The sequence below is a fragment of the Lolium rigidum genome, chromosome 3 (genome assembly GCF_022539505.1).
Source record: "Lolium rigidum isolate FL_2022 chromosome 3, APGP_CSIRO_Lrig_0.1, whole genome shotgun sequence".
NCBI lineage: Eukaryota > Viridiplantae > Streptophyta > Magnoliopsida > Poales > Poaceae > Lolium > Lolium rigidum.
The window spans coordinates 377,943,504-378,004,806 of record NC_061510.1 but is presented as its reverse complement, the minus strand read 5'-3'; the positions used below and the strand labels follow the sequence as shown (position 1 = coordinate 378,004,806).

Here is a 61,303-nt window from a genome sequence, read left to right as displayed (position 1 = left end):
CCTTGTTTAGGATCGGCTTACGAGCACCGTGCGTGGCCGCAAGGCCCAACCTCGGAGTAGGATGATCCGGTTATGCGGTGAAAACCCTAAATCGGCGTAGATCTCATTAGCTTCATCTTGATCAAGCGGGACCACCAAGTATTCGTGCACCCGTACGGATCATGGGTGGATCGGCTCTTTGAGCCGATTCACGAGGATAACCCGAGAGCCGATCGAGGCTCGTATTTAACGTTTACATGTATGCCCTGCGGGAAACTAAGCGAGGCAACCTCATCACCTTCCCGACCGGGTATAGGTCGGGTGGCACGCCCTTGCACTTCGCAACGCCGCGTGTGACCAGAAGAGCATTGCGGGCCGTCGCTCGGAGGGGTCTCAGCCAGCCGCAGCTCTAGGCTCCCCCCGGCTCTACAGTGTTGACAAGGCCGCTGCCCACTTCTCACAATTCTCGATGCAGGCGAAGACGTTGAGGTACTTGAACGCCTGGCTGTCGGTGTCGTCCGCGTACAAGTCAAACGCCCGCCGCATCTGCAAATACATGCCGGTGAATCAAGATTAAACCTCGGCGATCCAGGGTCGACGGAGGAGCCACGGCGAGTGAGCATACCTTGGCTTCGAAGTTGGCCCCGCTCCCCGGGCGGGTTTTGATCTCCTCATGTATGTCGTGCCACTTGCTGCACGCCGCCTGCATGATCCCCCAATGGGTACTCATTGCCTTGTCGCCGCGAATCATCACTGTCTTGTTGAAGTATGTGATACGTCTCCGACGTATCGATAATTTCTTATGTTCTATGTCATATTATTGATGATACCTACATGTTTTATGCACACTTTATGTCATATTCGTGCATTTTCTAGAACTAACCTATTAACAAGATGCCGAAGTGCCAGTTGTTGTTTTCTGCTGTTTTTGGTTTCAGAAATCCTAGTAACGAAATATTCTCGGAATTGGACGAAACGAAGACCCAGGGGCCTATTTTGCCACGAACCTTCCGGAAGACCGAAGAGCATACGAAGTGGGGCCACGAGGTGGCCAAACCACAAGGCGGCGCGGCCAAGGGGGCCCGCGCCGCCCTGTGGTGTGGGCCCCTCGTCAGCCCCCGACTCGCCCTTCCGCCTACTTAAAGCCTCCATCGCGAAACCCCGATGCGAAAAACCACGATACGGAAAACCTTGCGAGACGCCGCCGCCGCCAATCCCATCTCGGGGGATTACGGAGATCTCCTCCGGCACCCTGCCGGAGAGGGGATTCATCTCCCGGAGGACTCTACACCGCCATGGTCGCCTCCGGAGTGATGAGTGAGTAGTTCACCCCTGGACTATGGGTCCATAGCGGTAGCTAGATGGTTGTCTTCTCCTCATTGTGCTTCATTGTTGGATCTTGTGAGCTGCCTAACATGATCAAGATCATCTATCTGTAATACTCTATGTTGTGTTTGTCGGGATCCGATGGATAGAGAATACCATGTTATGTTAATTATCAAGTTATTACATATGTGTTGTTTATGATCTTGCATGCTCTCCGTTATTAGTAGAGGCTCTGGCCAAGTTTTTGCTCTTAACTCCAAGAGGGAGTATTTATGCTCGATAGTGGGTTCATGCCTGCATTGACACCTGGACAGTGACGAGAAAGTTCTAAGGTTGTGTTGTGCTTGTTGCCACTAGGGATAAAACATTGGCGCTATGTCCGAGGATGTAGTTGTTGATTACATTACGCACCATACTTAATGCAATTGTCTGTTGCTTTGCAACTTAATGCTGGAAGGGGTTCGGACGATAACCTGAAGGTGGACTTTTTAGGCATAGATGCAGTTGGATGGCGGTCTATGTACTTTGTCGTAATGCCCAATTAAATCTCACTATACTTATCATGACATGTATGTGCATTGTTATGCCCTCTCTATTTGTCAATTGCCCGACTGTAATTTGTTCACCCAACATGCTTTTATCTTATGGGAGAGACACCTCTAGTGAACTGTGGACCCCGGTCCATTCTTTTAATATTGAAATACAAATCTGCTGCAATACTTGTTTTTCTGTTTTCTCTGCAAACAATCATCTTCCACACAATACGGTTAATCCTTTGTTACAGCAAGCCGGTGAGATTGACAACCTCACTGTTTCGTTGGGGCAAAGTACTTTGGTTGTGTTGTGCGGGTTCCACGTTGGCGCCGGAATCTCCGGTGTTGCGCCGCACTACATCCCGCCGCCATCAACCTTCAACGTGCTTCTTGGCTCCTCCTGGTTCGATAAACCTTGGTTTCTTTCGAGGGAAAACTTGCTGCTGTGCGCATCATACCTTCCTCTTGGGGTTGCCCAACGAACGTGTGAAATACACGCCATCAAGTTCTTTTACGGCGCCGTTGCTGGGGAGATCAAGACACGCTGCAAGGGGAGTCTCCACTTCCCAACCTCTTTACTTTGTTTTTGTCTTGCTTTATTTTATTTACTACTTTGTTTGCTGCACTATATCAAAAACACAAAAAAATTAGTTACTTGTTTTACTTTACTTAATATCATGCATGTTTTTATTTCACTAGTTAAGCATAATGGAAAACAACAAAAATATGAGAGATCTTTATGAACTTTATCTTGAATTAGGACATGATGTGTTTGAAGAGAGAATTAAAAAACCCATGGAACTTTATATGCATGCTAATGGGAATGTTATTACTATGGATGCTTTGAACACCATTGTTGCTAATGCTATGGAAAATTCTAAGCTTGGGGAAGCTGGCTCTGATGAGCATGATCTTTTTAGTCCCCCAAGCATTGAGGAGAAAATTTTCTTTTATGATTACAATATGCCTCCTATATATGATGATAGTCCCTTTGTTGAATTTGCTCCCACTACAACTAATAAAATTGATTATGCTTACGTGGAGAGTAATAATTTTATGCATGAGACTCATCATAAGAATGCTTTATGTGATAGTTACATTGTTGAGTTTGCTCATGATGCTACTGAAAATTATTATGAGAGAGGAAAATATGGTTGTAGAAATTTTCATGTTACTAAAACACCTCTCTATGTGCTGAAATTTTTGAAGCTACACTTGTTTTATCTTCCTATGCTTGTTACTTTGCTCTTCATGAACTTGTTTATTTACAAGATTCCTATGCATAGGAAGCATGTTAGACTTAAATTTGTTTTGAATTTGCCTCTTGATGCTCTCTTTTGCTTCAACTACTATTTCTTGCGAGTGCATCATTAAAACTGCTGAGCCACTCTTAACGGCTATAAAGAAAGAACTTCTTGGGAGATAACCCATGTGTTATTTTACTATAGTACTTTGTTTTATATTTGAGTCTTGGAAGTTGTTTACTACTGTAGCAACCTCTCCTTATTTTAGTTTTGAGTTTTGTTGTGCCAAGTAAAGTCTTTGATAGAAAAGTAAGTACTAGATTTGGATTACTGCAAGGTTCCAGATTTCTTTGCTGTCACGAATCTGGGTCTACCTCTCTGTAGGTAGCTCAGAAAATTAAGCCAATTTACGTGCATGATCCTCAGATATGTACGCAACTTTCATTCAATTTGAGCATTTTCATTTGAGCAAGTCTGGTGGCCTAATAAAATCCATCTTTACGGACTGTTCTGTTTTGACAGATTCTGCCTTTTATTTCGCATTGCCTCTTTCGCTATGTTGGATGAATTTCTTTGATCCATTAATGTCCAGTAGCTTTATGCAATGTCCAGAAGTGTTAAGAATGATTGTGTCAACTCTGAACATGTGAATTTTTATTATGCACTAACCCTCTAATGAGTTGTTTCGAGTTTGGTGTGGAGGAAGTTTTCAAGGATCAAGAGAGGAGTATGATGCAATATGATCAAGGAGAGTGAAAGCTCTAAGCTTGGGGATGCCCCGGTGGTTCACCCCTGCATATTCTAAGAAGACTCAAGCGTCTAAGCTTGGGGATGCCCAAGGCATCCCCTTCTTCATCGACAACATTATCGGGTTCCTCCCCGAAACTATATTTTTATTCCGTCACATCTTATGCACTTTGCTTGGAGCATCGGTTTGTTTTTGTTTTTGTTTTGTTTGAATAAAATGGATCCTAGCATTCACTTTATGGGAGAGAGACACGCTCCGCTGTAGCATATGGACAAGTATGTCCTTAGGCCCTACTCATAGTATTCATGGCGAAGTTTCATCTTCGTTAAATTGTTATATGGTTGGAATTGGAAAATGCTACATGTAGTAACTCTAAAATGTCTTGGATAATTTGATACTTGGCAATTGTTGTGCTCATGTTTAAGCTCTTGCATCATATACTTTGCACCCATTAATGAAGAAATACTTAGAGCTTGCTAATTTGGTTTGCATATTTGGTTTCTCTAGAGTCTAGATAACATCTAGTATTGAGTTTTGAATAACAAGGAAGACGGTGTAGAGTCTTATAATGTTTACAATATGTCTTTTATGTGAGTTTTGCTGCACCGTTCATCCTTGTGTTTGTTTCAAATAACCTTGCTAGCCTAAACCTTGTATCGAGAGGGAATACTTCTCATGCATCCAAAATCCTTGAGCCAACCACTATGCCATTTGTGTCCACCATACCTACCTACTACATGGTATTTATCCGCCATTCCAAAGTAAATTGCTTTAGTGCTACCTTTAAAATTCCATCATTCACCTTTGCAATATATAGCTCATGGGACAAATAGCTTAAAAACTATTGTGGTATTGAATATGTACTTATGCACTTTATCTCTTATTAAGTTGCTTGTTGTGCGATAACCATGCTTACAGGGACGCCATCAACTATCCTTTGTTGAATATCATGTGAGTTGCTATGCATGTACGTCTTGTCTGAAGTAAGAGAGATCTACCACCTTAATGGTTGGATCATGCATATTGTTAGAGAAGAACATTGGGCCGCTAACTAAAGCCATGAATCATGGTGGAAGTTTCAGTTTTGGACATATATCCTCAATCTCATATGAGAATAATAATTGTTGCCACATGCTTATGCATTAAAGAGGAGTCCATTATACTGTTGTTCATGTTGTCCCGGTATGGATGTCTAAGTTGAGAATAATCAAAAGCGAGAAATCCAAAATGCGAGCTTTCTCCTTAGACCTTTGTACAGGCGGCATGGAGGTACCCCATTGTGACACTTGGTTAAAACATGTGCATTGCAAAGATCCGGTAGTCCAAGATAATTAGGACAAGGTGCGGGCACTATTAGTATACTATGCATGAGACTTGCAACTTGTAAGATATAACTTTCATAACTCATATGCTTTATTACTACCGTTGACAAAATTGTTTCATGTTTTCAAAATAAAAGCTCTAGCACAAATATAGCAATCGATGCTTTCCTCTTTGAAGGACCATTCTCTTTACTTTTATGTTGAGTCGGTTCACCTATCTCTCTCCACCTCAAGAAGCAAACACTTGTGTGAGCTGTGCATTGATTCCTACATACTTGCATATTGTACTTGTTATATTACTCTATGTTGACAATTATCCATGAGATATACATGTTACAAGTTGAAAGCAACCGCTGAAACTTAATCTTCCTTTGTGTTGCTTCAATACCTTTACTTTGATTTATTGCTTTATGAGTTAACTCTTATGCAAGACTTATTAATGCTTGTCTTGAAGTTCTATTCATGAAAAGTCTTTGCTTTATGATTCACTTGTTTACTCATGTCATTACCATTGTTTGATCGCTGCATCCACTACATATGTTTACAAATAGTATGATCAAGGTTATGATGGCATGTCACTTCAGAAATTATCTTTGTTATCGTTTTACACTGCTCGGGACGAGCGAGAACTAAGCTTGGGGATGCTTGATACGTCTCAGACGTATCGATAATTTCTTATGTTCTATGCCATATTATTGATGATACCTACATGTTTTATGCACACTTTATGTCATATTCGTGCATTTTACGGAACTAACCTATTAACAAGATGCCGAAGTGCCGGTTGTTGTTTTCTGCTGTTTTTGGTTTCGAAATCCTAGTAACGAAATATTCTCGGAATTGGACGAAACGAAGACCCGGGGGCCTATTTTGCCACGAACCTTCCGGAAGACCGAAGAGCATACGAAGTGGGGCCACGAGGTGGCCAAACCACAAGGCGGCGCGGCCAAGGGGGCCCGCGCCGCCCTGTGGTGTGGGCCCCTCGTCGGCCCCCGACTCTGCCCTTCCGCCTACTTAAAGCCTCCATCGCGAAACCCACGATGCGAAAAACCACGATACGGAAAACCTTGCGAGACGCCGCCGCCGCCAATCCCATCTCGGGGGATTACGGAGATCTCCTCCGGCACCCTACCGGAGAGGGGATTCATCTCCCGGAGGACTCTACACCGCCATGGTCGCCTCCGGAGTGATGAGTGAGTAGTTCACCCCTGGACTATGGGTCCATAGCAGTAGCTAGATGGTTGTCTTCTCCTCATTGTGCTTCATTGTTGGATCTTGTGAGCTGCCTAACATGATCAAGATCATCTATCTGTAATACTCTATGTTGTGTTTGTCGGGATCCGATGGATAGAGAATACCATGTTATGTTAATTATCAAGTTATTACATGTGTTGTTTATGATCTTGCATGCTCTCCGTTATTAGTAGAGGCTCTGGCCAAGTTTTTGCTCTTAACTCCAAGAGGGAGTATTTATGCTCGATAGTGGGTTCATGCCTGCATTGACACACGGGACGAGTGACAGAAAGTTCTAAGGTTGTCGTTGTCTTGTTGCCACTAGGGATAAAACATTGGCGCTATGTCCGAGGATGTAGTTGTTGATTACATTACGCACCATACTTAATGCAATTGTACTGTTGCTTTGCAACTTAATGCTGGAAGGGGTTCGGACGATAACTCTGAAGGTGGACTTTTTAGGCATAGATGCGGTTGGATGGCGGTCTATGTACTTTGTCGTAATGCCCAATTAAATCTCACTATACTTATCATGACATGTATGTGCATTGTTATGCCCTCTCTATTTGTCAATTGCCCGACTGTAATTTGTTCACCCAACATGCTTTTATCTTATGGGAGAGACACCTCTAGTGAGCTGTGGACCCCGGTCCATTCTTTTAATACTTGAAATACAAATCTGCTGCAATACTTGTTTTTCTGTTTTCTCTGCAAACAATCATCTTCCACACAATACGGTTAATCCTTTGTTACGGCAAGCCGGTGAGATTGACAACCTCAACTGTTTCGTTGGGGCAAAGTACTTTGATTGTGTTGTGCGGGTTCCACGTTGGCGCCGGAATCTCCGGTGTTGCGCCGCACTACATCCCGCCGCCATCAACCTTCAACGTGCTTCTTGGCTCCTCCTGGTTCGATAAACCTTGGTTTCTTTCTGAGGGAAAACTTGCTGCTGTGCGCATCATACCTTCCTCTTGGGGTTGCCCAACGAACGTGTGAAATACACGCCATCAGTATGGATCGACAATTTTGAGCTCGTCGAACGCCAACTTGACACGCTGCCAATACGTCTCATAGTGATGTCGTTCATGGAAACGGTCTTCCAAGCTTCGGCGAGGCACTCCTCTTCTTTGCCCGTCCATATTATCCGCGGCTCGGCTGGCGGTGAGTTCTTCTTCCTTTTCTTTCTTCCCTTTGCCGCCGCCGTGGGTTCAGGCGCGTCTTCTTCGTCGATGTTCTGGTCGAGGTCGGCTTGCTCATCTTCTTCGTCGACGTCTTGGGTGCCGTCTCCAAGACCGTCGTTCTGATTGTCGACGACACCCCACGACGTGACGGCTTCCGTCGCCCTTGCCTCCTTTTGTGTGAAGAAACCCAGGCTCGACGCGGCAACCATGGAGCCCGACGTGATCATCTCGTGCATCACTCCGTCATTCGGCGACGGCATCCCGGGGTTGGAGAAGGAGAGCGACCCACGGCGCAGGGCAGGCGAGATGCCCTCGTACATCGCACCGTCGTACTCCAGCGGCGACGGCGTAAACCTTGTCATGCCGGTGATGGCGTGTAAAGCACATGTCCGTTGGGAACCCCAAGAGGAAGGAGTGATGCGTACAACAGCAAGTTTTCCCTCAGAAAGAAACCAAGGTTTATCGAACCAGGAGGAGCCAAGAAGCACGTTGAAGGTTGATGGCAGCGGGATGTAGTGCGGCGCAACACCAGGGATTCCGGCGCCAACGTGGAACCTGCACAACACAACCAAAGTACTTTGCCCCAACGAAACAGTGAGGTTGTCAATCTCACCGACTTGCTTGTAACAAAGGATTAGATGTATAGTGTGGATGATGATTGTTTGCGGAAAACGAGTAGAACAAGTATTGCGATAGATTGTATTCAATGTAAAAGAATGGACCGGGGTCCACAGTTCACTAGAGGTGTCTCTCCCATAAGATAAATAGCATGTTGGGTGAACAAATTACAGTCGGGCAATTGACAAATAGAGAGGGCATGACCATGCACACACATGATATGATGAGTATAGTGAGATTTAATTGGGCATTACGACAAAGTACATAGACCGCTATCCAGCATGCATCTATGCCTAAAAAGTCCACCTTCAGGTTATCATCCGAACACCTTCCAGTATTAAGTTGCAAACAACAGACAATTGCATTAAGTATGGTGCGTAATGTAATCAATAACTACATCCTCGGACATAGCATCAATGTTTTATCCCTAGTAGCAACAGCACATCCACAACCTTAGAACTTTCTGTCACTGTCCCAGATTTAATGGAGGCATGAACCCACTATCGAGCATAAATACTCCCTCTTGGAGTTAAGAGTAAAAACTTGGCTAGAGCCTCTACTAATAACGGAGAGCATGCAAGATCATAAACAACACATAGGTAATAGATTGATAATCAACATAACATAGTATTCTCTATCCATCGGATCCCGACAAACACAACATATAGAATTACGGATAGATGATCTTGATCATGTTAGGCAGCTCACAAGATCCGACAATGAAGCACATGAGGAGAAGACGACCATCTAGCTACTGCTATGGACCCATAGTCCAGGGGTGAACTACTCACTCATCACTCCGGAGGCGACCATGGCGGTGAAGAGTCCTCCGGGAGATGATTCCCCTCTCCGGCGGGGTGCCGGAGGCGATCTCCTGAATCCCCCGAGATGGGGTTGGCGGCGGCGGCGTCTCTGGAAGGTTTTCCGTATCGTGGCTCTCGGTACTGGGGGTTTCGCGACGGAGGCTTTAAGTGGGCGGAAGGGCAGCCTCGGAAGGATCACGAGGGCCCCACACAGCAGGGCCGCGCGGGCCCTATGCTGGCCGCGCCGCCCTAGGGTGGCGGCGCCCCGTGGCCCCACTTCGTCTTCTCTTCGGTCTTCTGGAAGCTTCGTGGCAAAATAGGCCCACAGGCGTTGATTTCGTCCAATTCCGAGAATATTTCCTTACTAGGATTTCTGAAACCAAAAACAGCGAAAACGACAAGCGGCTCTTCGGCATCTCGTTAATAGGTTAGTGCCGGAAAATGCATAAATACGACATATAATGTGTATAAAACATGTAGATATCATCAATAATGTGGCATGGAACATAAGAAATTATCGATACGTCGGAGACGTATCAGCCGGCGATGTAGGTGTCCTGGAACATGGCCGGTGACGCCGACGAGAAGGTGGAAGGAGAGCCGATCGTACCTTGGATCGGCCATGGCCCGGGGAATTGGCCAACGCGCGGCTGGGAAAAGTTCATGGAGACCAGCCTCGCCTGTTCGTCCGCTGCCGCTGCCGCCCTCTTCGCCGCGAGCTTCTTCTCCCTCTCCGCCCTGCCGCGAGTTTCGTTCCGCCGTCGCTCCACATCCTCCGCCTACCTTGCGTTTGTCCATCCTGTCAACCTCTCTTTTGGCGCCCGTGGCTTCCTCGCCTTCGGCGGCGATCTTCTTCAGCGGCATGGTGGTGGAAGGGAAGAGGAGGAGCTGCAACTATGGGGGAATGGCGGTAGCTCCTCCGAAATTCGGCGGGGAAAATGGTTCTATGCGGCGCATTTTGGAGTGAAGACGAAATAAATGGAGGAACTACCCTTTCTGTCACCGACACCGCGGGCCCGCTCGACGTTTCGCGTGTTTTTGTTTCGTCCGGAGTCCCCGACCGGGCCTCGGGAAGCGGGGGATGGCCTGGGCTCTCCGGATGGATTAAGGCCAAATCTGAAGAAAAACGAGGAACCGGGGGCGCGAAAAAAGGCTGCTGGAGGCCTCGTCAGGGAGACGGCTGGAGATGCTCTAAGGACGCGATTGGTAGGTCACAGGTTTTTAAGGGCTCCCAGGATAGACGCTAGGAGGCATGATCGTGCGACTCAAAAATCATGTTATGTAGTATTTGGTTCCATTTGTTTGATTGTCTCTACTCAAGTTGAGTCTCATCACTTGTTTACATGACGAGCTTACCTCACACCACCGCGCTTGAACTAAATGACGATGGCCAGCACTAGGAGTAGCCGCCAATGCATTAGTTTCACCAACGAGCTCGCCATGAGGTGTGTCAGCATGCTCGCCGCCTTTCGCTGCACCCGCCACACCTCGTCGGCGGTGTCGAATTTGGTCTTGAAAAGGTGCGCAAGGTTTGCAGGTCGGCAGTGAGCACACATTGCGGGTCGGAAGGAAGCATGCCGACCACCTACCACAATGGGAGGTCCAGCAAGCGCCGCTAGCGCAACGAGTGGATCACCACAAAAATGGGCACATGCACGAGCACCCAAACCACGTACAAGACACCACTCACTACCACAACCAACACCAGGCCGGTGCATGAAAAGACCACCATGCCACTGTCGCAAACGGTGGCCAAGGCAGTTACACTGCCTATATGTAAGACACCTCTCACAACCACAATCATCACCACGTTGCCGTATACGAAGCCACGCACAAGGCCTACCATGATGGCTGATACGTCTCCGACGTATCGATAATTTCTTATCTTCTACGCCATATTATTGATGATACCTACATGTTTTATGCACACTTTATGTCATATTCGTGCATTTTCTGGAACTAACCTATTAACAAGATGCCGAAGTGCCAGTTGTTGTTTTCTGCTGTTTTTGGTTTCAGAAATCCTAGTAACGAAATATTCTCGGAATCGGACGAAATCAAGACCCGGGTTCCTATTTTCACCGGAAGCATCCGGAACACCCGGGAAGGACCGGAGGTGGGGCACCGGGCCCCCGGACCATAGGCCGGCGCGGCCCGGGCCTTGGCCGCGCCGCCATATGGTGTGGCCACCCCTTCGACCCTCTGCGCCGCATCTTCGCCTATATAAAGCCTCCGTCGCGAAAACCACGATACGAAAAACCACGATACGGAAAACCTTCCGGAGCCGCCGCCATCGCGAAGCCAAGATGCGGGGGACGGGAGTCTCCGTTACGGCACCTGCCGGAGCGGGGAAGTGCCCCGGAAGGCTTCTCCATCGACACCGCTGCCATCTCCACCGCCATCTTCATCACCGCTGCTGCTCCCATGAGGAGGGAGTAGTTCTCCATCGAGGCTCGGGGCTGTACCGGTAGCTATGTGGTTCATCTCTCTCCTATGTACTTCAATACAATAATCTCATGAGCTGCCTTACATGATTGAGATTCATATGATGATGCTTGTAATCTAGATGTCATTATGCTAGTCAAGTGAGTTTTACTTATGTGATCTCCGGAGACTCCTTGTCCCACGTGTGTAAAGGTGACAGTGTGTGCACCGTGTGGGTCTTTTGATCTATCTTACACTAAAGGTTACTAAAATATGAGCATTATTGTGGAGCTTGTTAACTCCGGCATTGAGGGTTCGTGTAATCCTACGCAATGTGTTCATCATCCAACAAAAGTGTAGAGTATGCATTTATCTATTCTGTTATGTGATCAATGTTGAGAGTGTCCACTAGTGAAAGTGTAATCCCTAGGCCTTGTTCCTAAATACTGCTATCGCTGCTTGTTTACTTGTTTTCTTGTGTTACTACTTGCTGCATTACTACTGCTTGTTTATTGTCCTGGGCAAAGCACTTTTCGGTGCTTGTTGCTACTACTTATTCATACCACCTGTATTTCACTATCTCTTCGCCGAACTAGTGCACCTATTAGGTGTGTTGGGGACACAAGAGACTTCTTGCTTTGTGGTTGCGGGGTTGCATGAGAGGGATATCTTTGACCTCTTCCTCCCCGAGATCGATAAACCTTGGGTGATCCACTTAAGGGAAACTTGCTTGCTGTTCTACAAACCTCTGCTCTTGGAGGCCCAACACTGTCTACAAGAATAGAAGCTCCCGTAGACATCAAGCACTTTTACGGCGCCGTTGCCGGGGAGGAAAGGTAAAAGGCACTCATACTCCGGTCTCGGGTAACGATACTTTTACGGCGCCATTGTGTTTGTGCTCGAAGCTATTTCCTTTAGATCCTGCAATTGCATCTTTTTGTTTCTTGTTTACACTAGTTTGGCATAATGGACAACAATGAGCTTCTTATTCTATTTCCTGATTTAAAACATGGATTGTTTGATGCGAAAATTAAAAAACCTATGAAATCTTATTTGCATGCTTGGTAGTAATATTAGTATGAACGCTTTGAACACCATTGTTGATAATAATATAGAAAATTCTAAGCTTGGGGAAGGCTGGTTTTCATGATCTTTTTAGTCCCCCAAGCATTGAGGAGAAAATTTTCTTTGATGATACTTTGCCTCCTATTTATGATGATTATAATAGTGGTCTTTTGGTACAACCTACTATGGAGAGTAAATTTTGTTGTGATTATACTATGCCTCCTACACTTGATGAGAATAATAATGATAGCTACTTTGTTGAATTTGCTCCCACTACAACTAATAAAATTGATTATGCTTATGTGGAGAGTAATAATTTTATGCATGAGACTCATGATAAGAATACTTTATGTGATAGTTATATTGTTGAGTTTGCTCATGTTGCTACTGAAAGTTATTATGAGAGAGGAAAATATGGTTGTAGAAATTTTCATGTTACTAAAACACCTCTCTATGTGCTGAAATTTTTGAAGTTATACTTGTTTTATCTTTCTATGCTTGTTACTTTGCTCTTCATGAATTTGTTTATTTACAAGATTCCCATGCATAGGAAGCATGTTAGACTTAAATGTGTTTTGAATTTGCCTCTTGATTCTCTCTTTTGCTTCAAATACTATTTCTTGCGAGTGCATCATTAAAACTGCTGAGCCCATCTTAATGGCTAAAAAGAAAGAACTTCTTGGGAGATAACCCATGTGTTATTTTACTACAGCACTTTGTTTTATATTTGAGTCTTGGAAGTTGTTTACTACTGTAGCAACCTCTCCTTATCTTAGTTTTATGTTTTGTTGTGCCAAGTAAAGTCTTTGATAGTAAAGTAAGTACTAGATTTGGATTACTGCGCAGTTCCAGATTTCTTTGCTGTCAGGAATCTGGGTCTAATTATCTGTAGGTAACTCAGAAAATTATGCCAATTTACGTGAGTGATCCTCAGATATGTACGCAACTTTCATTCAATTTGGGCATTTTCATTTGAGCAAGTCTGGTGGCCTAATAAAATCCATCTTTACGGACTATTCTGTTTTGACAGATTCTGTCTTTTATTTCGCATTGCCTCTTTTGCTATGTTGGATGAATTTCTTTGATCCATTAATGTCCAGTAGCTTTATGCAATGTCCAGAAGTGTTAAGAATGATTGTGTCACCTCTGAACATGTGAATTTTTATTATGCACTAACCCTCTAATGAGTTGTTTCGAGTTTGGTGTGGAGGAAGTTTTCAAGGATCAAGAGAGGAGGATGATATACTATGATCAAGAAGAGTGAAAACTCTAAGCTTGGGGATGCCCGGTGGTTCACCCCTGCATATTCTAAGAAGACTCAAGCGTCTAAGCTTGGGGATGCCCAAGGCATCCCCTTCTTCATCGACAAATTATCGGGTTCCTTCTCTTGAAACTATATTTTTATTCGGCCACATCTTATGTACTTTACTTGGAGCGTCTGTGTGCTTTTGTTTTTGTTTTTGTTTGAATAAATGCTTGTGTGGGAGAGAGACACGCTCCGCTGGTTCATATGAACACATGTGTTCTTCGCTTTATCTTTTAGTGTTCATGGTGAAGGTTAAAACTGCTTCGTTCATTTTTATATGGTTGGAAACGGAAAATGCTACATGTAGTAATTGGTAGAATGTCTTGAATAATTTGATACTTGGCAATTGTTGTGCTCATGTTTAAGCTCTTGCATCATATACTTTGCACCTATTAATGAAGAAATACATAGAGCTTGCTAAAATTTGGTTTGCATAATTGGTCTCTCTAAAGTCTAGATAATTTCTAGTATTGAGTTTGAACAACAAGGAAGACGGTGTAGAGTCTTATAATGTTTACAATATGTATTTTATGTGAGTTTTGCTGCACCAGTTCATCCTTGTGTTTGTTTCAAATAACCTTGCTAGCCTAAACCTTGTATCGAGAGGGAATACTTCTCATGCATCCAAAATCCTTGAGCCAACCACTATGCCATTTGTGTCCACCATACCTACCTACTACATGGTATTTCTCTGCCATTCCAAAGTAAATTGCTTGAGTGCTACCTTTAAATAATTCAAAATTTATCACCTCTTATTTGTGTCAATGTTTTATAGCTCATGAGGAAGTATGTGGTGTTTTATCTTTCGATCTTGTCATTTACTTTTGACTGACTTTCACAATGGACTAGTGGCACATCCGCTTATCCAATAATTTTGCAAAAAGAGCTGGCAATGGGGTTCCCAGCCCCAATTAATTAACTTTCATTGATAATTCTCTTCGCATGTTTTGCTCTGATTCATCAGTAAGCAACTTAATTTTACAAATAGACACTCCTCCATGGTATGTGAATGTTGGAAGGCACCCGAGGATTCGGTTAGCCATGTCTTGTGTAAACAAAAGGTTGGGAGGAGTGTCATCCATAAATAAAGAAAAACTAAACTAAAGTACATGTGTAAACAAAAGAGAAGAGGGATGATCTACCTTGCTGGTAGAGATAACGTCCTTCATGGGAGCCGCTCTTGAAAGTCTGGTTGATGAGGTAGTTAGAGTGCCCACTACCATTCGTTGACAACAACAAACACCTCTCAAAATTTTACTTTTATGCTCTCTTTATGTTTTCAAAACCAAAGCTCTAGCACAAATATAGCAATCGATGCTTTCCTCTTTGAAGGACCATTCTTTTTACTTTTATGTTGAGTCAGTTCACCTATTTCTCTCCACCTCAAGAAGCAAACACTTGTGTGAACTGTCCATTGATTCCTACATACTTGCATATTGCACTTGTTATATTACTCTATGTTGACAATTGTCCATGAGATATGCATGTTACAAGTTGAAAGCAACCGCTGAAACTTAATCTTCCATTGTGTTGCTTCAATGCCTTTACTTTAAATTATTGCTTTATGAGTTAACTCTTATGCAAGACTTATTGATGCTTGTCTTGAAGTACTATTCATGAAAAGTCTTTGCTTTATGATTCACTTGTTTACTCATGTCATTACCATTGTTTTGATCACTGCATTCATTACATATGTTTACAAATAGTATGATCAAGGTTATGATGGCATATCACTTCAGAAATTATCTTTGTTATCGTTTTACCTGCTCGGGACGAGCAGAACTAAGCTTAGGGATGCTTGATACGTCTCCGACGTATCGATAATTTCTTATGTTCTATGCCATATTATTGATGATACCTACATGTTTTATGCACACTTTATGTCATATTCGTGCATTTTCCGGAACTAACCTATTAACAAGATGCCGAAGTGCCGAGTTCTGTTTTCTGCTGTTTTTGGTTTCGAAATCCTAGTAACGAAATATTCTCGGAATCGGACGAAATCAAGACCCGGGTTCCTATTTTCACCGGAAGCATCCGGAACACCCGGGAAGGACCGGAGGGGGGCACTGGGCCCCCAGACCATAGGCCGGCGCGGCCCAGGCCCTGGCCGCGCCGCCATATGGTGTGGCCACCCCTTCGACCCTCCTACGCCGCCTCTTCGCCTATATAAAGCCTCCGTCGCGAAAACCCTGATACGAAAAACCACGATACGGAAAACCTTCCAGAGCCGCCGCCATCGCGAAGCCAAGATCTGGGGGACAGGAGTCTCTGTTCCGGAACCCTGCCGGAGCGGGGAAGTGCCCCCGGAAGGCTTCTCCATCGACACCGCTGCCATCTCCACCGCCATCTTCATCACCGCTGCTGCTCCCATGAGGAGGGAGTAGTTCTCCATCGAGGCTCGGGGCTGTACCGGTAGCTATGTGGTTCATCTCTCTCCTATGTACTTCAATACAATAATCTCATGAGCTGCCTTACATGATTGAGATTCATATGATGATGCTTGTAATCTAGATGTCATTATGCTAGTCAAGTGAGTTTTACTTATGTGATCTCCGGAGACTCCTTGTCCCACGTGTGTAAAGGTGACAGTGTGTGCACCGTGTGGGTCTCTTAGGCTATATTTCACAGAATACTTACTCACTCGTTGAATGGCATAGTGAGGTGCTTATTTATATCTCTTTATGATTGCAATGTGTTTGTATCACAATTTATCTATGTGCTACTCTAGCAATGTTATTAAAGTAGTTTTATTCCTCCTGCACGTGTGCAAAGGTGCCAGTGTGTGCACCGTGTTAGTACTTGGTTTATGCTATGATCATGATCTCTTGTAGATTGCGAAGTTAACTATTGCTATGATAATATTGATGTGATCTATTCCTCCTACATATGCATGAAGGTGACAGTGTATATGCTATGTTAGTACTTGGTTTAGTCTTTTGATCTATCTTACACTAAAGGTTACTAAAATATGAGCATTATTGTGGAGCTTGTTAACTCCGGCATTGAGGGTTCGTGTAATCCTACGCAATGTGTTCATCATCCAACAAAAGTGTAGAGTATGCATTTATCTATTCCGTTATGTGATCAATGTTGAGAGTGTCCACTAGTGAAAGTGTAATCCCTAGGCCTTGTTCCTAAATATCGCTATCGCTGCTTGTTTACTTGTTTTACTCGTGTTACTACCGCTGCATTACTACTGCTTGTTTACTCGTCCCGGGCAAAGCACTTTTCCGGTGCCGTTGCTACTACTTATTCATACCACCTGTATTTCACTATCTCTTCGCCGAACTAGTGCACCTATTAGGTGTGTTGGGGACACAAGAGACTTCTTGCTTTGTGGTTGCGGGGTTGCATGAGAGGGATATCTTTGACCTCTTCCTCCCTGAGATCGATAAACCTTGGGTGATCCACTTAAGGGAAACTTGCTGCTGTTCTACAAACCTCTGCTCTTGGAGGCCCAACAATGTCTACAAGAATAGAAGCTCCCGTAGACATCAATGGCACGCAGAAAGACCACCATACAACCCCGCACACATGTACACAAATTACATTATACTAGTGAGCTCCAGATATATTTCCATCGAAACGTAAAATTTAGAACACAAGAATTGTGCGGAACGGCGAGGCGAAGCTACTCGTCAAAGGGGTTTTGAAAGAGCGAACTGTGTGCTATAAACTTGATGAAATTCGGTAAAAAACGCTTCAAACAAGAACATGAAATTGGAGATCTATAGCAAACAAAACTCGAAACTGATAGTCAGAATAGAATCACCTACTCGATGCACTTTTTTATGTACAACTTATTTCAAATTGAAGTATAGTTGTGTTAATTAGAAGTGAGTAGAGATGAGGGGGGATTAAGGAGGGCCAGGGGAAGTAAGACCACATGCAAAGTTGCATCTAGAGAGCAAAATGCGTTGAGATGTGTGATGTTACTACTCCTCTCTCACAGTATTAGGCGTGCGCGTACCTCTAGATGTAAATTTGATGAAGTTAGCACTAATTATATGTTATAAAAATTATATTATTAAACAGTTTAGATGTTCTATTTTTTAATAATATAATTTTGCATTATATAATTTAAATTATATTATGTAGATTAAACTAGCGACCTAAAGATACGAAGAAAACTATTAAACTGAGACAGAGGGAGTACTCCCACTGTGACACTATGAGTAGTCTTATCGTAATCCATGTCACTACTACTGCAAGAGCGGTGCACGGCAGTCTGGCCCTAGATCTTTTCGAGTTTCCATCGCTGGTCGGAGACCAGGTAGCGCACGCAACGGAGACGTGGCGCGGTGTCGACTACGGTGCGACGTGGTTGCATGTCGACGATGAAGGTGTATGATCGAAGCCTTGGATCGATGGCGACGGAAACGGCCGGTGGTGGCGCATTGAAGAGGAACCGGCCGGCCGGCCAGCTACAGAACAAACGTGGTTACGACGGAATGCACTGGAAAGAACGGTGGGCGAGAAAGCAGGTCTGTGCAGATATATGGTGAGATGCCGCACGGAAACAAGGGGGTATGTAACTTGTACTAACCGTCTTTTACCGGAAAATTTGAGCTCCCACTCCCCTAGCTTTTACGTGCTCTGTCTCCAAGAGTGTGTGGAGTGCTCCTAGTAGTAGCTTAGATTGCGGGATAGCTGTGAGCCTGTGATGATAAGCTGACTTTTAAGCGGCCTTGAACTGATAGGCGCGCGGGTAGTGGGGGCAGTTCTTTATTGACGTGGCGGAGCCCGATGCAGCAGCTGCCGATCGTTCGAGAAGAAAAAGCGAGCAAGGACGGCAACGTCACAGCGAGTGTTCGGAACGGCACGAGAAGAAGCAAACGGCCGGCCATCGGCGGGTCCACAGCTCCGGTTCCTCGGTGGATCAATGGACCTGGACGGGAACCACATCGGCCATGGACGTCGGTGCAAAGGAGACCGGGCAACACGATCGAGCGCCTCGGCGACGACGGGAAGGTGGCATGGTCCCAGCGTACGCCGTACACGCTCACTGTGATCGGTCTTGGATGGGCGTAGTACACAGTAACACGTGAGACGGAACAGTTCCAAGGCGTATGACAACAGTTTCCGCCCACGGAATCGGACTGCGGTCGGTCGATCCGTCGCTGCGTTCGGTGAACGGGAGCGGCGCGGCACACATGTTCTCTGCCTCTTGGTCATGGCCAAAGTTTCAGCACAACAGGAAAACGAAAGGCACTTGGGGGTGGCCTTCAACGAACGAACGAACCAACGGAAAGAGCCCGTTTGGACCACACCATAGGGAGAAGGAAGTTTTCACATGAAAAAGTCGCTGAGGTCGATTGTGCCATGCGTGCCGGTGCACACGGCAGGCAAAAGAGATCTTTAGTCACGATTGGATTTGTGTGTACTGCTATTGATGATTACTGGTAGATTAAAGGAATTTTTATTAAAGAAATAGCACACGATAGGAATTTCAAAATTTTATCAATTTGAAATCAAAATGCACATAGTCTTGGCCATAATTTAAAGTACCTACCACCAGAGAGCCGCCAAGTTCGACCACACATATTCACAATGACACATGAATCAAATGCAAATGAGGGGTGCTCCGGTGTCTTCTCCTTCGGCGCCAGCCTCGCGCGTGGCTCGGTACAGGGCCTCGCCGCCTTCGGCTTCAGCGACTTCCGTAGCATTCCGGCAGCAAACAGTGCGCGCCTGCGAGATGGGCACAAAGGGAATGAGGCGGGCGAGAGAAACGAAAGACGGGAGAAATAAAATGGGTGGAGAGAAGAAAACGGAATGTGAAATAAATTTCAGGTGTGCCACTCACAAGGCTAACTTACCTCGTCGCTACTTGTGTGTCACACTGTGGCGCCCTAGGCAACCTTTCTAGGTCGGGGTTCTCCTAGGGACGCAAGATTGGTTTTTTGGACCGCACCAAACGCAAATCGTATCAAGAAGGCCGCTGCTAGGTGTGTTTTCGCCTCCCATAGCTTTTAGAAAAGTCTTGGAAACACGATCCGGTATGTATATAAGAGAGAGAGAGAGAGAGAGAAAGAGAGAGAGAGGAGGCTTTCCAGGAAAAAAAAACAATCTAGGGTTTCATCCGCCTCCCCGGTGATGTCGCGGTCCGCCTTGTCTTCATTGACCTTGAGCCCTTGGAGGTGCGGTGGACCATGGCCTCTCGCCGGCGGGAGGTTTCAGTTCTTTCTTTTAGGTATTTGTAGTGTCTTCTTCAAGATGGTGAGACGACGGTTACATCCTGAAGTCAGAATAAGGTCCTCTCCGCTCTATCCCCGTTCTGGCAGTGCGCCTAGCGCCAGAGGAGGGCGTGTGGAGTCGTCTTTCCGCCGGATCTCCTAAGATCCGATCAGTTTTCGTGTTAGTTGGTGTTGTTTCAAGTATGGCTCTTTCGATCTATGGTTCTCATCTTTGACGACGGTTGTCGTTCTGGTGTGCTAGTCCTTCGAGGCATTAGCACGACGACTTCACGTATATCTACTACAACAAGCTCTAATACGATAAACTTTGCCTGGCTCTATGAGGGAGTGGCGAGCAAGGCAACACGACTTCGACTCGCTCTAGTGCTTGTAGTCTTCGCTAGGTGGTTGAAAAATCTATTTGTAATTTATTTTACTTTTAGAGCTCTTTGCACTCCGTTGATGATTATCAATAGATCTGTCGGGTTTTTTTCGTAAAAAAAGAGAGAAAAGTCTTGGAGACACGACTAGATATGATCTAACTTTAAGTCGCTATCCAATGGTGATTAATACTCTCGGCTCTCCATCAACGATGACAAAGCTAGTCGGTTGTTATTCCCTGACATACTGGTGTTGGTACTCTTGCCGATGTTGAATGATTGCTTTAATGATTACGTGCGTGCACGCAACCTTGGCATTGCGGCTCAAAAAATCATGGGAGAACTTTTGTCAATATCTACAGGTTTATGGTTTGTTATCTATCTTTGGCTGCCTTCAAAAGAGTACAAGATTGTGTCCTGGAAGAAGAAAGAATTTGAAGACCTCAAAAATTTGTTACTATCTTTTGGATTTTATTTTGTAATCGTTGGAGTCAGTTCATGTATCTCCATTATGTACTATTTGTTACTATGAATATATATATATGATGGTATTGATTGTAAAAAAAAACTCTAAGTCGCTATCCGGTCCGGTGGCCGTGTTTGTGCCCGCGCACACGGCAGCGACTCGAAAGTCCATGGAACTGTAGGCGCCCGGTAGACTGTGCACAGGAGCAGTATACTGACTGACTGATTACTTGGCTGGCAAGCAGGTCGTTACTGCCGCGGGAAACTCGCGTCCAGAACGTTGGAAAAGCCCGCGTTCCCAGCTCCGAACATGGAAAAAAACACCGCCGATGCTTGGCCCATATTCGTCTACCAATTCGAACGCTGCGTGCTAGACTGCTAGCCAAGAATGCTCCAGGACGACGACATCCCATCCTAACTTCACCTGTAAGCGTCCATGCGCAAACTGATGCTTGTAGCAGACAAGCAATAGTATCTATCGCTGGTCAGCGCCACGCACTGCAACTTGCGAGCCACACATCCAAAGATCACCGTCAGAAACACAGTGTTTCCATGCGTATTTCTTCCGTCGCCCACGGCCCACAAGCATAAACCATCCCCTGCTCAGACCACAAAGTTTCCATGGGTGTTGTTTCACTGAAATGTCGCCTGCAACTTCGGAAGAATTATTGCTTCAGCTGCGAGCGAAGAACGTTTCGTGGCTCATATTCGCTTCACCAATATCAGATGCCACGTGGCTGCTCGCACCGCACCAACCGCACATGCTGTAACTGCAAGTGAAGAATGTTTCAAGACCATGACATCCTGTCATCCTGGCTTGATCATCCATCCGGAAGCGTCAGTGCGATAACTGACGCTACCACCAGCACTATCGTTGGTCAGCACTAGGGATTGCAACCTCTGAACCATACATGGAAATATCACCGTTAGAAACGCAAAGTTTTCATGGGACTAAAAAGAAAAGTTTCAGCTAATGAAATGTTGTCTGTATCTCAGGACAGGGATTCTACTCCGGTTCCGATTCTGCCTGGCAGACCGGGAGATGGTACGTGTCCAGTTGCCAGTACTTCTGCCTCACGCCCTCCCACACCTGCTCCGAGAGGCAGTCCTTCACAGGGAGAGGGATGAACTGCGTCGAGTACCCCAGGCTCGCCAGCTCCAGCGCCACCAGCTGGCAGTACACCACGTGGAAGAAGGCGTTGTCGCCACACAGGCCGTTGAAGTAGGAGTAGACCCCGTCGGGCTTCAGCAGCTTGGGGAGATGGTCGTGGAACTCCCTCATGTCCTCGTAGTATTCTCCGTAGGTGTCGAAGAATATACCTGCACACACCAAAAAAGATGCCCGTTAAGAGGATTCAGCAAGCAATTTTAAAATACGGTTAACTAAAATATTGTTTCCAAAGTCTAATACTTCATCAAACATGGAATCAACAGCTTGCAGTGTGTCAATGAGCAAGATAACTGATTAGAATATTCCTTTGCGCAGATTCATACTTGTTAGTGACCATGAAATGCTGAGAGACTCTAGTTGGACAAACCAGAGAGAGGTTGCTATCTAGTTGGTTCGTCGGATAATACTCTCCTCCCTCATACCGAACACCCTTTTTCAGTTGCTTACATGTTCCTTTCTTGCTATTCCTTTGATTATGTCAAAAGATAAAGGAATGAAAGCTCAGTGTGTGTAGATAAAAAAGGCAAACAACACATGATTTGACATATTCAACACTGGATTTTACAGAGATAAAGTCGTTACTTCTAGTGCTCACAGTTCAGCATGTTATCCACAAAATACAGCAACCATGGTTTGAATTGTCTCGCACTAATACTCAAATCACTGAACATATAGTTGGCAAGTATGATTCACAACCTTCACCATATAGATACTTACGCTGATGAAAAGGGAATTATGAAAAGATGGTGTATAAAAGATGCATCCACACCATCCTGATAGATACTTCTCTAGCAAGGAAACATAAGATCCAAATCAACAACTTTCAACAGGGTTGATGTACCTAAAATATACACCACATGCATATTTTCCTAATACTTGGTGGCGACCATGAATAGCTCATAATGACCAACTCTGATACTATGAAACTGGAGTGCTAAAACAAGGTTATTCTGGCACTAATTTTGTTTTAGTAATTTTATATGCAGCAAGAAAGTAGAGAACATATTTACTCTTTACATGGTATTGCAAAACTATTTAAGTGGACAGGGCTTACTCGTGCCGTGAACAATTTATTTCTACCATAATCAGCAACAACAATTTTCTAGGTTTGCAGGTTTATTACACAATCGAGTAAAACATAAAATAAGGCTAACTAAAATATTGTTTGGAAAGTTTATTTGCTTTGCCAAACATGGAATCAACATCATGGACTGTGAATGAGCAAGATCTCTGATTGGAATATTCCATTCTCTGCGCAGATTCATACTTGTTAGTGACAATGAAATGCTGAGAGACTCTAGTTGGACAAACCAGAGAGAGGTTGCTATCTAGTTGGTTTGTCGGATAATACTTTCCTCCCTCATACGTACCAAACACCAATTTTCAGTTCCTTACAGATTGCTTTGTCAATATTCCTTTGATTATGTCAAAAGATAAAGGAATGAAAGCTGAGTGTGTGTAGGTAAATGGACAAACAACACATGGTTTGACATATCCAACACTTGACTTTTAGGACATAAAAATATTTAAGTTTAGTGCTCACAATTGAGCAAGTTATCAGGAAATATAGCGACCATGGTTTGAATTATCTCACACTAATATTTAATTCCATTACATATTCAACACTCAAATCAACTGAACAGATAATTGGCAAATACTATGATTGACAACCACAACAACTTCCTCTGGTGAAAAAGGAAGTACGCGAAGACAAAGTGCAGAAAGATGCTTCCCCGTCATCTTGGTAGATACTTCTCTTGCAAGCAACCATAAGATCCAAAATCACCACTTTCAACAGGTTTAACTAAAAAAACACTTCCCAGATACTTCTCATTATGACTAACAAACTAAAGTATTATAGCAAGGTTCCATTATAACACTAATTTCGTTGCAGTAATTTTATTCAGTAACAACAAAGTAGAGAAAATAATAATTACTCTTTACACAGTACTGTAAAATCATTCAACACAGATAGGGCTTCTTGTGCCACAAATAATTTAATTATCAGGACAAGTACTCCCTCAGTTAAATGCAAGACATATTTTTGGCTGTCCAATTCTTTGACCAACAATTAATCCAAAAATGTGTGTTCTGTTACACAAAATCGATACAGTCGTATTGATATTCAAACACACTTTCTGATGACATATTTTTTACCTAAAAATATTGCACAAGGATTTCACGGTCAAAGTAAAAAAATTGAAGATTCAAAATGCAGCCCACATTTTGAAATGGATGGAGTACCAGGGAGGATGTACCATACAGCTTAGCAACAGACCATCTAGATACATGCTCTACTTCTAGAAACCATAAGATGGATGTTTACATGCATTGAGTTACTTTATAATCTTCAGACCGAAGCTTGAATGAGAACATGTCTTCACACAGTGCAAGCAAAGAGTCGCACAGTCTAACTAAAATATTGTTTGGAAAGTTTATTTGCTTTGCCAAACATGGAATCAACATCTTGTGAATGAGCAAGATCTCTGATTGGAATATTCCTTTCTCTGCGCAGATTCATACTTGTTGGTGACAATGAAATGCTGAGAGACTCTAGTTGAACAAACCAAAGAGAGGTTGCTATTTAGTTGGTTTGTCGGATAATACTTTCCTCCCTCATACGTACCAAAAACCAATTTTCAGTTCCTTACAGATTGCTTTGTCAATATTCCTTTGATTATGTCAAAAGATAAAGGAATGAAAGCTGAGTGTGTGTAGGTAAAAGGACAAACAACACATAGTTTGACATATCCAAAACTTGACTTTAAAGAAATAAAAAATATTTAAGTTTAGTGCTCACAATTGAGCAAGTTATCAGGAAATATAGCGACCGTGGTTTGAATTATCTCACACTAATATTTAATTCCATTAAATATTCAACACTCCAAACAACTGAACGGATAATTGGAAGTACTAGGATTGACAACAACTACTACTTCCTCTGGTGAAAAAGGAAGTACGCAAAGATAAAGTGTAGAAAGATTCTTCCACGTCATCCTGGTGGATACTTCTCTTGCAAGCAACCATAAGATCCAAAATCACCACTTTCAACAGGTTTAACTAAAAAAAAATTCCCAAATACTTCTCATTATGACTAACAAACTAAAGTATTATAACAAGGTTCCATTATAACACTAATTTTGTTGCAGTAATTTTATTCAGTAACAACAAATTAGAGAAAATAATAATTACTCTTTATACATGGTATTGTAAAATCGTTCAACGCAGATAGGGGTTCTTGTGCCACGAATAGTTTAGTTCCATCAAGATAAGTACTCCCTCAGTTACAGAATGCAAGACATATATTTGGTTGTCCAATTCTTTGACCAACAATTAATCAAAAAATGTGTGTTCTGTTACACAAAATCGATACAATCGTAATGATATTCAAACACACTTTCTTATGATGTATTTTTTACCTACAAAATATCGTGCAAGGATTTGATGGTCAAAGTAAAAAAAAATTGCAGATTCAAAATTCAGCCCACATTTGGAAATGGATGGAGTACTCGGGAAGATGTACCATACAGTCATTTATACATTTAACAACAGAACATCTACAATTCTAGACAAATGCTCCACTTCTAGCAACCATAAGGTGAAGAGTTACATGCATTGACTTACTTTTACTTTATAATCTTTAGACAGAAGTTTCCACCATATACAATATACTTGCAAATCGCATTTTGTTCTAATGCCAAACCAAGCACGAGCACTATATACAATATATAATATACCCTTTACATGGTATTGCAAAAATATTTAATGCAGATAGGCCTTCTTGTACAATGAACGATTTAGTTCTATCAGGATAAGTACTCCCCCAGTTTCAAATGTAAGACGTAATTTTGGCTGTCTAATTCTTTGACCAACAAATAATCCAACAATGCGTGTGTTCTGTCACACAAAGTTGATACAATCGGATTCACATACAAACACATTCTTAAGATTGTGTTTTCTTACCTATTAACAAAATGATGAACAAGAGTTTCATGGTCAAAGTAAAAAAACTGGGGATTCAATATTCAGCCCATTTTGAAATGGATGGAGCACCCGAGAAGATGTACCATACAGCTTAGCAACAGACCATCTAGATACATGCTCTACTTCTAGAAACCATAAGATGGAGGTTTACACCAACTGACCTAATGTTAATGAAATCGGGAACTGCGAGCTCCTCAATTTTAAAAAAAAGGACCTGGCATCTCCAACACTTGTCATTCTTTTGTGAGCATCAATCAAAAAGAGAAAGTCCATAGAAATACTATCAAGTACTCCCTCCGTTCATAAAAGGATGTATCGAATTTGTCTAAATTTGAATGTATCTATACACTAAATAGTGTCTACATGCATCCAACTTTAGACAAATATAAGACTTCCTTTTATGGACAGAGGAAGTAGTAGATTATACCTTTGAACATTTATATTTTGAGCAAGGCAGGTGCTCTGTGCAATTCTTAAGATTGGTAAAAGTGAAACATTTAACAATACAAAAATTTGTGACGATTTAATAATAGAAAAAATTCTTCTTTGGGGGCTTGGGGGAAAGGAGATGCAAAGACCGGAATTGGAAAGATACTTGAAGTAACTTTCTTTTATCAGGGATCTTTGTTATCTGTGTTTGTTTTAGTTTATACGATCTATAGCACTATTGTGCTTACTTTCTCAACAAACCCAAATCGCTCCTCTCAAGAAAATTCCACATAAACTATATCAAGTTGTAGCTTCGCCTTAGAACAACTACACAATACTCTCTTCCCAACTAGAACTCCTGAAAAGCTAGTGACATCTAACTTTCACTCGGACAAACAGCATTAAAATTGTTATGAATTACTGTGAGCAAGGGCAAAGGACATGATACACATCAACATTTCGCGGACTGGCATCTATCCCCAAAACAAGCAAGCAAGGCAATGCTTCAAAGCTCAAAATGACAGCACTGTACTTAAAAAATGATGAGTGATTTTGTTATTACCGTCATAAGAGCCGAGCTGTGGGAGCACATCTTGCCACCGGCCGAAGAGGATCCTGACGTTCTTCTTCTCGCCCCACCCTAGCTTGAGCATCCGGGCGTACACCTCCGGGTGGGCCTCGATGATGGTGTGCTCCTCGGGCTCGTACCTCTGTATCGCCTGGTCCACGAGCCCCATCCCGAAGCCCACGTTGAGCACCTTGCCGCCGCCGCCGGAGCACACCGCCCGCGCGTGCGCCTCCATCAGCGGACGCTCCCACTCCATCATCACCGCCTTGCTGTCCGCATCCATCACCCGGTCCTCGCTGAACGACACCCTCGAGTCCAGGTAGCTCTCGGCCGGGACCCCATCGGAGGAGTTCGCTTGGCGGCGGGCGACGGTGCCGAGGATGAGCTCGGACCGCAGGGCGTGGTCGAGGAGGAGGTCGTACGTGGGTGGGTCGGAGGTAAGGTCGCCCGCGGAGAGACCCGAAGGGGAGAGTGCGTTCCAGGGCGCACCGGCGTCGAGGAGGAGCCGCGTGGCGGCGGCGTGGCCACCGGTGGCCGCGTGCATGAGTGGCGTCATGCCGGAAGCGTCGAAGTAGGTGGGGTCAGCGCCAGAGGAGATGAGCTCAGAAATATCATCCTTGTTGCCTGCCGACGCCGCCGCGCATAGGAGCTCCTCCGGGGACTTATCAGCCGCCGCCGCCGCCGCCGCCATGTCTCTCGGTGGCGACCTTCTCTTGTCTTGGGCTTTGAGGTCTTTGCTGAGTTTTGGGCAAGGACGGCTACACGGGCTTTACCCTTTTCGGCCTTTATAAGAGCTCATAGTCCAGTGAGCCCATTCGATTGGATTAGCCGAAGCATTTCAGCTTACGTGTTGCCCTAAATGGGCTTGGCCGAAGCATTCCAGTTCACGAGATATACTCCTGCACGGTGATTGCCCAGTCGCCGCCGGCCGCCGGCCGCCGGGGTGCACTTCGCCTCTTGGTCTTGGATATCTGACCTTGGTGAGCCAGTGGACTAGTGGAGTACGATTATTATCTCGGAGCTGGACCACAGCTGCTTGTGAAAGTGCCGATAGCGGCATGGCCGGATTCAGCCACACCTGTTCGGAGGCACGCAAGGTGTTCACCAGAATGCTTAGCAGCGGGGTTGGAGGAAACGACCTCGCCGTGGAGGCTTTTGACCCGGCCAAGCGCCTCTGCAAGCTCATCATCTCCTGTCGGCACGCCTCTGGGCTCGAGATCGAGCTCGATCACTGCGACCTCCGTGTCACCCCCGATGTCGCCGAGCGTGTCCTCGAGCGTCTTGACAACGCTGGCATGCTCGCATACAGGTTCTTCGAGTGGACACGCAAGCAGAAGCGTGGGGGCTGTGCCCATACTGTCCGCTCCTACCACACGGTGGTCACATCCCTCGCCAAGATCCGCCAGTACCAGCTCATGTGGGATGTTGTTGCCATCATGCGCAGGGAGGGTGTGGTCAATGTCGAGACCTTTGGCATCATCATGCGCAAGTATGCCCGGGCTCAGAAGGTCGATGAAGCTGTTTACACATTCAATGTCATGGAGAAGTACGGTGTGGTACCCAACCTCGCCGCTTTCAACAGCCTGCTTGGTGCGCTGTGCAAGTCTAAGAATGTGCGCAAGGCGCAGGAGATCTTTGACAAGATGAACGGCCGGTTCAGCCCTGATGCCAAGACCTATAGCATCTTGCTTGAGGGCTGGGGGAGAGCGCCTAATCTCCCAAAGATGCGAGAGGTCTACAGTGAGATGCTTGATGCAGGTTGCCAACCTGACATAGTCACGTATGGCATCATGGTTGATTCTCTGTGTAAGACGGGCCGTGTTGAAGAAGCCGTCCTTGTGGTGCAGGACATGAGCACCAGGGGCTGCCAACCAACAACCTTCATATATAGTGTGCTAGTGCACACGTATGGTGTGGAATACAGGATTGAGGATGCTGTTGCAACATTTTTGGATATGGAGAAGGATGGGATTGTACCAGATGTTGTGGTTTATAACGCACTCGTCACTGCATTCTGCAGAGTGAAAAAATTTGAGAATGCATTCAGAGTCATGGATGACATGGAAGGCCATGGAATCACCCCGAACTCAAGGACCTGGAACATCGTCCTTAACAAGCTGATTAGCCTTGGAAAGGATGACGAAGCATACAGGGTCTTTCGCCGTATGATAAAGCGTTGCCAACCAGACTCTGATACATATACCATGATGATAAAGATGTTTTGTGACAATGACAGGGTAGAGATGGCACTGAAGGTGTGGAAGTATATGAGGTTGAAGCAGTTTCTGCCTAGCATGCACACATTTTCGGTGCTGATCAATGGGCTGTGTGACAAGGGTGAGGTTAGCCAAGCTTGTGTTCTACTTGAAGATATGATAGAGAAGGGCATTAGACCTCCAGGTTCGACATTTGGCAAGCTAAGACAGCTGCTTCTAAAGGAAGGAAGGAAGGATGTGCTTGACTTTCTCGTTGACAAAATGAAGATTCTGATTCAGGAACCTCTGTTTGATTGACCACTCATTACATTCCAATGGTACGACTGTTCGCTCCTATCTTATATATTCTGATATACCTTGTTGCCATCGAATCTTTTTTTGTTTTAAGAAAATACAAAAAATATTGTGGCTCGATGCATTTCTAGCTAAGGTCCATCATCTAAGTGATACAGTAGTATGCACCTATTCATTTTGCTAAATACTGTGAATTACGTATTAATCAACCTTCTGTCTTGCTTCCAATTCTTTCTGTTTCTGATATGCTTCAGTGTTGATGCATTTTAATTTGTCACGCCAGAACATGCAGCATCCATTTGGTTTTACTAGTGAACGTTCCCAGTTGGAGGATGGCAGGCGGCCGTTCTCCAAAAAAAAGAAAGGGATGGCAGGCGGCCCAACCCAATTAAACCATGGCTAGCATCTTATTTTTACTATTGAAGGGGAGTTGGTGCCTGTGGATGTCATCCCAGTGGTACATCGCCTCCCGCTCATGCTCCTTCTGTTGATCACACCTGAATCGCAGGACCGGCAGGTGGGTCCAAATGCCTTGGCATGATTTTTCTCTGCTTCCCTAGAATTTGTAACAAAGTCCGTTCACATCCTGTGCCCTCTCTCCCGCACTCTCACCACTTACCATCAATCCCTCCCGTGACAGCTGCAATGGCAGCAGAACAATCGTGGTCATAGAGCCACCCAACAGGTACCCCTCTCTTGAATCCAGTGCCACCTCCTCGCTCCCAACACCAACCGAATTCTTCTCATCCCTCCAAAAAATATGGCTACATTGCACGCCACATCTTTTATCTAACAGTAATTTCCTGACTGAATAGGCCATGTCACTTAGTACTAATGTTGAGCAAGCACCACAATGCTATGATATCTAACAGTAACCCACTGACTGCATATACCATTTTGACAGTAGTAACATTGAGCAAGCAATGCCCTTTTGTAAGCTATTTAGTACTGCAATCACTATATTGCTGTTTTATGATAGTTCTCTCTTCCAGATTACATGTTCAGCTGAATATATTCTGAATCAAATGAACCTTGTCCAGCAAGAGAAATTTCTGCAAATCAAAAGAAAGATCTAGAGAAGTATCTATGCCTACGAGATGACATGATAAATGCTACTCCCTCCGTTCCTTTCTACAGTGCCTATAGATTTTTGGCACGGAAATTAGCGCAAGTGTATTTTTTACACAAGACCCCATGGCTGAACGATTTGAGATCAGACTAAAATTAGGGAAATCGATAACTTCCTAACTTAACGTAACAAATCCCACTAATCTGTCTGGTTGACTCTCCATATATGTGCAGCCAGGTTTAATTAAGGAAAGAAAAATATTGCTTCCTAAATCTAAGCAATCCTTGGGGCCATGCATTAGGAATCTCAATTAATTGTTTCCTATTTTGTATGGATTTTTTTTTTCATGCATGTCGTGTGGGAGTTGACCGGTGGAGGGGGTAATTGAAAAAAGCCAAGCTACAGCCTTATATTGTGAAACAAATGCCAAAAATCTATGGCCACTATAGAAAGGAACGGAGGGAGTAGTATCTCTCACACACATTTATTTGAGCTTTGATGCATTCATGCTGGTAAAAAGGTCACTGCTAGCACTCCGCAATACTCCATCCGTTCTCTTTTAATCTGCATTCTGCAAATTCTAAGACCAATTAGCAGGTCATTTAATAGTACTAGTTTGATATGGGAACAACCCAAGCTACACTAATTTTAATGACATCCAAAAGAGAGAGGAGGATTGCTTCATTTTATGTGTTGTTGATTACAAAGCTAACATGTAGACTAATTCAGAACAAATTTTAGACCTAGAATGTAGACTATTTCAGAATGGAGGGAGTACATGCTATTTTAAAAAATTCCGCTAATATTCTCATTATGTGAAATCATATGAATTTAGATTGCTTAAGTATCGGGACATGATGTTTATTTTGTCGTGCATATTAGAATAAACTAAGCTATGATGTTTACCTTAGAGGTCACCAAAAAGCACCAGAGTTTATCTTGGAATGATGTGAATGAGCGGTTACATGATGAAGGTGTTCTTTAATGAAAAATTTCTTTTGCAATGTTGACAGTTTATCAACGTTCAACTTGGGCGTTAGAGTAAGCCTGCCATGCTTCATTTGGAAAAGAAGTGGCAGAGCAAGATGCTCAAAGAAACTCAGGTGCAGTGGCAGTAACAGTGTGGTGTTGGCCAAGTGTGGTGGCAGAACCAACCATGCCGTATGGGCTGAGCATGATGACAAAGGTGTGAAATGTGCATGGTATGCTCGATGAAAATCCTACAAGTAATGTTATTAATCTATGACTTCAGTGAATACCATGGACAGTTGCTTCTGTTTTGATGAATAATGCTAGCTAGCTAGTTTTATTTGGAACCCATGTGACTGTCTATTGCTGGGATATCATTTCATGGTTGTGCTTTAGTGGAAGCGTGGGATAAATATCCAATTCCACTTTTGACTAAATTTCTGATCTTATCAAGATATTTGAAACTGCATATTAACAATTATCGGTTTTAGTTAAACAAACCTAATTCTCATGGTACTTTCTTCACTTGTTGTGAACACACTATTAATATCTGTGGTAAATCTTCCTGCTTGAGGACTAGCCTCTCTTTTACCAGTGGGATCCCCTTTGATTTTATCCTCAAATAAATTTTATGTTTTGGTGTTCTTTTCATTTTTCTGTTCATGTAGACCTTGATTGTAGCTGCGTTCTTCGGGAATTAGTTTGTTCACAACTTACTCAAGTTATATATGTCCATTTTATATCCTCCAGCTATCATATAATTTTGAAGTCTTTTATATGAAATGTTTCTTTCATCAGATTAGGCTATTATCACAGACCTAATTCAGTATAGATGAGTATAGATGAGCTATCCTCCAGCTATCACATAATCATGTAAGATGAGCATACAATGTTTTTCATTGGTGAATTTCCCTATGATCTAAGTCTATTAATAGTGCATATTTCTTGTTCATAATCTTTGCATGCTTCTTATTCACAAATTCAGTATAGAACAGTAATTAGGGCATATACCTTGATATAGTTAACTTCTTAAAGTATATATGGCTTACTTGGGTACACACAAACTTTTATTGCCTCCTGCAGGTTTGGAGTTAACCTATACTAAAACTGGAATTGTCTTCTCTCATCACTCTTTTGTGGTTAATCAAGGAGCATCCTACATCTAAAAAGAAAAGGAACACACTATTTTTTATCATAACTCCATTTATGTATTCCTAGAGAGAGAGAAAAGGATAAATAGTTGTGCCTGCTACTCTACATTAGGTTTAAAATGTGCCTGGCTATATCAGCAAGATGCTTTGGTTAAAGAAACAATAGTCAACAATCAGTTTGGTTTGTAATTAGATCCCTAAGACCATGTTGTTTTGCACTTCAGAGTTTATCTTTCTGTAATGAACTAATGATGAATGGACACATAAATACATTGTTACAACCTCGTTCCTTTTTTTGGCAATAATTGCAGCATATGGTTTGGCTATCCGTTCTCACAACTATAGCTCAGAGGTGGACTTAGATTGTGCATAAACAACTTGGCATGCAGTATGCACTTTGGTTTTCCTTCCTTCTTGTCCACCGTTGATGCATTAACCATTGCCAGTTGTTATGTTATTCTCTGCTTGAACCAAAGCAAAAGCGAGAGGAAACAACTGGCTGCAAAAGCGAGAGGAAACAACTGTCTGTTGGCATCATAAGCCATTGCATGGCCGAGAGTATCTTCAAACAATTCAGGTCGCCAAAGGGTGTGGCTCCACCGCATGGTACATTCCCAAATTTCTTGCCACCATCGCCTCCCAGCAACTTGGATAGGCCGTCATATGCTTCTCCCAATTGCCATACAACAGTGTAAATGCGGTTTGTCGGGCCTTCCCATGCCCGTACTTCACTACGCTCCCACATCGCGTGTATGATCTCTTATCAATCCCCTGAATGTTAGCGTCGGCTGCTACCTTACAATATCCGACAAGCACTGTCAGCTGACCTCCGCTTGCATAGCCTAGAGAGGTTTCTCACATCTTCCTATGAGTCACAATCATGGAATGGGTATCGTCAGCGGTGAGAGATTGAAATTTTAAGGTATGGTGTTTATTTTATAAAAAAAAAATAGACGGAAGGCTTGAAATAAGTCTAGCTGGACCATCGGCTTGTACAGTTTCGCTTTATCTTTAATATAAAATTTACACCGTAGGAGCCCCTACGGTAATGTTGCTCAAAAGAAGAAGTCTAGCTTTGAATACCCGCCAGGAATACATGACAAACCACAAACTGGAGATACCAGTTAGAGATACAATCACAAAGCTGAACAACTCAAAGACCTCAAACTAGCATAATGAGCGCAAGTTTAGCTGAACAAGAACTGCAGCAGCAAACACCAAGCGTGTTTGTTTAATTTGCGAGTTGGATGATTCATTGGACAAAATCTTTAACCACTTCCTGATACTACAAGAAAGAGGTGTCTTCTTCAAATCAATAATTATAGCCCATCCACTACTTGATTCAACTGAATATAAAGCCCTTCAGATAACTCATGTATTTTCATCCCGAACATATCATACTTGCCTTTAACATCTCGAAGTTATTCATGCATTCAATCAAGAACATCCTACACACCTCTGCTGGACTCGGATAACATTGTTCGCTGATATAGCTTTTTTGACAGAGAATTTTGGAGAACTGAAAGTGCTTGAAAGTTGAGCTCATGAGAGATGATCTCATGAGTGATGATCAGTTTCCTCAGCAACATAACAACTATAGTTTTCTGCTCGTGTCCTAACTCATCCTCTCTAAAATCAATAATATAACACCACCTTCCAAGTACGGAGAGCTAACCTCTAAATGAGAACAAAACACGGCACAAGAACACATCTTGGAAAATTGATATGTTCAGTAGCTGCGTTTGTGCTTCCTGATGTGGCCTAGTGAACACCAACCAGACAAGATCAAGGTACATACATGTAGGAAAAAGATCAAATCGCTAGCTGGCTACAGTTCCTCTCAATCTGTTAGCGATATGGAGGAGGTGATCTATGTTAGTTTGTGGGTAGTGTTGCAGCAGCTGGATATTGGCCGTGAAATCTCCAACCAGGAGGCGCTTCCGGACAAGGATGAGCATAGCACAGCATATCCTCAGCAACGTGTCCTGTACAAGAACATGTGAGGCATTAGGTAAGATCACAATTTTTGTTTGGAGGTTTAGTCACGAGATACATACTGGAGGACCTTCTGGGTCGCCCAAGATAGCATCCCAGATGTGAATACACACATTGAAGCTGAACTCCATTGTCAACAGTAATGTGATCCATCTAAACGCATAATATTGTGGGTACACCTGTATTTTCAAGATTCAACTGTCAATATCAAACTACATCAAGAACGAAGGTAGGTGACATACCAGAGAAAAGTACTCCCTCGGTCCATAAAAAAATGCCGAAGATTTATCTAAATTCGGATGTATCTATGCACTAGAGAGTGTCTAGATACATCTAAATTTAGATAAACTTGTGACATCCTTTTATGGACAGAGGTAGTAATATTAACTCCAAGTTCATATTTGGAAGAGACAGGGAAGGTAGATATCATGCTTCAAGACTTCGGTGTGCTGTGCACATATCCATCTATGTGGGCACCATAAGATGTCCATATATGGAGGCCAGTGCAGCTTATGATTATTAGCTTCTCTTCCAGCATAACACTATCCTCATCTTCTATTGGTTTCTTAATTGTTTGTTTAAACAGTAGGGTATAGTTTTAAATTTCTTCATATTTCAACCAATTACTGGATTAAAACTATGAATAGCTTTGTTGGGAATGGTGTCCCCGTTTCAATGGAGAAGACATATGTGTATTCATTTATTTTCCAAATTACATAACAATCTCGGTTGCAGTCATCTCTTTGTTTTCCTTCAGTTTTAGAATTAGCATGTTTATGACTTCATAAAAGAGAAACAATTCTTAATCTTCTATAAGCTAGCTATACAAAGTATGTTATCTAAAATAAGTTATCTGGATCAATTAATGGCTACTCTAACCAGTATGATTCAACAAATCATTAATGGTACCTAAGGTGGGCTTATCTGTTGACGTTTATATTCTTGCTACCAGTAATGACTACGATAATATGATTAGTAGATTACTAACTATGTCTCCCCGATCCACAAGATATAAGGAAGGACCTGTCAGTTGCCAAATAGCAATGGCATGCAGCTACATAATCGCTCATTTTCAGTGCTGCATGTCAGCCTCATTTATAACTATTCTACAACACAAAATAAACTTTGTCACATGTATTAACACATCCAGATTCAGCTCCTGATGTAAACAACGGAAGATGACTAACATGACAGAAGTTACCCTAGTGCAGTTACAGTCTTACAGGTGCACTTCATCAGCATGGTACACTAGATTTTTCCAGCCACTCAAGACAGCAGTGTTGTATTACTTGTCAACATAATCAAATATCGAATATGACATACCTTTGTAATGACCTCCATATGACGCCAAAGCTCTTCATCATGTTTCTTTAAGAGCTGAGACAACTTTGAAAGTGTAGACCGAATACCCACCCTGCTGTTGTCAAGATGCTTACAGTAGTTGTTTTTAAAACCACTAATCAATTCAACGAAGCAAAAGAAAGTGTCTGCTTCCGCTGAAGCCTGCATTTCCAGTAATGGGGTAATTCAGTTAATGAACACTATGTGAAAGTGAAACCATTGATCGAATGTGAACAATTATGGAGCACCATAGTATACACATTGCTAACTTAAGTCTATACCATGTCTTCACTCTGGTTGAAAAATATGTTCTGCTTTACAAGCCAAAGACACAGAGGACGTAGCTTTACAGCTTTAGGCTGCTTCACTCTGGTTGAAAAATATGTTCTGCTTTACAAGCCAAAGACACAGAGGACGTAGTTTTACAGCTTTAGGCTGGGTGTGGAAGAAGAACCTTACCGAGTTATTTGCGTCAGGGTCATTGCTCAATACATAAAATAGAGGTGCCAAAACTTCATTCATCCCTTGCACATATCTTACACTAGGATTTAATCTTGAATATATAATGAGAATACGCCTTAGTGATTCCTGAAAGGAGTATAAATGGAAGGTTGAAGCGATAAACTTAAATTTGTACATCAGACTAGCTAAATACTCGTACATTGCTATGGAAGTTAAATGCTAGTGCTGTTATGCAGGAGTTGTTTAAACGCTTGCGCTATCTTAGTTCCAATTTTGGGCAAATAAGAAGGATATCTCAAAACATACATCAACTGAATCAACTAATCAAAATATCGTGATACATCTTCTACAGCATAAAATGTCGGATAAAATGATAATTGCAGTAACTAATTTTTTGGCAACTTAAGAGATAATCTCTGGGGGGTGAATGATCCGCCATCAACTCAGTTCAGAGTAAAGATAACAATAAGGACATTTTATAAGCTGAGTGTGAGTAAACCTGATTAGACTTGACAGAAAAAAATGATATATCTGGATGTGTTCGCTTTACATCTCGATCTATCTGCTCAAGGATCTCTGATTCCTGGAAAACATGTATATTCATCAGAAGAATTATTCAATTATGAGACAATAACCATATTCTGTAAAAGTCACATTTAGGTCAGCCATGAACTGTTCACTGGATTTCAAATGTACAAGCAACTAGACAACCTCGAGGGGAGTATGAGCAGTTTACATCACTGGACACATGCGTCAGAAGGATCTATTTGGGAAAACAGTATTCCCCACATGGGGTCCTGCCTAGTCCTCTGTTGCATCTACATAGAGGATTGTCAAAAGCCTGCTGCGAGTCAACGAAAGTTCACGCAACTAGTCATTGTCAACAAGTCAACTGGAGAGGAGACATAAGAAAACGAAGTCAAGAGGAATGCCTATGAAGAAAGAAGCATGCAATGGTGGAGGGATGAGGGTGCTAGTCCACCATGGACCATGCACCACCCTCCATCCTTATCCCTGATTCACCTCTCTTGCCATTACTTTCTCTCTGCCCCAAGGGTTAGCCATGGCCAAATGTGTCAATGACCCCTAGCCCATATAAGCCTTCCATGGGCATTTACATGCATTCCCTGTCACTATTCACTCTCACTTGAGTTAATTCAAGGGGAGACCCCTAAGGGACCTGTAAAGCTTGGAGCTCAGTTTCAGGATAGGGACCTACTAAGGCTCCGAGATGCCCCACTAGTCGGGCACTTCTCACATCGCTTCTCCAAACATAGGAGGGCGACTGAACCTATTTAAAACATTGACGAGTTAACTTTGTCGGTGTACAGAAACATTAGGATAAGGCCCCTTACGCACCCACTAACATTGTGTCGTACTCGCTAAGTATTTAACACCCCCTACTCTAGTGTTATCTCGATAACGACAACACCTTCTCTCATCATGCAAGAAATTTAATTTTTTGCAAGAGCACAAAAAACAAAAACATCTACGTGTCTAACATGCAACTCCACGTTGCTAGAGAACACATGCAGCATGGGAGTTTAATCCAAGCCCTAAACTGACTGAAATTACCATCAGCGTGAAAATAACAATAGGATCAAGTTGGGTGAAAATGAGGATGTGTCAGTGTCTGTGTCTTATCAAATATCTAGGGACTAAAGCACATGGATCACACACAAACCATATGAGCTGCTAGCAGCATATTACATCCCACGGTCATGGCAGGGAATCACCAAAATTCCCTATTGGTCTTAGGTTACTTTCAAGTTCCAATAAGTGGACCTTGAACATGACAATCACTTCTACTGAAATTTGACACACCAGCTAATGACTCTTTATGAGAAAAGATAAGCTCACAAATGCAAACACCAAGTAACATACTGGTGATATTTCAGCTAAATCAGCGGGATCCCTGACCTAAACAAAATCTCAGGTTACCACTGGTTTTCCAAACCAAGCAATATTAACTCTAGTTTTCGTCTGCATAGCATAAGATGATAAGTATAACAGAACAAGCCAATGATAAGATGTAGTAGTACCTGAAAGTACTGGTTCCACAAGCTAGATTTACCCGAGCTCAAAGGGTGCTCTTCATTAGTAACTTCCAACCTCGGGAGCAAGCCATTTCTCTCAACATTTAACTCTTTCTTTCTTGACAGCTTTGATTCCTCTATTCTACGTAGTTTTTCTGACTGCATGCAGAAACACACAATCAGCACTTTCATACATAACAAATTAAAGTGCTTAAAAAGGGAAATTACTCACTATTACACTGTTTTGGATCATATTCAAAATAGAAACTCTTAAGGGAACTATAAAAGATGGTTCTAAGGCTGGAAAGAGTTATAGGAGTTGGTGGACATATCAGTTTTCCCGAAACTGAAACTATATGTAAATTAAAGATGCAGTAGCCATCATTAACAGATTTTCCACTGTTGGGTTGGTTTGTGGATGTGTACTTGTAGGCAGAGAGCTACGCAAAATATTGCATGTCTAATGTCTTAATCACTCAAAAAGAAAGTAATGTTTGTAATCACCACCTAAGCCAAGTTGTTCCTACCTTGGTAGAGATCATGATAGCTGGTACCAGAGATATCCTAGGGTAAATACATCTTCAAAACTGATAACTTGAGGCAGGCAATCTGAACTTACAGGATTTAGAAGAAACTCATCTTTATATGCACTGTACTGGCTCCGCTTCTTTTCCAATTCATAAGGCCATAAAGATCGTTCAGTTGGCAAATATCCCAAGAGAAGCTGCACGCTATAAAGATAATCAGATAAGTTTCTTGTACAAAAAGGAAGCTGGATAACAGATTTATTAGAAGTCTAGCAGCAGGCCGTACATTATATACTTAATAAATAACCGGTGAACCATAAAACGGTAACTTTGCAAAAGATCCAGGAAATCATATTGATACACCATGAGAAATTAGGGTCGGTTATGAATGCTATGGCGTATGCGCATCACAAAGGGGTCGGTGCACATCCGTGGTGGATTTCCAACTGCAGCATGAAAGTTGTCTAATAGTTTCAGGACGTTAATAAACTTCAAGGCACGGTTAAACAATAGTGTGCCACTCTATCTACCTGCATTTCCATGCCCCCAGCCTTTTTCTTAAGACTGCAGACTGTAAAGCAGGGCAAACCAAGATTTCATGTAGTACTGTAGTTTTCTGGACAATCATGCACACTAACAATAGCATGGTTCTTATCCTCATCTCTAAATTCTTCTATGGTAACAAACTTTATTATGTAATAAGCTTCAAGGCACAGTTGAACAATAGTGTGCCACACCATCTACCTGCATTTCCATGCCCTCAGCCTTTTTATTGACTAAATCAAGGCAACCCCAGATTTCATGTACTGATAGTTTTCTGGCTAACCATACACACTAACAATTGCATGGTTCTTATCCTCATTTCTAAGTTCTTCTATGGTAACAAACTTTATTGTGTAACCTTGCAATAGTTCTTCCATTTCTAACTCTACGCATTTGGAACTTGGCTCATAAACCTCCAAAATCGCTACAAAAAAAACAGCTCCAAACATAAACTGAAATAAAATGAAGCGGCAAGCAGCAGCAGAGAAGACGAGTGGGGACCTTCCACACGGGAGGCCGCACGTCGCCGCCGCCGTCGGGCACGCCAAGGCACGCGAGCCGCCGCAGCTCCCCCATGTTCACCGTCTTCTTCGACAGCTGCACACGCACAAAAAGGCGGAACGATCAGGTCAAACGCGGATCAAACCACGCGGGAGGTCGGCCCCGAAACAGAGGCTCACTACACGCACCGCGGACTTGAAGTCGGCGAGCAGGTGCGCCCGGAGAGCGGCGCCAGCGCCCTCCTCTTCCCTCTCGCGGCCGGCGTAGGAGCCCACCGCCTGCTCGTACGTGGGCGGCGGCGGGACGGAGGGCGGCGGCGGGTCGGGGGGCGGCGCCACTGGCCGCGCGAAGTCGGCGCCGAAGGGGTCCGCGGGGGCCGGGGCCGGCGGCGGGGTCGACCAGATGGGGCTGTTGAGCCACTCCGGCACGGCCTTCACCTTCTTCCCCATCGCTTCTGGAGTGATCTGGGAACCGCGGCGAGGCGGAGGAGGAGGAGAAAGGGGTTTGGGGTGTGCGAGGTACTTGGCGGCCTCCGGAAGAAGAGAAGAGAAGGTGCAGATCTGGAACTGGAACTGCAGGTGGCCAGAACCCAGAAGCCAGAAGAGACTCGTCTGGAGACTGGCGGCTGGGGCCCAGGTGTCGGTGTGCGCGCCCGAGCTCCAAATGGCCTGAGCTTGAGGAAATGGCAGGCAACACCAACTGTTGGGAAGATTTTGCACAAAATCATAACAATGATTTTTTTTTGACAATAAACCATAACATAACATTGATTTGTTGTTGCCATTTAGTCAATTTGGGCCCACTCTTATGAGTTATCTAGTGTCGAGCGAGCGTGGCAGTCAAGAACTAGTATGGGTCCTCGTGAGATAAGGCCTCAACTAGCGATGAGCCAGGCCGATGGGGAAATTTCCGATCGTCGGGTGTGGGAGAGATGAAACGGTGGCACGTCGTGCGGTGGAGCAGGGGAGGTTGGGGTGAAGCTCGTACTTAGTGGAGGTCGGGCCAGGTGGAGCGGGATCCCATCAGACCTACGATGTCGGTGGTTTAGGATCAAGGAGCTGGTCTCTGTCTTGGTGGTGGTGCCGCACGTGGCCATGTAGTATGCATCGGCGGTGCCCACGACCATTGTCCTGGGCCGATCGGCATTGGTGCGGCGACACATGCGCCATCGACAACGACCATGGTGCAGAACGCTCAGAGGCCATTCGCCCTGACGGTGCTTCTCCCGACCTATAGGTGGTGGCGGTCGTGGCGCTCTCTGCCTAGGCGACCACTACTCCTTGTTGGCGTTAGCGTTGAGCGTATGGAACAAAAGGAACAACAGAATATTCAGACGCCGACTACAACATTGTTCCAATCCATCTTGGTGGAGGCTAGGGCTTGGGCCGACACTGGCAGGGGGGAGGCGGGCGCCCTGCTAGACATACCACGTGAACTAGATTGAGCGAATGTGAAGGTTTTGCGGCAGTTTGCAAAGCTCGTGTAGCTTTTATCCCGTTATTTCTCCTAGGTTTCTTTCTTTCCTTTTTCAGTTTTGTTGTACCCAGGAAGATCTTCTTCCTCCTGTACTTTCTCCTTTCTAATCGCAGTGAAATCAGTCACGCTGCCTTTGTCAAATTTCTTTTTGCAAAATTCACTACGAGCTTCAGAAAATCAAATGAAGGCGACATCAAGAGAAGACACCCTTCCACAAGACATAAACCTGCTGCGATTGTTTCGACATCCAAACACCCGCTGCAGGATAAAAACCTGCTCGCACTAAGCTAGACTCCGGAATATCTACAAGTACACAACCTCAGAAAACATCCAACCATAGACCCACAACTCCTAAACAAAAGAGCTTAAACTGTAGCCACCAAAAACCAAATCTTGAGCATCATCGGTCGCTAGAATCTACATGATCACGGACCAGCAATCTAGAGTAGATCCCCCATGTTCTCGTGAGAAAATTCACCGTCATCGTAATCACTTAAGGCGCTTAATTCGTTCTTGAACTGCTCACCATCGACTTCCGTGTGTAGACCTGGCAAGTACATAATGAAAGAGCATATACTGGCGGCTGGAGTAGTAAACACTTTCACCGAAGGGCGAAGGCTACCTCGTCACGTAACCATCAGACGGTACTTTGTTCCTAATTGTCCAAGTGCACCAACAAACAGGCCCAATGTAAAATTGTGCTTCCTCGAGTTTAAAATATTTTCCTAAAAAAATATTTTCCTAAAAATCCTCTAGACATGACCGAGATCTAGAAAGTAACTCCAACACAGCCCCAAACAAGTCTAGCAACATTTGCGAGTGTTCTACTCCCTTCGTTTAGATATGTAAGACGTTTAAGCATGTTTTTAATTCATACATTTTACTTTGCATCAATGTATCTAGTCTATATATTTTTAGTATGTAACTTCACTCAGTGTAGTTTATATCTAATCTACTTTCTACTTGAGTGTTAATCACTTGATCCGTATGTAGTTTTATCTCTAGTCTGAGGAGGAGCGGGATGTCATGGAGTATGGGTGCAACCGACTGGAGATGGTAGCACGAGATTTCTTCAGCCGGTGTGGGTGGCGGCTTGATCATAGGATCACTTTGTGATGCTGCTTTGTCATTTGCTTTATTTTTCTTGCGTTTGTTGATTTTCATATCAACTAGACATGAGACTTAAATTGTAATAAGGTTAAATCTAAACTTGAATAAGGTAATAAAGCAGTCGTATACATCTTTTTTATGCAGAGGCTGGGGCACATCTTCATTTTGAAAAAAACTTGAGTGTTAACCAGCGATGTTGCTGAGCAGGCTGAGCATACCCGTCGATGGAGTTCATATGACTCTACTCCCTCCGTCCTCAAATAAGTGGACATCTAGCCTTAAACTTTATCCATGGAAGAGTGTACTTCTATGTTTTCAATGTAATTTAAATTAGCAAAAGGTGTTTCTCTCTCATTGTACGGAAATTAAACCCAATAATATTTACATATTATCTTAATTTTATACATGCACATAGTCTATTGGAGGTGAAATAATTAAAGAGGAGAGAGATGTTGGTTGCATCTTCCCAATGCAATTTTCTCTCCATTACTAATTTACCTTAAGAATCTCGCATGTACATGGAGGGAGTAGACACGTAAGATAATGGCGCGGCCGTGGACGACGGGGACACGTACGAACGGGGAGGACCCTACACGTGGTGCGGTGAGCCGGGACAGCGGCCAGTGCATTGATTCCGCGCCGTGATATGGGACGAGACCGTTTTGGTGGGTCAGCAGCACCTCGTGCAGCACAGCAGGACATGCCCGTGTCCAAGTACCAAAATCCATGCCGCACCTCTCACGCTTCACGAGGCAGCAGGGCGTCGGGAGGAGGATCTCGCTCCAACGGCTAGTGCTAGTGCTAGTCAGTGGCTAGTGCTAGTGCTAGTCAGTCAGACCACGGCACCAGGCGCACAACAAAATCAGGCAGACGTGAAGAGCACCACTACGAGTCTACGACTACGACTACAAATGTACTCCTCCGTCCACAAATAAGTGTACCTGCGGGATTTTCAAGATAAACTATAAGGTGAAGTGAAAAGTACATTGGGAACATGCATCTCTTCTTTTTAATTCTTTCACTCCAATAAGCTAATTGCATGTAAAAAGTAAGAACAATATGTGCTCAATATTATTGGGTTTAATTTCCGTGCAATGAGAGAGAAGCAATTAAATTGCATTGGGAAGATAGGAGTACACTCTTTTGTGGACAAAATTTAGAGGCTAGATGTCCACTTATTTAAAGACGGAGGGAGTACTCCAAATCCACAAAGGAAAAAGTCTATTTTAAACCTCTAATTCGTAGATGTTTGGTGAAATAAAACCTGAACTCCAAATCCTTCTCGTTTGTACCCTAAACTTGTCAATCTCGATCTAAATTAAGCCCTGAAATTTTCTATGCATGTAAATAAAATAAATTCCGTACTAAATAATTGCGTGCTCTCGCTGATAAAGCTGACCCACATGACACAACCATCTTCAACCTCCCATCTCTCCCCAAGTTAACCGTGCCCATGCGTGCGAGTTATGCGAGGACTGAAGCTCCCGCGACGTCCCATGTCCGAAAGCCTTGCGGGCGCGTCGTTCGTCTGCGCATCATCCACATGGACGTTAGAGTGCGGGAGCCGCCCTAGCAGCACGACGCTAGGGAGAGCAAGTAGTTGCGCGGCAGGCGGATCTGCTCATGGGGGTCACGCGCGGATGGTGAACTGCGTCGCGGAGGCACGAGGGCTGACGGAATTCGCATTGGCGGCGGTCAGCCAGAGGTGAAGAAGACCCGGACGATTTGGTCGATCCCATCCTTGCCGGCTCGAATCCTTGGACTAGTATGAGGAGGTTGGCGAGTTAGAGCTCCAAGGAACGACAACCTGGACCGGGAGGTTTGCTTCGTGACTGTAACGAGGACGGAAACGTCGTGTACGGAGAAGGATTAAGGGTAGGAGATGGAGCTGACATGTTGGCCACCACTTGCTAGTGCCGGCTATAATTGTTGCTTTCCCGGTGCACCAAACAACTCCAGGGCTGTTCGGTTGGAGTGGAATTGAGGCGGATCAGGAGGTATTGACCGGTAATTAAACATGATTCCTGGCATTCCATGCCAATCCTCTTTAGGTAGGCTGTAAAAATTCAGGGTACAAACGATAGGAATTTTTGAAGTTTAGGATTTTATTTCGCTGAACCTCTACAAATTTAGGGTTCGAAATAGACTTTTATTTTCCATTTAGAAACAAAGATGTGCAGTTGAGTTGCATCAAGCTAGATTCGTTCCAGTCCTTCAGTTTAGATCGTGATGTGTGTGAGCGATCCACCCATCCGATCCTTTATTTCATGGATTTCGCGTGGCCGGAGACCATTACTCTGCTCAAGAAGGGCTCACGCGTTTCGGACAAGAAAAACAATCTCGGAACAATATCTAGCCATCGCACGGACGCGTGTGTGGGCCACAGACAAGAACAAGCACTGAAAAAACTCTGATACCATCACGCCGTTGCCATTTGATGCGATGCGAGGAGCGAAAAGGGCCTCACGTGCAGCGGCACTGTGGCAGCGGTCGGTACTACTGCTGCCGCTGCTGTCTGAGGATGCTGCAGGTTGTGCGTGCTAAATGCTGGGACCGTACGTCCAGCGAAGAGAATGCAATGGATTTTCCCCATCAATTCGGTCGCTCAATTGCTGCGATCCTACGGTGGAATTTAAGGTAGTACTACTGCAGTAATGGCAATTGGTATCAACTTGTTCCGCTGGTGGTTTGATATTGGTAAATTATTCAGAGCGTCGTGCCGGCCAAAATGCTCGTGTATCCACTGCTACAGTCCAACTAAGCCTGACCACGGTCGGCAAAATGGGAATATTATCATAGTCAAATTCGACAACCCGAGGCGTATAATTTGTCAGTTACTCCAAGGAGTATCGTTGAAAGAATGGATTCAGTTCCAAGGAGCACATGGTGCGTAACAGATCATGGCCAAATCGCGGATACATTATCATCAGAGTCATTGATTTTGTGCTAGTGGCACCATTTGCTGGTCCATTATCCTTTAATCTGTCTCTGTTTGGGAGTACACCACCAATGCATCATTCACTCACCTTCTCACCATGCTAATTCACAGATCTATGCGCAATTCATCCCCACAACTCGAGTAAATCACCACGCGAATCGACAGATTACACACAACTGTTTATCCTTGCCATCTATTGTTTCCAATCGAAACAATGGCGGGCACCATTGCTTACTGCCCCCCGCGTTTTTCCACCCAAACACAATCGCTACTACTCCGACGGGGTAATTTGCTATACCCCGCCGGACGGACGGACGGTCAGGTCCACGTCGCCACGATCGGGCTGGCCACGACGTGGTGGTCGCTGGACCAGACGAGCCGCCCGAACCCGTTGGTTCCCGACGGCAGCCCGGCCGCGGCGAAGCTCACCGTGTAGCTCTTCTTCTCGCCGGCCTTGGAGAATGTCAGCGTCGACGGCTCGACCGACACGCTGATCGGTGTGCTGCCCGCCGCGGCGCTGGCCGTCACCTTGTACGTGCCGGGCGGCCCGACGTTGGTCACCGTGCGGGTGTGCTTCTCCTTGCCGCCGGCCGCCGGGAGCGTCACGGAGAACGACGGGTAGTTGAGCGCGGCCACCGAGTACGTTTTCTTGTCGCTGCACCGGTCCGTCGAGTGCTTGGTGAGCGCGGCGATCTGGGACGGCTCGTAGTCGATGGCGCAGAGGAAGTCCAGGTAGTCTGCGGCGGTGAGGTCGTACACCAGGCCCGGGTCGAGCGCCTTGCTGGGGTCGACGTGGCCGGCTCCGACGTCCAGCGGCGTGGCCGGGCGGCTGGTGGCCACGTCCAGGAGCCCGCCGCCGCTGGGGTACGCCGCGTACGCCGTGGTCATCAGCGCGGAGCGGATGACGGCCGGGCTCCAGTCCTGGTGCGCCGACCGGAGCAGCGCCGCCAGCCCGCTCACGTGCGGGCACGACATGGACGTGCCGGAGATGATGTTGAAGCTTGTGCGCCGGGTGTCGTCGGCGATCCCCGACGGGCCGACGGATCCCGACCACGCGGCGAGGATGTTCACGCCCGGGGCGATCAGGTCCGGCTTCAGGATGCCGGGGGTCACCGTGTTGGGCCCCCTCGAGGAGAATGCGGCCACCACGGGCGACGGCTGGATCCCGACCTTGGTGCCGGCGAACACTAGGTTGGCCGTCGGGTTCGGGTTCGACGTGGCGTAGGTTCTCATGGCGTTGCCGGCCTTCTCCCCGACGCCGGCGCCGGGGAGAATGTGCGCGTCAGCGACGAGCTCTTCGCCGTTGGCGGCGGTGTTGGCGAGCACCATGCCGGCGCCGCCGGCGTCTCTGACGACGAACCCCTTCTGGACCCTGGCATTGGTGCCACGGTCGCAGAGGACGATCTTGCCGGCGACCTTGGCCGGGATGAGGCTGCCGGTCATGCACAGCGCGCCCATGCTGCTGTTGGACGCGTTCCCCGCGTAGATGAACGGGACGGGCGTGGTGGGCAGCTGCTTGCCGCTGTACAGGGAGACGCCGGTGTACTTGTTGCCGTTGCCGAGGGTGACGTACGCGGGGAAGTCGCGGTCGAGCGTGCCGGCGCCCACGGTGGTGATCCACGGCGCGCCGTTGGTGAGCGACGCCGCGCCCGGCCCGGCGTTGCCCGCCGAGCAGGACACGAAGATCCCCTTCTCCATGGCGCTGTAGGCGCCGATCGCGATGCTGTCGCGGTAGTAGTCGGAGGTGCCGCCGCCGAGGGAGAGCGAGAGCACGTCGACGCCGTCGGCGACGGCGACCTCCATGCCCTTGAGGATGTCGGAGCTGAAGCAGCCGCCGACCCAGCACACCTTGTAGGTGGCCACGCGCGCGCGCGGCGCCATGCCCCTGGCCGTCCCGGGCGCGTACCCGAGCAGGTCGGCGCCGTGCACGGTCGAGCCCGCCGCCGTGCTGGAGGTGTGCGTGCCGTGCCCGTCGTTGTCCCTCGGGGAGCGCGACTCCTTGGACGGGTCCACGGGGCCCTTGGACGCCTCGTACCCCGCCAGGAAGAACCGCGCGCCGATGAGCTTGCGGTTGCACGCGGAGGCGTTGAAGTCGCTGCCCGTCTCGCACTTGCCCTTCCAGCCCGCCGGGACCGGGCCGAGCCCCGCGTCGTCGTAGCTGGCCCGCTCCGGCCACACGCCGGTGTCCAGCACGCCGACGACGACGTCGCTGGCGGTGCCCGACTCCGGGAACATCGCGTCCGCCCTCTCCAGCCCGAGGAACTCCGGGGTCCGGGTGGTGTGCAGCTCGTACCGCGTCTCCGGGTTGACGAGCAGCACGCCGGGCTGCGCCTCCAGGGCCCTGACCTCCGCGCGCGTCAGACGCGCCGAGTAGCCGTGGAGGAGCGTGTCGTAGGTGTAGATCACGGAGGCGGCGCCGCCGGAGACGGACTGCAGCGACGACGCGTACCAGTCGCCGTGCGCCGCGAAGCTGGTCGGCTTGGCGGAGTGCGACATGTGGACGACGTACGTCTCCCGGCCGTCATCCCGCGCGGCTGCAGCCGCCGCTAAGACAATGGCCACGGCAAAGATCGCCGCCACAGATCTCCAGCCATGGCACCGCATCGTGAGAGAGAAGCTAGAACTTGGTGTGTCACTAGTGAATGGGAGTGCGAGGTGGATGGCGCCGGCGTTTATATAGAATCGGCGAGACGGTGGAGCCGTGGAGTGATTGCAAGAGGACAAGGATACAGATGGATCGATGGCTGGGAGCGAAGGCGAGCGAGACGAAGGTGGCGAGTGAGGGAGCGACTGAGAGAGACGAGTGAGCGAAGTAGCCGCACATGGTCTGGCCTATTTTATGTTCGGTTCGGTAATAGCATCAGCACCGCCACATGACCGTTCCAGGGCGAAAAGATGCCTGCTTGCTTCGCAGACTGTGAAAGTGGTCTTTACTGGTCAAGAACAGTTGTCGCGCCCTCCGCATTTTCTTAAGCGCCTCTCCCATGCTGGAGCACCAGGTAAACTTTGATGATCTCCCACCTAAACAAAATCCAACTTTCAGCTAAGAAATGATGTTTTTTTCGGGTGCGTGTGTAGTAGGATCGTGTCCTTCGTGGCAATGATGCAGCCCATTTGGATGCTACCTGGTTCTAGGAACATCAGGAATGAAAATTGCACAAGCAAGTAACTCTTTGAGGTATTGTTGCATGAATGATGAATCAGTGATTTAAACTTTTTGTTGCACAAATCAGTGACTCTAGAGGCAATTATTTGCAAGGAATAATTATACATTTAGATGTTCTAACCAGTACCAATGGGGCCTCTGGATGTGTGCCCCATGGCCTTGGGTGTGTTCCGATTTTGTGCAAGAAGATATGTGAAGAGACGCAGCAAGTTGAAGCAATTTTGGCGGGTAACCCTAAATAAACAGTGTGTGTGCTATTTTTTACTTTAAGTAAAATTCCATAGAAATTATAATTGAGTGATGTTTTTCTCTGAATTCATAATTGCTATGTGATGATTTGGTCAAAAGGTCAAAACATTAATTAAGATTTTTTACTTCAATTTTAGAATCACTAAAACTCCAATTATAAAATTCAAAGCCCCGATAACACCATTTTCCTGAATAAAAATAAAAATTATTAGGAAGTAAATTTAACCAAATGTGAAATAATGTCTAGGCCTACATTTCAATCTAAGACCAGTAATGAAATAAGAAAACACTTGTTTGACTTAAAAATGAAATAGCCCATAGAGTACTCTCTCATCAAAATGAAATACTTATGTAAAGTAGAGAAAATATGCAATGAAATAAAACTCTGATAAAATTATCTAGGAACAAAAGGTCATTTCTCGGTATTCTTAGACACCAAAAATAAAAGTTACCTAGGTTCGTATCTTAACTTATAATAGAGAAATGAAAATAAGTAAGAGTCTCCTTAATTTTAGCTTTGAGTCAATTGGTAAAATGACGTTAAGAACATCATGACCACAAAACACAGTTTCCAACAAGTTCTGCTACATGTTCGCTTGCTGCTATTTTTATTTCAGATTGCAATTACTAATTATAATCATTCATATTACTTGTATTTCACTATCTCTTCGCCGAACTAGTGCATCTATACATCTGACAAGTGTATTAGGTGTGTTGGGGACACAAGAGACTTCTTGTATCTTAATTGCAGGGTTGCTTGAGAGGGATATCTTTGACCTCTACCTCCCTGAGTTCGATAAACCTTTGGTGATTCACTTAAGAGAAACTTGCTGCTGTTCTACAAACCTCTGCTCTTGTAGGCCCAACACTGTCTACAGGAATAGAAGCGTGCGTAGACATCAGCCGCGACGGAACTTTTCGTGGATGGAGGCCCGGGTATTTAGGTTTTTCCCGAACAGGTGATTAAATAGGCAAAAGGGCGAGGTTGGTGGGTGCCCGAGGGGCCACACCACCCCTAGGTGCGGCCAGGGGGTCCGCACCTAGGGCAGGTGTGGCCGCCTCCTGGCACCCCTTTGTCTGTCCTCCGGACTTCATCTTCGTTTCGATAAAATAGGAACTTCGGCTTTTATTTCGTCCAATTCTGAGAATATTTCCTGTACAATTTTTCTGAAATACAAAACAGCTGAAAACAGAGAACTGATAGTATGGCATCTTGTCAATAGGTTAGTTCCAGAAAATGTATAAAAGTGCCACAAAGTGTAAACAATACATATAGAAATTGGTGTAAAACAAGCATGAATCATCAAAAATTATAGATACGTTTGCAACCTATCAGGAAGCAAACGAGGGAAGGTGACCACGGGAGTTGTAATCGGTGCGCTGGCTGGTCTCTCTCTTGATGCGCGTCTTCCTTTGTCGACGGGTCAGGGTGGACCCCTGGTTGCTTGCGTGATAGTCTTGGTTGGTATGAGTCGCGGCTCAGGTGTTTCCTAGGTGCCAGGGTCGCTGAGGCATCTGGATGACTAGGGAGTGGCAAGGGGTTGGGGTGTTCTAGCAGTCTTTGGTAGCTAGCTACGCTCAGTTTTGGATACAGACTTCTTGTTGGGGAGAAAACCCGCCCCACCGATGCCCATGGCGCCATTCCCTTCTTGAAGACACCGCCTTGGTCTCCTCCTTATCCTTCCCGATGTTCAAGGTGAAAACCTTTATCCTCTCGGATCGGGGCGTGGCTTAATTGCTTGGGACGTTTGCTTCGTGAATACATCGTCTTGGAGCCCACGGTTTGTTTCTCTGTCAGCGGTTGTGTGTTGGCGGTGATCCTCCCAGGAGGCAACATGTCTGCGATGGTGCTATGCTAGTCTTTGTTGGCACGTCGGCTTGAGGTCGAGGGAGAGTTTAGGTCCGTCATGGTTGGCCTCTCTTGTTTGACCAAGGATAGGGGTTCCTTTTTGTGTTACAAAGGTTGAAGGAGAGACGACACTTCCCTGACGACGAACTTGCACTCATCTTCATTGACCTAGCTCTCTTTAGGAGTGTATTTTTTTCCGTTTAACCTCATTTACCTTTAGTGCCTTCTCACTAGGTGTCTGTAGCTCTATCTTGTGTTTGTTGAGGCTTGTTTGTAATCCGGACCACCACTATTGTAGCTTCCATCACTGGGGGCGTTAATAATTTGGGTTTCGTACGCTGGTAGGGAAACCCAAACCTCCGGAGGGATGGGTGGCTCTCTCGGTCGACGGCTCGTATAACAAAGGGAAGGGTGATACTGGCATGGTTCTTAGAGATACAAATGGAGAGGTTATTTTTGTAGCACATAGAGTGTTATGAAACTGTAATGACGCACTAGAATATGAGATTAGTGCGATTACTGTCGGGGGGAAGACCCCGGGTAGGGCAATGGACGCGGAGCAGCCGGCTGGCCACTGGCCGGCTCGCGGCAAAGGCCGGCTGAGGAGCAGCCGGCTGGCGCCGTGGCCGGCTGGTCCGGAAGCCGGCTGGCTCTAGGTCCTAGTCGGCCCGGCTACGGCCGCCAATGCCGTAGCTGGGCCGGCTTCTACAAGCCATATCCGACCGGGGGTCCGTACCTCGGACCGACTCGAGGCTGGCGAGTCTTGCACTCGGAAGGAACCGGGTTGGTGATCCGGGTTCCCAAAGTCCACGCCGACTTCATCTTCCGTAAAGCGCGGGGCACTGTGGAGCAATAGTGCCACGCGCCGGACAGGCCATCATGGCTTACGACGCGCCGTACAGGCTACAGTGGCTGACGGCGACAGGGACACTTCCTCTCCATACCGCTGACCAAGCAGCCGGATGGGACAGGCCATGACGCCTCAACGGCTCCTGACGTCACCGCCTCGGGAAGGAGCGGAAGCCGAAGCCGGCCAAGCCGGCTAGTAGACTATAAGGTCTTATATGTAAAGTGCCGGTGCCTATATAAGCCGCACTACCCCTCTCGTGCAGGGACGATCGATCACTTATTGCTTTCACCTACCTACGGCGCTGCCCCGTGAGCGAGACCATCGTCTCCCTTAGCCTCTCAGGGCCAGCCGGATACAGCTCTAGGAGCACCATTGTACCGTGTGATTACCATATACACTCATAGCAGGAGTAGAGGTTTTACCTCCACCGGAGGGCCTCGAACCTGGGTACGTCGCCGTGTCGCTCGTGCCCATACCCGCTTCCGGATACCGCCGTGAGATCTCTCGGGAGCCCCTTCGATTAGCCACCCTATGGCATATGCCGTGACGATACCACGACATTTGGCGCCCACCGTGGGGCCTTCGAGCATCCTCGGCCGGTGTCTTCATCCGGACGGGCCTCACCATCACCACCGGCGAGCGAGTCGCTTCGGGCTTGATCCGGAGATTCGGCTCCCTCGACCGCGTCGGCGACAACGCCGGCTGCTTCGCCGACCGGCCCTTCCCAGCCGGCGGCCGCGTCATCTCCTTCGGCGGCCACGACGTCTACGTCGCCACCGTCGCACCGCCGTGCTACCCGCGGCAGGTGTTGCGCTGCGCTAGCCCTCCTCCGCGAGCCGGCAGCGGCGCTCCCGCCAGCCCCGCCGTCGTGCAAGTCATGATGGCCGGCGAGGAAGTCGCCAAGAACCCGCGCACCCGCGGCCCCAACCTGGAGCGCACCGTTGACCCCAACGCCTCCGGCTCGGGCCCAAAGGCGCCACCACCACCGTCCCGGCCGGAGCAAGTCCGGGCAAAGCCGAGCACCCCGCTCACCACCGGCGCCGGCACCGACGCCGCCGCCGTCGAGGCGGACCCGGAGGCGCACCGCGTGCTCCTCCTCAAGCGGACCGAGGAGCTGGCTGCTGCTAAGCGCCGGTGGGACATCACCCGGCGCGAGTACAACCACGCCCACGGCCTCACCCCGGGCGGCGACAACCCCGGCCGAGCCGGCCGGATCCGCCGCGGAGGCCGCGACCTAGGCGCCGAGATCGACCGCGACGGCGCGGACGAGCCGGCTCCATCCATGGAGCTGCCCATCTACAACACCCCCGACAAGAAAATGCTCGCGGCCGAAGCCGCCGCGAAGAGCTGCACCGCCTCGAAGGCGAAGAGCTACGCCGCCGGACCGCGCGGGTGGCTGATTTGGTGAAGGCCGCCAACGAGCGGTCGAAAGACCCCGTGTACGCCCGAGACCCTAGGGCTCCTCACGCTCGTGGTGCCGCGAGCAATGCCAGGGACACGGCCGAGTCCGCCTCCCCGGCACCAAGCCGGCGCAGCGACTCCCGCGCCACGCGCGCAACCCCGAGCCGGCCGAGCCACCAACCAGGCGGCGGCAGCAGCCGCAGCCGGGCCCCACCAAGCAGGAACCAGGAGCAAGACTCCGAGCCGCGACGCCCTCACCGGCCGGCTCCCGAAGCCAGCGGCGCTCGCCAGCCGGCCCACTCCCGGCTGGGCCCGCGCATCGAGCCCGCCGACGCCAGAGACCGCCTCGACCGGCTGATCGAATCCCGCATCGCGGAAGAGGAGGCACCGGCTTGCCCCAAGTGCTTCGGGCCCCGCATCGCCAACGAGCCCGTGCTCGACGGCTTCCAGCTCCCCGCGACACGCCCAAGTACGACGGCACCGCCAAGCCGGAGGACCGGCTGCTGGACTACTCCACCGCGGTCGGCATCTCTCGGGGCAACAAGCGCCGGGCCGTGCGCTACTCCCCTCATGCTGCTCGGCTCCGCCCGCACATGGCTCAACAACCTGCCAGCCGGCAGCATAAACGGCTGGCTGGACTTCGAGGCCGCCTTCATCAGCAACTTCACCGGCACCTATCGCCGGCCGGGTCGCCCTCAACGGCTTGAGATGTGCAAGCAGGGCCCGGACGAGACGGATCGCGCGTACCTGACGCGCTGGTGCGAGATGCGCAACTCTTGCGAGGGCGTGCACGAGATGCAAGCCATCAGCTTCTTCATGGGAGGCTACCGGCCCAACACCATGCTGTGGCACAAGCTTCGCCGCAGCGAGCCCAAGACGATGGCCGCCTTGATGGCCATCGCCGACAAGTACGCGCCGGGCCGAGGAAGCCGGCAAGGCGCCGGCCGACGTTTCACCAGCCCCGGCAAGACGGGACAACAACAAGCCGGCTGAGCACAAGCCGGCCGAGGGCGGCTCGCATGGCAGCCGGCGGGACAACTACCGCGGCAAGCGTCACGGCGACCAGCCGGACCGCCGGTACGGTTCCGCCCATGTGGCAGCCGTGTCGGACAACGCGGCAGGCGGCAGCCGCCGCCGAAGCAAACAGACCGGCAATGGAAGCCGAAGTACACCTTCGAGCAGATGCTCGACTCGCCGTGCAAGTACCACAGCGGCAAGAACCCCTCCAACCACACCACCCGCGACCGCCACTTCATGAAGCGGCCGACAAGCGGCGAACCCCTCCCCCTCCACCCCCGCCCCCTCCGGCCGGCGGGCCGGGTGGTCAAGGCGGCGCAGAGAACGCCAACCTCGAGCACCACGAGGCTAACCAAGTGCACCATGGCCGATATCTGGCCGAAGATGCTACCTACATCATCTTCACCTCCGAGCCCGAGGACAAGACGAGCCAGCAAAGCCGTTCCCTCGAGGTCAACGCGGTCATACCACCGGTCCCCCAGTACCTAAACTGGTCAGAGCAGGCCATCACATTTGATCGCCGCGACACACCGGCTGTCCTGCCAAAGCCGGGCAGCTACGCCATGGTCCTCGACCCCACCATCGGCACGACTCGGCGCAGCGTGCGATTCTCGCGCGTCCTCATCGACGGCGGCAGCAGCATCAACATCCTCTACCGCGACACCGCCCGCAAGCTGGGCATCCAAGAAGCCGAGTTGCGCCCCACCCCCACCGTCTTCCATGGCATCGTGCCAGGCCACTGCTGCCAGCCGATAGGCCGGATCACGCTGGAGGTGATGTTCGGGAAGCCGGACCACTTCCGCACCGAGAGAATCGAGTTCGAGGTGGTGGACCTCGTGAGTCCCTACCACGCGCTCCTAGGCAGGCCGGCCCTGACCAAGTTCATGGCGGTGCCCCACTATGGGTACCTAAAGATGAAGCTGCCCGGCCCAAAGGGGGTCATCACCATAGCCGGCGACTATCGCCGCTCCATGGACTGCGCCACGCAGAGCTCCAAGATGGCCCAGACGCTGGTCATCGCCACCGAGAAGCAGCTCATCCACGACGCCGTTGCCCTCGCCAAAGCCGCGCAGACAGACATGCCGGCTGCAGGCAACCCGGCTGGGACGACTCACTTCCGGCCGGCCGACAACACCAAGAAGATCTCGCCGGACCCGGCGCAGCCGGACAAGTACGTCACCATCGGTGCCGGCTTGAGCAAGAAATAGGAAAGCGAGCTCACCAGCTTCCTCCGTGAGAATCGGGACATCTTCGCATGGACTCCAAGAGACATGCCGGGTGTGCCGAGGGAGTTGGCCGAGCACCACCTCCACGTCCGGCCCGACGCCAAGCCGGTGAAGCAGCCTCTCAGGCGCTTCGCCGAAGAACGAAGGAAGGCCATCGGTGAAGAAATCGCCCGGCTCCTAGCTGCCGGCTTCATCATGGAAGTACTACACCCGGACCGGTTGGCAAACCCGGTCCTGGTCTTGAAGAAGAACGGCTCCCGGCGCATGTGTATCGACTACACCAGCCCGAACATGGCGTGCCCGAAGGACCCCTTCCCCCGCCGCGCATAGATCAAGTCATAGACTCGACCGCCGGTTGTGAACTCGTTGTCTTTTCTAGATGCCTACTCAGGCTACCACCGATTCCTTTGAATCCGGATGATCAAATAAAGACTTCGTTCATTACCCCGTACGGGGCTTACTGCTACACGACTATGCCGTTCGGCTTGAAAAATGCGAGCGCCACCTATCAAAGGTGCATGCAAAAGTGTTTGCAGGATCAAATCGGCAGAAATGTTCACGCATATGTGGATGATGTCGTTGTAAAAACCAAGGAGATGCCTACCCTCCTTGATGACCTGAGAGAAACCTTCACCAATCTGCGAAGATTCCGGATGAAGCTCAACCCGGCCAAGTGCACTTTCGGTGTGCCAGCCGGCCAACTCCTGGGCTACCTCGTCTCTCAGCGAGGAATCGAAGCCAACCCAGAGAAGATCAGTGCCATTGAGAAGATGGAGCTGCCGCAGTGCCTCAAAGACGTCCAGAAGTTCGCTGGCTGTCTGGCTTCCTTGAGCCGCTTCGTCGGCCGGCCGGGGGAGAAGGCACTGCCCCTATATCGCTTGATGAGGAAGGCGGACAAGTTCGTCCGGTCACCGCAGCGGATGAAGCCTTCCGTGACTTAAAGCGCGTGCTCTCAACCGCGCCAATCCTCGCAACGCCGGGTTCAATGGAGCCGATGCTGTTGTACATCGCAGCCACCAACCGAGTGGTTAGCGTTGTCCTGGTGGTGGAGCGCAAAGAAGCCGAAAACAGAGAACAGCTGGTCCAGCGCCCAGTCTACTACCTCAGCGAAGTGCTCTCCCAGTCGAAGCAAAACTACCCCCACTACCAGAAGGTCACCTACGGTGTCTACATGGCAGCCAAGAAGCTCAAGCACTACTTCCAAGAACATCCCATCCGGGTGGTTGCCACAGCGCCTCTGGCGGAAATCATCGGCAGCAAGGATGCCAACGGCCGGGTTGCCAAGTGGGCCCTGGAGCTAGCCGCCCACACCATCCTCTACGAGCCACGCACAGCCATCAAGTCGCGGATCCTCGCGGACTTCTTCGTCGACCGGGCTGAGATGCAGTACCGCCGCCCGTGCCGGATTCCACGCATTGGAAGATGCACTTCGACGGCTCGAAGATGCGCAACGGCTTAGGAGCCGGCATCGTCATCACCTCTCCCAAGGGAGACCGGCCGGACTACGTCCCGCAGATCCACTTCGCCGCATCCAACAATGTGGCGGAGTATGAAGCGCTCATACATGGGCTGAAGCCGGCCAAGGAGATTGGCGTGCGTCGCCGATGTCTACGTTCCCCCTCCTTTCCTGTAGACGGTGTTGGGCCTCCAAGAGCGGAGGTTTGTAGAACGAGCAGCAAGTTTCCCTTAAGTGGATACCCAAGGTTTATCGAACTCGGGGAGGAAGAGGTCAAAGATATCCCTCTCATGCAACCCCGCAACCACAAAGCAAGAAGTCTCTTGTGTCCCCAACACACCAAATAGGTGCACTAGTTCGGCGAAGAGATAGTGAAATACGGGTGGTATGAATAAGTATGAGCAGTAGCAACGGTGCCGGAAAAGTGCTTGGCGTGTAGTTGATGGTGGTGGTATTGCAGCAGTAGTAACGCGATAGAAACAATAAACAAGCAGTAGTAACTCAGCGAGTAGTAACGCAGCGAGTAGTAAACAAGCAGTAGTAACTCAGCGGTATTTAGGAACAAGGCCTAGGGAATAGACTTTCACTAGTGGACACTCTCAACATCGATCACATAACGGAATCGAGATAAATGCATACTCTACACTTTTGTTGGATGATGAACACATTGCGTAGGATTACACGAACCCTCAATGCCGGAGTTAACAAGCTCCACAATAATGCTCATGTTTAAGTAACCTTTAGTGTAAGATAGATCAACGCTACTAAACCAAGTACTAGCATAGCATGCACACCTGTCACCTTCATGCATATGTAGGAGGAATAGATCACATCAATATTATCATAGCAATAGTTAACTCCATAATCTACAAGAGATCATGATCATAGCATAAACCAAGTACTAACACGGTGCACGCACTCGTCACCTTTACACACGTGCAGGAGGAATAAACTACTTTAATAACAAATCACTAGAGTAGCACATGGATAAATTGTGATACAACATGCTGCAATCTTAAAGAGATATAAATAAGCACCTCACTATGCCATTCAACAGTGAATAAGTATTCTGTGAAATCTAGCCTAAGAGACCCACACGGTGCACACACTGTCACCTTTACACACGTGGGACGAGGAGTCTCCGGAGATCACATAAGTAAAACTCACTTGACTAGCATAATGACATCTAGATTACAAGCATCATCATATGAATCTCAATCATGTAAGGCAGCTCATGAGATTATTGTATTGAAACACATAGGAGAGAGATGAACCACATAGCTACCGGTACAGCCCCGAGCCTCGATGGAGAACTACTCCCTCCTCATGGGAGCAACAGCGGTGATGAAGATGGCGGTGGAGATGGCAGCGGTGTCGATGGAGAAGCCTTCCGGGGCACTTCCCCGCTCCGGCAGGGTGCCGGAACAGAGATCCTGTCCCCCGGATCTTGGCTTCGCGATGGCGGCGGCTCCGGCAGGTTTTCGTGGGTTTCGTCAATTGGTATCGGGTTTTCCGATCCGGGGGCTTTATATAGGCGAAGAGGCGGCGCAGGAGGGCCGACGGGGGGCCACACCATAGGGCGGCGCGGCCCCCTCTCGGCCGCGCCGGCCTAGGGTTTGGTGGCCCTGTGGCCCCCTCTCGGTCCTTCCCGGGTGTTCCGGATGCTTCCGAGTGAAAATAGGAACTTTGGCGTTGATTTCGTCCGATTCCGAGAATATTTCGTTACTAGGATTTCTGAAACCAAAAACAGCAGAAAACGAGAACTGGCACTTCGGCATCTTGTTAATAGGTTAGTTCCAGAAAATGCACGAATATGACATAAAGTGTGCATATAACATGTAGATAACATCAATAATGTGGCATGGAACACAAGAAATTATCGATACGTTGGAGACGTATCAGTCACCCCCAATGGGCGACGAGCACGCCGGCATTGGCACGGCCAAGCTGGCCACCCCACCCTTGCGCGCCGGTGACCATGGACAACTAGGCGGGCACCGGAGAGTGCTCACCTGTCGCTGCGAGAAGCACGCCAATGCCGTCCCCTCCCATCTCCATGCACGCCACCATCGTGCGACACGCCCCGTCAATCCGTCGAGCACCCCGCCGGCAGCCAAGCCGCCGCGTCCGTCTCCCTCTCATGGTCACCGGCAGACGCGAGCGTCGTGCCAACGCCTGGACAGTAGGCACGAGGGAGCAGCGTACACCACCCTTTTCCACCTATCTCCCGCCCTTGCCGCCCCCATTTTCTTCCTCGTCGGACCCGGGGCACGGTGCACCGGCCGTTCGTGTATAAAACGGCACCGTCCCCTTTTCTGTCGCTCCCTTCGACAGAACACCTCTCTCCACACCACATAACTCCACCTCCCGAGAGGAGAGGTTCCTCTCTCCTCCCTACCATCCGAGCTCACGCTCGACGTCCGGCGAGCGTCACGTGAAGGCCGCCGTCGCTCCGACCCCTGTTTCCCTTCCTCTCCGTCTCTTTGGAAGCTCCCATATCTTCTCTCTCAACGCGCCCCTCCCCGCGCTTCCGAGAACAGGCGAGATGCCATCGTGACGAGCAGCCGTCCGTGGCCATCATCGTCGAACACCGGACGGAGAGTGTCCGTCTCGGCCGCCACCATCCTCTCTCGGGAAGCCCCTTTCTCCCCGCATGCATTCTCTCGTCCCGTAGGCTGCCCGTAGCCGACGCCACCGTGAACAAGGCAGCTCCGCCATCATTGATGGTCGCCGGAAGGTCACCGCTGTTTCAACTCCGACGACCACCGATCGGAAGCCCCTGTTCCCCCGCATCCAGCCGCACGCCATCCCGCCATCTTGCGCGCCAGTGGTGAGCCAACGCTGCGCCTGCCATTTCCTCTAGTAACCAGGGTTAGCCGAGACGCCGCCGCCGCTCAGAGCTCGGGACGACATGCATGCGCCCGCTCGATGCAAATCCGATGCATGCATGTGTCCCGTGCGCTGGCCCGCGCGCCGCGGCGTGTCCTCCACCGCCACCCTCCCTTCAAAACCGCGAGCTCCCGCATTGCGGAGCGCCGCTGGCCGGGCCGAATCCGGCGAGCTCAAAGCGCGCCGGCCCTTTTTTCCTTTTTCCTCATCTTCCTATTTAACTTGCAAATAAATCTCACGCTTAGTTTCTAAAATACCATAAATTCATCGAATGAACAAATTTGTTGATTCAAATTTCTAAATTCTCACAGATGTTTTCTCTACAATTAATAATTGCATGCATGTGCTTTAGAGTTGTGAAAATGTGCTGTTAAATAAAAGCCTAAATAGTATCTCGATTGTGTATTTTATTTAGTGTGTGAGATTTATAACACCTTTCTCGCATGAGACTAATTTTGTTGTGAAGTAAATGTAAATGGCTATATTTTGGCACTAGTCTAACATGCAGAAGCTTCCTGTAATTGAGTTGGCTTACAAACCAAGTTCTGTCTAGGGAGCTACTAAAGGAATTTTAAATGGAAAACTCGCAAAATGATTTTGAAACAAATCCAAGTAAGCATTGGTAGATATAGTGGTAGGGTACTTTTTGTGCCAAAGGGTTTATTTTTCAGAGAAGTAGTTTAATTACAATAATTCAATAACTGAAATAGTATAGCTTTTTAGTATCTGATTTTTGTAAAATCATTTAAAATCGAAAAATGCCAAACCAGTGGGTTGGAGCATTTAATATCACCTATCCAGGGGTATGTTTGGTGTTGGTTGGTGATGCTCCGATACTAGTGTACCTAGTTGTTTGTATGTTCCGGCTTCGTCTTAGTTAATTTTCCTAGGTCATTTAAGATTTTATTTTCATGTGATGCTTGTGCATGTGTGCTCTACATGTTATTAGCTTTCAAGTAGGTATGCCGCATGTCATTTTTTGTGACTTACAGAAAGATTTAGACCATTTAAATGATTGCTAAGTCATTTCTGGAATTGCAAAAATCATATCTTTGGTTTTAAAAATAATAAATGGGTGAAACCACTTTCAGTAGCTTGCATTAGTAAACCTTTACATACTGTGATTTTACCAAATTTTTGTGTGAATTATTCTGGTGTGGTTTGTTGATTGGGTATGGCTTGTTGTTTTCTTTTTGCGACGCTAGATTTGAACACCGCCGACAACGAAGGAGGAGGAGACCTTGGAGGGATTGAAGAGGAAGACCAAGTGACGTGGACATTACCCTTCGGGTAACCGATGTTGCTCTACCCTATACTGTCCAAATTTGGAGGCCCATGAAGGTACTCGATGGCAAGATGGGCCACTAGGACCGTAGCGACGAAGGTTCCTTGAAGTACAAGACACGGAAGGAGCCGAACAAGGAAAGCTTAGAGATAGATCTACTATAAACCTAGTCGTACTCGATTAGACCTCTCGAGACCTGGCCTCCTATATAAAGGCCAGGAGAGGGGCTATCGAGGGACACAATCAATCTTAGCGATCTTAGCCAACGTAGCTTAGAGCTAAGTTACCCTAGCAATTAGCCATCTCGACGAGATCACAGCCGAACTATT

The 61,303-nt window shown here is 47.2% G+C and overlaps 4 protein-coding genes across 5 annotated transcripts; 1 reads left to right on the top strand and 3 right to left on the bottom strand.

Annotated features, from left to right (window-relative positions):
* Positions 1-21,767: 21,767 nt before the first annotated feature.
* LOC124700614 (protein arginine N-methyltransferase 2) lies at positions 21,768-27,682 on the bottom strand. Its single transcript, XM_047232707.1, has 2 exons — positions 26,953-27,682; positions 21,768-22,126 (listed from the first exon to the last, which is right to left on the bottom strand). The coding sequence occupies exons 1-2, from the start codon at positions 27,647-27,649 to the stop codon at positions 21,813-21,815; spliced, it is 1,011 nt and encodes a 336-aa protein (XP_047088663.1). The 5' UTR covers positions 27,650-27,682; the 3' UTR covers positions 21,768-21,812.
* A 154-nt stretch (positions 27,683-27,836) lies between these two features.
* Positions 27,837-29,485, top strand: LOC124700613 (pentatricopeptide repeat-containing protein At1g77360, mitochondrial). The gene has a single exon (XM_047232705.1). The coding sequence runs from the start codon at positions 28,017-28,019 to the stop codon at positions 29,469-29,471; it is 1,455 nt and encodes a 484-aa protein (XP_047088661.1). The 5' UTR covers positions 27,837-28,016; the 3' UTR covers positions 29,472-29,485.
* A 4,867-nt stretch (positions 29,486-34,352) lies between these two features.
* LOC124704367 (TBC1 domain family member 13-like) lies at positions 34,353-40,590 on the bottom strand. Of its 2 annotated transcripts, none has more exons than XM_047236622.1 (9): positions 40,251-40,590; positions 40,063-40,158; positions 39,111-39,215; positions 38,498-38,650; positions 36,955-37,038; positions 36,453-36,581; positions 35,976-36,155; positions 34,715-34,831; positions 34,353-34,642 (listed from the first exon to the last, which is right to left on the bottom strand). In XM_047236622.1, the coding sequence occupies exons 1-9, from the start codon at positions 40,509-40,511 to the stop codon at positions 34,478-34,480; spliced, it is 1,290 nt and encodes a 429-aa protein (XP_047092578.1). In that variant the 5' UTR covers positions 40,512-40,590; the 3' UTR covers positions 34,353-34,477. The 2 variants fall into 2 exon arrangements, with proteins under 2 accessions (XP_047092578.1, XP_047092577.1); XM_047236621.1 differs by having other exon boundaries at positions 34,723-34,831.
* A 5,018-nt stretch (positions 40,591-45,608) lies between these two features.
* On the bottom strand, positions 45,609-48,323 carry LOC124700612 (subtilisin-like protease SBT1.7). Its single transcript, XM_047232704.1, has one exon. It carries the CDS (start codon positions 48,188-48,190, stop codon positions 45,905-45,907), a length of 2,286 nt encoding a protein of 761 aa, XP_047088660.1. The 5' UTR covers positions 48,191-48,323; the 3' UTR covers positions 45,609-45,904.
* Between the last annotated feature and the right edge of the window lie 12,980 nt (positions 48,324-61,303).

Coding starts and splice junctions, on each gene's coding strand:
- LOC124700614 (XM_047232707.1), bottom strand. CDS start 27,649: ATGGCGGCGGCGGCGGCGGCGGCTGATAAGTCCCCGGAGGAGCTCCTA. Junction 22,127..26,952: donor ACAGCTCGGCTCTTATGACG/GTAATAACAAAA, acceptor TGGTGTGTGCAG/GTATATTCTTCGACACCTAC.
- LOC124700613 (XM_047232705.1), top strand. CDS start 28,017: ATGGCCGGATTCAGCCACACCTGTTCGGAGGCACGCAAGGTGTTCACC.
- LOC124700612 (XM_047232704.1), bottom strand. CDS start 48,190: ATGCGGTGCCATGGCTGGAGATCTGTGGCGGCGATCTTTGCCGTGGCC.
- LOC124704367 (XM_047236622.1), bottom strand. CDS start 40,511: ATGGGGAAGAAGGTGAAGGCCGTGCCGGAGTGGCTCAACAGCCCCATC. Junction 34,832..35,975: donor ATATGGAGGTCATTACAAAG/GTATGTCATATT, acceptor TTGAAAATACAG/GTGTACCCACAATATTATGC. Junction 34,643..34,714: donor GCGACCCAGAAGGTCCTCCA/GTATGTATCTCG, acceptor GTTCTTGTACAG/GACACGTTGCTGAGGATATG.